Genomic DNA, 71,159 nt, shown 5'->3' with positions numbered 1-71,159 from the left:
TCGATGATCCTTGCGGGTCCCTTCCAGCTCAGGACGTTTTGTGATTCTAAGTGAATTTGTTTGCTGGGGACAGGGGAAGCCCTGAGGGTGCTCAACTCTCAGTTCACCCAGAGCCTCCCAACCAGCCCTAGCCCAGCAGTATGCAATGGGAAGAGGGACCCACGCTTTGAGATTCTCTCAAACCCACTCCCCAGCACTGGAGCTGAACAAAAAGGTCTCCGACAACCAAGCCCAAGCAGGCTCCTACCAGTGGCCGTAGTCCAGGTGCTGCCGGATCAGCGTATGGGGCTGCACTGTCCCGTAAGCGTCCACCTCGGGCATGTTGAGATCATCAATGAAGTACACGAGCTTCTTGGTACCTGGAGGGCCATAATTCCTACCAGCCTTTTTCTCCAGAGGTTTCTCAAGCATACCTGTAGGGAGGCAGAGGTGCAAAGCTCATCTACTGGGAGAGCAACGGCTGCAAAATAAAAATGATTTCTCAGCCCAGCTCAATGCTGTGCTGTGTGTAGCTACAGCGGCCCCTCAAGGAGCTGAGATGTCCCCCAGCTGCAGCTGTATGAGGAGCAGCTGAGGGGCCTGGGGGTTCAGCTGGAGAACAGGAGCTGAGGGGAGACCTTCTGATCTCTGAACTGCCTGAAAGGAGCTTGGAGCCAGGGGGGTCGGGCTCTGCTCCCCAGGAACAAGCGCCAGGAGCAGAGGAAATGGTCTTAAGTTGCACCAGGGGAGGCTGAGGCTGGATCTGGGGAACAATTTCTTCCCCAAAGGGCTGTGGGGCATTGGAACAGGCTGCCCAGGGCAGTGCTGGAGTCACCAGCCCTGGAGGGTTGGACAGACGTGGAGATGAGGTTCTCAGGGACTAGAGTGCTAGAGCTGGGTTATGGTTGGACTCGATGATCCTGAAGGTCTCTTCCAACCAACTGATTCTATGATTCTACAGTGCAGCTGAGAGCCCTGCAGGGACCCTTGGTCAGCACTTTGGTTTGACTTAAATCAGAAAGCTCTCAACTCTTCCTTCCAAACAAAAATACAACAAACTTCGTCTGCTACAAAACATGTCTACCTCAGAGCAAACAAGAGCTTTTCATGCAAGATAAAGCCTTTTGAATCTCTTCTGCATAATTTTTTAAACGAAATCTTGCTTGCAGAGGTGGCTGTGCCAGAGCAGTGAGCATCCCCTGCTGCCTGCCCCGGCGATGCGGCAACTGCAGCGTGGCCAGGGCAGCAGGCACTGGGCGCTGCGATGGAGAAAGGGAGATGGATGCTGTGGGCACAGAAGCCCACGAGCAAAGCTGCTGGTTTTGTGAATATATGCATCTTTTACCCTGTTAGACAAAAATAGGCGATCTCAGGGCCAAATTCCTGGACATCTTCAGAACAACCAACATGACACTTTTATTTAAATGCATCAAATAATCATAAGTTCCCTGATCTTCTCACCAGCGTTACCCAACCCTCCAGATAATGTGACAAGACTTAATTCCAACACGAGCTGTCAAATTACCACCTAGTTTCAAGTAGGGTCACGCACACGCAAAGGAAAGCACGGAGAGAACAGTTTCGCATTTCAAAGCCTTGGAAGACTTTAATTTGTTTTAGCAGAAGGCTGGGGTCATATGTTGCTCTAGCTCATAAAACGTGGGGAATATTTATAATCCTGGGCTGATATTTAATAAAAATCACCCCACGTCGCTGCACATCATGTTCTATAGGTTATTGATTCCTCTGATTGCAGCCCAGGCAACCTTTACTGTCTCAGTAAGTGGAAAAGCAAACGGAAGCAACGCTCCTCTGCCCAGACCCCGGGTGGGTTTTCTGCCCTGTGCTTACTCGAAGAATTTGTTTCATTAGCAGTTTTGGGTTGGCAACAGACCTATAAGGTGCTATAAAGCAGCACACGGTAAGTAGCAATTCTTTGTAATTAGGGAAGACTGGCAAATGTAAACGGGACTGGGAGTTTTTTTAAGCCATTTATTATCACGTGCAAAAGTTGTTAAGGAAGATTTATATTCCGTTGGTTTGTTTCAGATCACAGACCTTTCAAAACGCTGGGTTTTCCTGCTTGGGTGCACTGCAGACAGCTCGCCTTGCTCACCACTCAAAACGCAGCTGATTTCTTGTCACAGACAGCTGCTGCACAAAGGAATGGATTGTGCTACGAAAAATGATGAATCTTTCCTCAGCGGAGCCTCTCTCCCCGTTCAATAAAACCACAATATTTGAAATTTCTGGTAGCAAGTTAAATTAAGTGTTTCAAATAAGCATTTAATTTAAATGTAATTAGTCCCTAATTAACATATAAAATCAGCCCTTTTTGAGGTTAAACAAGTATGCAAGAGATTCATCACACTGAAATGCAATTACTGGGGATCAAGTGACATGTTCGTGGAAGTGGTATTTTAATTCAAAGCCGTATCTCACAATAATAATAAGGGGCGGTGTGTCTGTGTGAGATCCTGACACATACTCAAACCAGCACCTCAAAGAAACAGTCTGGACACCTCGTACCTTCTGGTTGGTGAGCAAGGGAGAGGGAAAAAAAGAACCCAAACAAAAAAACCACAAGATTTATTGCAATTTCTCTGAATGACAGAAGTCAGGGCTACATCTGATGGAGGGGCAGAGGCCCAAGAGGGCACGAAGCAGAGCGAGGCCCAGGGCAAATGCCACAGAATGTGGTATTTAGTCACAATAAACTCCAGAAAATCCCCAAACTGGCCCCAGGTTCAGGCAGAGAGAGTGTTGGGCTCCTTTTAACCCCTGTGCACACGGCGCTTCTGGAAGCCACAGGATGCAGGGATGGGTTGAACAACAACTCTGCTTCCCCTAAGGGCTGCATCTTATACATCTCTGCAGCAACAGGCACCTTGTCTAAGGAACTACTGGAACTCAGGTTAGGATCTTTTTTAAGTAAGAAAAAATCCAAAATTACTTTGTGCCCATGTTTTACAAATTTAAAGATGTGCCTGCTGGGGAAAAGAATAAAGCAGCCAAGTGACAAACTACACAAAAAGGGACAAATTAACTCTAAAAAATGAGCAGCAGGGATCCAGGCCAAGCAGTATAAATCATGCTTCTCAATGCAAATCTCACCACCACATCTTCATCCACACACAAGACAACTTGCTCCTCTGTGCAGGGGAAGAAAATCACTGACTCAGCCCACAGCTCATGACCAGGGACACGGTGCCAGGTCTGCCTGTACAAATAACACCTGCACACACTCGCCCATCCAGCTGGAGACAAACGGCTGCACATTCACAGAATCACAGGATCCCAGGCTGGTTGGGCTGAAGGGACCTCTGCAGATCCCCCAGTCCAAGCCCTGCTCACGCAGGGTCACAGAGCAGATCACACAGGCGGGTCCAGGCGGGTTTCAATGTCTCACAGAAGGAGACTCCACACCCGCTCTGGGCAGCCTGGGCCAGGCTCTGGCACCTCCCAGCAAACAAGTTTCTGCTCATGTTCAGATGGAGCCTCCTGTGTTTCAGTCTGTGCCCGCTGCCCCTCACCCTGGCGTTGGGCACCACTGAACAGACTCTGGTCCATCCTCTGACAGCCACCCTGACATATTGATCCCATTGATCAGATCCCTCTCAGCTTCTCTTCTCCAGCTCAACAGCCCCAGAGCTCTCAGTCTCTCCCCATAAGAAAGAATCTCTAGGTCCCTCAGCATCTTTGTCCCCCACCCAGGCAGCTGGACAGAGAGACAGAGAGACAGACAGCCAGCCAGACAGACAGACAGACAGCCAGCCAGACAGCTCAGCCCATTTAGCAGCTCAAGGGCATTTTGCAGAGACCCCAACACAGGGAAAAAAGCAAAGGGGCACCTGGGAGGGAGGAGGGAGACTGCAGCCATCACACACTAGCAAGACCCAAAACCCTTCAGACCTGCCCCAGAAAGCTGCCGTGACTCCACGACACAGCCCCAGGTGACACAGCGTGGGCTGAGCCTGTGCTGTCACCTCTGCGAGTGGATCAGTCCCACAGGGCAACTTTAAACTCTGACACCTTCCTTAAAACATCTGCAGTGTCGGGAGCCCAGCAGAGCACAGACAGGGGCTGTGATGCTCATGGCCGTGAGCGTGTTCGCCCCAGGGCCACCTGGCCAGGAAAAACCCACATGGTGAAGGTTAAAACCTTGGTCTCACTGGTGCTGGTCCTGTAGAGGGAGTAAAGGGATTTCAGGACACTTGGGTCAGACCAAACTCCATAAAGGAAGTTATTTTGGTTTACAGTGACCCACAGCTGTTGTTCAACTCAAAACAAGCAAGGTTGTTTCATTCCTGATTAATAAATACATGTAGAAAATTATCCTCTCTCTTTAGGTCAACTGAAAGTGAAAATACCATTCCAAAATGAGTCACTTTTCAACAATTCCCTCTTTCTCTTCATCTGTGAAAAGACTACACAGCAGAACTGACCTTATCCTGGTCTCAAACTTCATCTTTCACTGATGTGCCAAAATCCTCATCAAAGATATTCTCATGGGCTTCCCCAGGTCAGAGCCTCCCAGGGTCAGCAGCCGTGTCCCCTGGGGCGGTGGGATGTGGCACCCGCTCCGTGGGAGCACACGGGGCTGCATCAGGATGCGGGGGACAGCCCAGGAACCAGCAGCACCTGCACATCCCCATTAGCACTGTCCTCACTGACAACTGGGATGCAATTCCCATCATTGCACTCTGAGGACAGCTTAGATCCCAGCCAAGCAACCCATTCTATTCAGCACGGGCTTAAATTCAAGCGTATTAAAGACACACCTCAAGTCAAGTACGAGCTGTGTGCTGTAGAGAACAGCAGCAGATTTAAGTGTGTGCTTTGCACAGCCCTGAACCAGAGTCGTGGTGTTCAGAATTCAATCCCTCATGTTGGGAAATGCCATTTTCCATAAAACCAGGAGTCTGCGGACCAGTGAGTTTCACAGTGGGATTTAAGAGTCAGTGGGTGCCAGTGCAGTGCCCACAGTGCACACCCAGCTCCAAACCCCGACGGACACCCCAGGAATTTGGTGACCTGCCAGGCAGAAGTCCCACATCTCAGCCATTGTCTTACCTTGCAGCATGGCAGAGGTGGTGTAGTAGTTAAACGGGACCTTCTTCACCACATAGGCGTCTGTATCCAGTGAGCAGAGCTTGTCCCCCACCAGCACAGACTTCCCCGTGCCGGCGTTGCCCACCAGCATCACGGGGCGCCGGCGCTCCAGGAGCCTGTCCATGAAGCACCGCACACGGACCGTCTCGGTGGTGGGCACCAGGCAAGCCTGAGAGGGGCAAAACGAGCAGGTAAGTGTACCCATCTGTGGCACCACCCCACTGCCATGTTCTGAGGAGACATCAAACTGGGAGAGCCAGGAATGAGTGCGGTGACCTGAGTTTCTAGATGGCGCTAGGAAGGGAACAATACACTGCTACCAACCATTCAAGTCAAACTATCTGTACAGACGAAACAATGACAGCGGGATGCTGAGAGCAACATCTGGATCTCCCCGCAAACACACATTTTGCTAAAATGGTAACAATTTTTACAAGTCATCTGCTCACTGTGGCACCTCTAAAAGGAAAGAAAGGCATAGCTGGCAAACGCAATTCACTACCTGCAGCAACTCTCATTTTTCGTCCAAATCATATAAACAACCCTATTTTCAGCCACGCAGAATGACGAGATGGTGTCTCAGGGACTTTGTCACTACGTTGTCCCACATCCTGCTTCTCTCTGCAGGCCAAACGCACCTCCATCCCGCACCCTGGGCACACCAGCCCTGGCTCATAGGTGTCTCTGAGCCTGCGCCTCATGTACATCACTCAGCTCTGGAAGATGGATGGAGGATGAGTCTTCACAGTCAAAGTACAGTAAAGAAAGATGGGTAATTGAGTTGTACTTCATAAAGAATGTGTCAAGGGTTTTGATTGTGGGGTGACAATACAACCATGGCAGATGTGTTGTTAGCCCCCTCTCCCCCACCTTCAGCCCCTCTCTCTCCCCCATTCCCACTCAGGACAGGTGATTGGGAGGGAAAGAAGGATAGATAGAAGAGAATTGGAAAAATTAAAAATGTTTTACTAATGCTACTAATAAGAATAGAGAAAATAATACAAAATATACAAAACCAATCTTGAAAGCCCCAGCAACTGCAGAGCTGGCACCTGAAGTCCTGGACTGGACTGTGCAGCCAACCGGAGCTGGATTCAGTCTGTCATGAGGCCTCAGTTCGCAGGGACGACCAGCAAGGTCCTCTCCTCATCTCGGCCATAAGCAAAAGGGGCGAGATCCTCGTGATCTCCCACTTTTATATGAAGTATTCACGTGAATGGGATGTTATACTCTGTTTGTCAGTTTCTTGGTCACCTGTTTCTCATTGCCCCTCTCGCGAGATGCGAATCTGTCCTTATCAATAACCTCACATTCCATTGCTATGTTTACCAAAACATGGATCTGGTTCTCCAGGAAAACGCAGCTGATATGAAGGTTTTACCTGACAGGCAAATTCACTAAAAGAGAAACTTGTTTTTAACAAAACCAGGACGGAATGCCATTCTTATTCTGAAGTGCTTGACCTCGAATGAGACTTCAATTGAAATGCCTGCATACAGTCACTAAAATGCATGTGCTCTTCCCAGACAAAACACGTGCAAGGTTCACATACCTGTAAGGGCATTTCTGGATCAAATTCAAACTGAGGAATAAGTTTAGACCAAGGTTCAAACTTCTTCGTTTCTGGATCAATGTAGAAGTCAAAGACTGTGCCCTGAGAGGGAAACTTGATAGTCTTGAATTCTGCCACCCACCACTTGCTGAACTCCACTCTGTAGTCCACAAGCTATAAGACAAAAAGTGGAGAAAATACACTAATCTGGATCAATTAATTAGTAATGGAGAATGTTATCTATCCCAGTCCACCAGAGCGGGATTAGTCCTTAAAATATATTCCACAGCATAAAGTTCTTATCATTTTTCCTGCTATTAAGCCTAATTTTTCATTTTCTTCATTTCTGCTCATCAGTCCTATTTATTCATCTAAATAATTCATCCTCTGCGTTGATCACTCTTGGTATGTCTGAGACTAGATAGATGGATCAATTTGAAAAAGAGAAATACGTGCCTATGACTAAACAGACCACTTGATTGATTCTTGGTGCCTACTTCTTCCAACAGACAAGGACACAACATCCGTCTACATCTGTGCTCATGGTCAGTCACAGCATGCATACCAAAGCCTTTCCTCATCAATCACACCACTCTATTCAGAGTGAGTTGTTGTCTTCTGGCTTCTTTTCAAGCCACAACGTTTCAGACAAGCAGGACTGCAGACACCAGCGCACCAAAGCAGCAGCGAGGGTCTGCCCCTTTGACCCCGCCGTGATTCTGCGCTGCCACATTCCCCTCAAAGCACCCGTTTCCTTGCTTTTCCCCATTGTATCTTTCTACACATGGAGATTTTGGAGCATCTGAATTTTTTCAACTGGGGTGACAGTTTTGCTTTAGATGCTGGGTCAGGACTCACAAAATGTGCTTAGTCCCCTCCTCTGCCCTAGGTCTCCTGTATGACATTGGGCCAGCCATTCTGCCCAAACACCTTCCCATGTGGACAATGGGAACTGGAGAGAGGTGGAGGGGAGGAGGAGAGGAAAATTGCTGTGAGAAAGATGTTTGTGAAATACCGGACGCATCATTTAGCCCGTTTTAACAGCACAGTTTGTTCCTGGGGTGTCTGCGGGTCTCTCCTCCCCATAGCCATACAATGTGGGGTCACCAACACATTGTCCATAGGCTGCTCGGCCTCCATAAGGAAACCTGGGTTTGTTGCTGAACTGAACCAAGTGTCCTCCATAAAGCCTCCTGAGCCACAGTCCCTCAAAAGACCAGTGGATTTGAAAAACACATTAATAGTATCCACGATTTTGCAGACTCATGCTATTCAGAGAGGCAGAATCCCTGTAATTCTCCGTTCTCCTGTTGTTCTAACTCCTCAGCAGCGGCAGCAGAGTCGCCCGCAGTGGAGCGGGACGTGCGTGGCTGCTAAAAGCTTTCCCACAAGGGTGCCCTTACCCCGCACAGCCAGACCGCCTGCAAGCGCGCTGTGCCGCGCTGCCCGCCCTCCCTGACCCCGCGGTTAAATGGAGCCACTCCAGCCCCAGCTCTATTGCCAGAACGGTGCGGAATTCAAACCACTTCCTTAATAAAAACCCCATATGGATTACCGCTAATTTCAGAGCCAGGAAATGGCAAATCTATCATCTGTTTTTATACAGGGGCCCCGCTACCCACCAACAAGCACCGAGTAGTGGGAAGCCTCCCAGACTGTTTCTCCTGACATTTCGGCCGCGAAAGGTCAGCGCGAAGGGCACCTTCGGTGGAAAGCAATAAACAGATTTTATATTGGATCATTTTTCATCAGGCTCCCCATTGCTCGGACTGCTGTATCCTCGCACTCTCAGCTCTGACATTTACAGAGCATCGCGGGCAGTAACGCACAGCCAGGCTCCCGGCGGAGCCTCCCGGAGGGTCGCTGTGCCTGCAGCTGCTCCTGCAGCCCACCCAGAGCCACTACCGCAGGCAGGAGCCCGGCCTGATGCACCCGAGACTGACTGTGCGGCACGGGGAACACAGCGGCCAGCTGCCACAGCACCGCACACCAGCATACTTGCGCTTGTACTGCTGAAGCAAAGACAAGTAGTGCTTCCCAGGCTTTATTGTGGTTTGTTTTGTTTCTTTAAGTCATCCTAGACTGGCAACACTAAGGCTGAGTATTTCCCAGCTGGCACATGGGAAATGGAGGCTCCACAAGGACCAAGGAAGCTGGTCTCGCACAGGTCATTCAATGGTCACAAGGTGTGATGGCACCAAGTGAGCACCCAGCTGAGCTTGAGCTGTGTTGTTCAGCACTTCCTGAAGCATCTGATCCTTGGCATGGAGCAAATCTGAAGAGACCAGCAGACACTCTAGGTCTGGCGTTAAGGTACATGAAAACACACAGAGAGACCCCTGGGAGCACTTGAGCAGCCATCAAGAACGGCAGTGCCTCCACCCGAGCTGGGGAGGGGTGTCTGGTGTTACATTCGTGGAGAGACCTCCCGCATAGTCCAGACAACACAGAGTTTGACACAAGCCCAGCGGAGATCAGACGTGGATCTCCAAGCCCTTGACAGCAGTGCAGTGTGGGCAGACCCAGACATCAGGACTACACACTTTAGATCTGAGGATAAGGCGTCCTCTGACTAGGGGATGCAACCACCCAAGAGTAGGTGTGCCCCTGTGGCCACGAAAGTCAATGGCACCTGGGGTGCGTTAGGAAAAGTATGACCAGCAGGTCAAGGGAGGTTGTTCCTCCGGCTCTGCTCTGCCCTGGTGACAAAACACCGGCTGGTTTGTGTTATGTAGCACGTCTACCTGTGCAGTCAGAAGGCTGAAAGACTGCTCCACTGATACATCCATCTGATAAATCAGTCTTAATTTGATCACATTATGCACATCCACAGGCTTCTATAAGTTAACCTTATGTTTCTCCCCAGTGAAATGCATCTGCATAAGCAAACATCCCTCCACCTTTACCACTGACCCCTCAGCTGTTCTCCGGTGGTGTTACACCCTGGATAACGAGGCCTTTCGTAAAAGGAATTGTTGTGTTTCTAGTTTATTATCACCTATATGAGAGCCCCAGGAAAACAGCATTACTGGCATAGCACTATGTTTCAGAAAGTATGAAGAAATCAAAACAACACAAAACCACACAAACAAACTGTGTGAAAGATGCTGAAGAGGCATCTTCCGTCTTACCTGATCTCGAAACATTGATCCACCAAAGGCCCAGACGGCAGCAAAGACAAAGTAAAGTTCATAAAGCTCCTTGGGACAGTCAGGAGGTGTGTGCTCCTCTGCCAGGAGACATTCAAGGAGGTAGCACAACATCTGAACCATACTCTGTTCAGGAATGGGAATAATCTTCTTAAATCTAAGGGATGGAAATTAGAAAGCAATACGTCCATCACAACCCAGGAAGACTAGAAATGCTCTTTCAGAACACTGGCATTCTGCTTGTCAGCGGTACGTGTCCTATTCCCAGGTACAATAAAGAGAACACCCATTCTCACGCTCAGACCCGCTGGCACCGGCACATATACAAGTAATAACAATAATCAGAAGTTTCAAGCATTTTAAAACTTTGATCTTCTTGAAAGAAGCAGAATGGAAGACTTGCTAAAGGCAATGATTTCCTGCGAGCACGATGAGTTCAAAAGCGGTCAAATAGAGGAGTAATAAAATAAACCCTTTCATCTTGCCATTTTACATTCATTTAAGCTACACTTACAGAATTCCAAACTAATATTGTAGCTGCACTGAAGTCCTCCATAAAGTAATTATAGCTATTTGAAAGGTTGGTTCTACGATTTCTGAATTAAGCAAGCTACCAAAACACTCAGCTCAGGGTTGCCCGCAGCTAATCCCGTGGATTTCACGCTCTGAGACAATGTTCAGCAAACAGAATGGGAAACGTCCGATTGACTTTGCTACCAACAGTCAAAACCAACTTGGTCCCACAGAGAGAAGTTCCCTAGCACAATGTTTAAGTCCTGATTCCAGACCCTTCTGACACATCCCCCTTTTGGCTGACATCTCCCATGCTCACTGATTTTTCTTTTGTTTTTAAAGGAAAGTGCAACTATAGGAAGCAAGTAGAGGATGGGAGATGCTCCCTTAAGTTTTCTGGGACTCTACTTTGGCCAGTCCTCACCACAGTATGAGAAAGAGAATGGTTTCACATGATGATAAGCAAGAACCACATGACTTCCCTGTGGACACTGCTTTAAAGCCAAATCAAGCCAAGAAGCACTAGGACCCTTCCAAATACCCAAGTTCTTAATGAAAAATAACTTGTGGAGTGGGCTCAGGTCTAGCCTGACACATCAGGAGGCTGAAAAGCTTTCTCTTTGGGATCTGCCGGAATTATTTTCCAAGAGATAGAGAGTTGATACAGGAAATACAATAAAAATCAAATCAAAATCAGATGAAAACCAGATCTGACCAACACGATACAGGCAGGAGCGTCACTTTGCCCACCTCGCCCTGCTGGTTCTCTGAGCTTAAGCCAATGATGCTCAGGGCTTCCAGGGGCAAGGAGGATCATGTGCAGCACAACCCAGCGCAGCACAGCTGGGCTGGACAGTGGCAGGTGTCCCCATGCCCTCACCACGGGTGACACAATCACTCATCAGATGGTACCTTGTTCTGAGGGTGTCCAGGCAAATGGGCAGGTACTTATCAAACAAAATGGTCAGGTTGGCTCTTTCGGACTGGATCTCTCGCCTGTCGATCCAGCTGCTCACTGGAAGATTCCAGCCCAGATCCGACGGGTTGATGTACAGGATCCCTTTAGGCCCAGGGTAAGAGAGAACATATAGTAAAGACATAGCAGAAACTGTTCCTTTCTTCCAGCAGAGTTTACCAGGTACTTTCACACAACTAAAACCCTATCAAATATGACGGGACGTCCCATTACCTGCCCCCTTTTCCTGCCCCACTGCAGAGTAGAAACATGAACAGTGAAGAAACTTCACCCTTGAAACCACGGCGCTTTTCATGACCTTGCCCTAAATTCAGAACATTGTCTTGTCTGAGCAGTTTCATTGCTCTGGGCCCCATTTCCCCATGTGTAAAACTAGGGGACACCTCCATTCCCTTCTCCCATACTTCATGCACTTCTTCAGAAGATCAAGAACTCTTTGAGACAGATACTGTCCTTCTCCTCATAAAGTCCATCCAAAGGGCTTTGCACAACAGGAGCACTCAGCAACGCTGAAGCCATGATCACCCACCAACAGTCAGAGTGCTCTGGGTAAATCTCCAGGATGATGACAGCTCCACATGTGCATTTGGGGTCAGGATCCTCAGTCTGTCTGTCAGAAACCTGCCCTGTCCACCCACGGCCGCTGTGATCTCAGGTTGGGTACTTGCAACAGGAGTCAAGTTGGCCAACAGAAGACTGGTTAATGGCACTAGATCCTCCTGGGTTCACGGCAAATCCCAGTGCGGAGCTCAGGCCAGGACTCACCCGCTCGGGACACGGTTGCTGGGGTGGCTGTGCGCAGGTGGCTGATCTCAAACACCAACCGCATCGTTGGGTTCAGAGGGATTCTCTCATTGCTCGCCAGGGTCAGCACCTGCATTGGGCAGACAGACAGACAGAATGACATCTTCCCCAGGAACAGGAATGAAAAGCATTCAGCACTTTGCACTAAAAAGCTTGGTTGCTGCCAGCACAGTTCCTTGAGGGAATGCAGCTGATTTCCAGCAGGTAGTAGAACTGTCTTCCATGACTCAAAGGAACAGCACTCCCTTCGAGCGGCGGAAAAAGGTGGGGAATTATGACCCCACCCTATTTTTGAAGGGCCTGGAGTTACAATCAGGACATCTGTGATTATCCATGAGCCCAGTTCCAGGAAGGGAAATTACAATGAAACCATGATTTGAGCTATTTCCCCTCATGCACCATTTTCTATATGTGATATTGTTTGGTGTATCTGAAGAAACACAACCGCATTATTCTAGGAGGTGTTATTTCAGCATCTGCATTTTTAGGCTGAACCATGCCACGCAGTCAAAGAATATCTCCTTCTTTAACTTATATTCATTACCTTATTATCATCCATCACAGTATTAAGAGACTCAATCCACATTGGATCAATATCTCCATCTAGTACCATCCACTTGGGACCGTCATGCGTGATGTTGGCCAGCTCTCGCATGATTGATGAAAACAGGCCTGGGAGGGTGACAGGAAGATGGTGATGAACACTGAACTTGACACCTGCTCTAACGGTTTTCTCCAGCAACACAGTAAAAATTACTCTAATTAATGCTTTCCTCTCAAACATGCAAAACTCTATGTGCCTATACGTAAATATTACTATATCACAATACGGTTCTAGTTTGCTTTAAAGTGAAAAAAGGGTTATCAGTTATCACTACTGAAAATGATTGCAGACCTACGCACGAGCTTCATTCCCACCGAGAATCATAAGGGATAAGAAAAATGTAGAGTAGCTACTCAAAGGCAAAAGGCGGCATGAGTTATACAATGCAGAGAAAACCACCTGAATATGCCTAGGAAATCCTTATAAATATTTTTTTGTGGCTCAAAGTATATCAGGGCAATCAAGATGCATTAAACGCTGGGTCATGGCTTTAGTGAGACTGAGGGGAGAACAAGCACAGAATGACATTGAATGACAGAACAAAATGTTGGTAAAATCAAGGAGAGAGAGGATACAGAGTCTCAAGGGGAGTAAATAATGAATGTTAAGAAGACCACGAAGGCTGGGAATAGAGCAGCAGCACTGCAGAGCAAATGAAAACTCCACAAAACTATTGCTCTCCTCTACATGTGAAAATGCCTCGGGAGATGCTGGTCTTCATGAAAAAACATCAGGCAAACATTAAAAAAAAGCCTCTCTTCCAGTGAATTGTGACAAGAACTCTTTTTTTTTTTCTTTTTTTCTCCAGGACAAGCTATTTCTTTGTGATCCAGATCAGGAACAGCTGGTGGCACCATCTGACTGAAGACAAAGCTTGTGCTCAGCAAATGCAGAACGGCTCACCTGGAACAGGTGTGTGATCCCGAGACTGGGTCAACAAAAATAACGCTTCAGCGCCTCTGCCTCCAGCCAGTTCCTTACGTGTTGGACACACGCCTTGGGAACCACTCCGGCATTATTAGCATCAGAAACAGTTGCTGTCTCAGGGCATCAGGGCTTCCCTCGGATACACCGCGGCAGCGGGGAGAGGAAAGCGCCTCTGTCCTGACCTTGTGCATCCACAGCACACGGCTCTCTTGGGGTTTAAAAGAAGAGTTTTGTTCTGCAAAGAACACTTTTGGGATTCCCATATGGGACCTTTTACCACCTAACATGTAGGACCTTTTCAACTTCTGATAATGTGACAGGATAAAACTGGGGAGCGGAAAAGCAGGGGCTGATCTGTAAGGGAACAGGTCACCTCTTGCTAGGCTGTGGTGAAGATTGCCTTGCTGGTCTTTGACAACATGAAACAACATTTTCAGGAATGGTTACTGCAGAAAATATCTGCCTTGAAAGCTCAGGGAGGAGTGCCACTATTTCATTTAAACCATCGCAGGCCAGAAACCACTGGACAGTCACCTGTAAAATGTCCCTCCTGCTGTTCGGTGTCACCGCTGCCCTCGATCTGCAGCCACTGCTGCAGCCAGTCTGCACAGTTCAGGCTGTACCCTGCACGTCCCTCTGCCACTTTGATTTAGGCTCCCTAATTACAATTAGAAAGAAATTAACCGGGCATTGGAGCAAAGCAGGGGGTCGGGAAGGGTCCATGGCGGGGCCAGGGGAGGTGGGTGGCAGCTCATCTGCTGCTGTGGATGATTCATGGTAATGTCTTCCCTCACCTCCCCCACACCTCCCCAACCCGCCGCACACGTAAATCGAAGCTGCCTTTATGTATCAGTCACAACCCAACATTTCCACTCCAGATTTTCTGTAATCTTCCAGCAAGTTTGAAATGTTCCTCAGGAGTAAGCAGGATCAACAGCTTGGCAAACGCTGGTGTGCTACAGAGATCGGGCAGCCATACTGAGTGGAAAAACTGACGTTAAGGCTGCTGTGCGTGCTATCAGCAATGAAAACCTGGGGATGGGACATTTTTTGGGGTCCCAGTGCACACCACAGTGCAGGAGGGACATCTCTTCCATCACTGGTCCAGCCAACTCCCAAAAACTGCCTGCCCCACTTAGGAACTGGTAAGTGTTGGTATTAATGGGCATTAAAATTATTCTTAGGGCAATAGGATCAAGTAGGCTTATGCTATATTTCCCATTTGAAGATCAAAGAGCTAAAACATCCTGTGTATCCTTTCAACAACAAACTGTCATGTGGCTGTAGGCAGCAGACAAGCACCTGGGCTCTCAGACCTGCACATGAAGAACCAGTCACCCTGCTGCTGCTCGGGAAATTCATTAAAAATACCCGTCTTTATCTACATATTTCAGACATGAAATGACATTTACCGTCTTTCCATTCTCTTGTTGCTGGGTTAATGATGCCAAAGAGCTCATCATTGGTGACTGCCTTGGGGTTGAGGTCTGTCCAGACAGGACGTCGCTTCATTATCTGGTAAGTCCTGTTCAGGGATCTCATCACCTGAGACTTGCCCGTGCCCGCGTTACCCACCACGAAGACAGAGTGCCGGACCGTCAGCAACTCCTCCAGCTGCACCACCTGAGAAAAACACTCCCAAATTTTAGACAAAGATGCCAAACTGAAGTTCAGGTCTATAAAATAGGTCCCACTGGGCCACCTCTTTAGAAAGACGTGACCCTGAGACACAAGCAGATTTGACAATTGAGTTTGGTCCAGCCACTCTAATCACAATGGGTGAAATCCTCAGCCTGCAGATAAACTTTCAGCGCTGTTTATACTTGACAACCACCACCTGATGAGGCCCTGCTCTCCAGGGGCTACACTTTCATGAGCCTACAAAAGTTGGCCCCTTTGGAAGCCCAGAGACTGATCCAGTGCTGACTTCAGGAGCAGGTGCAGCTGCCTCAGACCCAGCACAGCTGACTGCCCTCCAGCGAGATCTGCCTGCAAGGACAATGCTGTGCAGAGCTCTCTTTGTAGAAGCAAAGCTGTTTGAGAAAACCCAAATGATTTGATGGCGATGTGGGTGTAGCGGAAGATCTCTTGGTCTTACTTTGAGCACAAAGTTGTCCTCAGCCTGCAGCCGGAGGTCCAGCACAGCCTGCCTCACAAACGACTCAAAATTCAGGTCACGCTTCCGAGGCACATCCAGTGCAGGGAATAGATCCCCAATCAGCCCCATAAACACCGGCACATCATCCGTCACAATCTTGGGGATGTTGAAGTCACGAAGAGAGCGCATCAGAACCTGGTCTTCGGGTCGCTCTGGGTCATCTCGCTTGAGGGAGCCAGCAACAACCAGCACTGACTTAATGGCACGCAAGCCCCAGTCGTAGTGATCCTACACCAGAGGGAGAAAAAAAAAGAGGCATGAGTTTATGCTTAGACAGTACCATGTAGGGTGAAGAACCACCATTCCCAAACTGCCAGACTAGTAAGCAATGAAAATACATCTAAATCTGTTATTTGCATTGTGGCCAGAGACCTTCTCCAGCCTGAGTGACCTGGTTTCCATCTCAGTAGGTGAGATTCCCGTCAGGGACAGTATTAAAGAGTCAAATAATTCAGCTGTTCAGACCATCACATGGGCTCACAGTTGGCAGTAAGACAGCAGCAGGATTTGCACTCCAGAGACCAAAGCAATTTGTTTCACCTAAATCATAAAGCACCTATAGCAAGGCCAGCCAGCCCCCTGCATCTGCAGGAGCCACCAAGGTGAAAGGCTTGTGAGTCCATTATGAGGCCCCAAAGACCCAAGTTTCTCCACCCTGCCCATCACAAGATGACAAGCCTGTTTGGTCTCAGAGGAGGTCCAGGAATAAGGGGTCAGTAAAGACATTGCTGAAAAAGTACCACAAAACGGCATGAGAAGAACTCTCAAGCCAACAAACAACTGTTCATATTTCTGTCCTGTTAACACCCTCCAGAGCACAGCTCGACAGCTGACTGCTCTGTGTGGGAGGCCATGGCTTCCACCAGGCCCCTCAAGGCACAGCACCAAGTTTCTGCGACAGAGCATATCCCACCCAGCCTCATGCTGGCACAGCCAAGATCAGGTTTGTATCATCAGGAATCCTGATTCAGGTCTCCTCTGGACCCAGCTTCGATCTACACAAATAATGACAAGGAAAAATCTGATTTGCTTTGCACTGACAGTAACTCTAACAAGACCTGGAACCAGCCTAAGGCTGAACTCAGAGAGGGACACCATAAACCCTTTGCAGGCAGGAGAATCAACAGGAAGAGACTGGAAAGCAAAAGGTCACTGAATACTACCCCAAACATGGTGTCATTTAAACTCACTGAAAGGTCTCCCATTAATGCAGCTGGTCAAATGCTTTTGTCCCTGCAGATGCTCCAGTAAAGCAGTCTGAAAATTTTATTGCTCCGATGATCACCAACCCTCTCCTCCCCCAGCAGCCAGTGCAAATGCAGCCATTAAATAAAAGCTGTGAAACGTTAGCCATGGAGCTGAGCAGCACAGTGCCATGTTTCTGCTGATTTTGGAGATTCATCATACCACTCAGCCACAGAATCAGGCTCACCTGCTTGGACAGGAGCTCTTTGCAGAGTTGGTAGAGAGTAATGAACTTCCTGGCTAACACCCGGGCCTCGATGAATCCCTCAGCCACCAACATAATTTCACAGATCAGCTCAAAGTCTGGCACAACCATCGCACACGGCCTAAAATGACAGGTGAGGAGGCATCGCAGAACAAGTATTTCTTGACTACAGGTCTTACAGGCAGCGCATTTGCAGCTTCATCTTCTAGGCCTTCTTTTATGAGCCAGGTCACCCTCTGCCTTCCCCACGACAAGGGACAGAGCTCCTTTGCCCTGCCTGTGCGTGCCCAGACCCAGGCCTGTTGTGCAAGGCTTAAACTACCTGCGAATGCCCTATGCGAGTGAATTCCCCAAGGACATGAGGTCGAGCCTGGATGTTCCAAAAGACAGTTTCTGCCAGGTCACAAACCCTGACCTGGACTCACCTGAAGAGAGCTTTTAAATTCTCAGGTAGCTCTGTTCGCCCTGCGTAACCAGGGTTCATGGTGATGAAAATGCCTACTGATGGTACTAAGTTGATGTCTTCTCCAAGAAAATTGAAGGATTTCTTCTTCTCCCGTATTGCATCCTGCACGCTCTTCACCTAGAAATCAAGACAGTACTATAGTATCAGCGTTCACTTATGAAAAACACATCAGACAACGGTGCTTCCTTCGTTACTCTTGGCCTCGTGACAAATGGGGCTAATCACTGTTTTATTTTTTACCGGCAGCATAAAGCTTTATACACTGTTTGGAGTACATCAGCATGGCAATATCAATTTCCCATCTCAGTCAAACTCTGGCAAAGCAGAAAAAAGAGCTGAAGAGAGTGGAAAGTCAAAATGCAAAGGAGTTGCAAGACTTCACACCTTTGCTCCATGAGACAATGATGAACGTGGGTCAGGAAGAGCAACTCAGGAGCGGGAAATGTCCCCAGCACTGCCTGCATTCACCTTGGCTTTTGACATCACCTGTGGGACACTGCTCAGCACATCTCACAGCAAAAACACCACCAAAGGCTCCACCATCTCTGAACCAGCCAGCCCAGCAGAGGTCTGATGTGTGAGAGAGACACAGGGCAGTACAGGTATCCACAACACAGCCAACACCCAAACGCACTCCCCAAAGTCTATCACAATATGGGCCCATTATTCCCTTTACCCATCTCACCTCTCCCCACACAGCGTTGCTCTTCAGGACATCCCAAAACCCTCCTGTGCCTGCTCCGTTCCCTGACCAGGCCCAGAGAAGGGGTAGCACCTCCCAATAAGCTTGGCCTCAGCTCAGTTGTAAACTGACCACTTGATATCACTTTTAAAGATTTTGGGACATCAGATGTTTGATTTAAAACCAAAACCAGAAGGCAGAAGCTGTAAAACCTCTCCTAACACCTTCACTCACTAATATTATATTGTTTTTTATATTTGCCTGATTGCAGCTTTGTTCTGCTCATTCCTCTCCTTCCGAAGAGTTCACCTCTCTGCAAACAGCACCTCAGCGAGGGGCAAATCTCTCTCTATTCACCGCTCTAACCTCACTACTGTTTGCCATCTCAAAGTAAAGCAATTAATCGAATTTTTCCCTGTAAGGAACCATATCGACATCAGCTGCATGAGTAAGACAGCCAATTAAACATCGCCATGGTAACACTCCTAACAGCAGCCAGGAGACACCATGATGGAATGACGGCCCTGCCGCTTTCTTCAGCTGCCACGCTCCAGCCAGGAGCGAGGGAACCATGAGCAGTTGAGTCATTCCTGGGCTTCTTTTGTTCAGCTTCCCTTTTTATTTCAAGATCCTCAAAGACTTTTTTTCAATGACAACTTTAAACTAGGACCTGACGGAAGAGAAATTGAGAGGGAATGATACATAAACTCTTGTACCTGCCTGGGGCTTCTCTGGGATGCCACATAAGGTACCAATTATGAGTGAAACAGATGAGAAGAATGAGGAGTTCATGGAGGGGTTAAGAACAATGTCTTTGACCGAAACATTTACAGAAGTGTAGAAACTTCTGAGCTTTATATCTTTCTATAACACTGAGCCCAAAAGGGAGTCCAGGAACAATTCAGCACCTCAATCAGATATTAGGATCCTAAAACACGCACTCAGCTGACAGTTGGATCCTGAAGAACTTGGGCACTTTGGCACCTCAGTTTTCTGCACTGAAGCCCCCCAAGGCTTCCCCTGTATAAAATAATGCCAGGTTTCCTCATGGGCTGGTAAGAGGAGGGGAAGGAGGACGCAAAGTGACAGATTATATATATAAGCACGAGAGCACAGGACTTTCTGGCACGATGGGGAGGCCAGTCTCCCTTCCAGCCCTTCTCCAGGGATGCTGCTGCGCTTCACACGAGACTCACCAACACAATGCACTGAGCAGCTGAACTACAGAGGAGATGAGAAACCATTCGCCAGGGGAAACACCCATGCCCAGCTGGGCACCGCTCCAATAGCTCTGTCCCAGGTTTAATCCCACGGTGTCAGGGTACCCTGGGCAAGCGCGTCAGCAAGGGCCGCAGATCTGCCCCAGATTCCAGCTCCCGAGTGTCACCAGCTGACACCGGCTTTTGGGAGCACCACGGGGCTGCACACATTCCTCCAAGGAATGGTGCCAGTTGGCCAGGAATACCTTCCAAAGCCACTTGGCAGAGCTGTCGTTACAGACACCAGAACTAAATCCACAGCCATATAGTTTTGGAGACAGGTTAAGAAAATTAATCCTGAATGTATTCCCATTTCCTGAGTATGACACACAACCTGTGCCTGACCAGGGGTGATAAGGAACCCCCAGAAGTCCAGCGGATCTGCCCCAAACACCCCTCTTCCCCTCTGTGAAAATTATTCCCTACATTGCAGACTGAGCAGCCGCAAGTCAAGGCAGCTTCTCTGTCTTGAAACGATGTGCTGCAATTATCTCACAGCAGATTAATGACACGAGTGCTTTCCTGAGGAGGAACAGGTACAGAGCCATGGTGCGTAGTGGTCTGGGAAAAGATGCTACAAAGAATTGTCTTGGCACAAATGCTGTAACTGGGGCAAGAAAAGCGACAAATATCTTTGCAGCACGTAACTGCGACATCTTGGCAGTGCTGTGATATTCATGTGATTAATCTTGAGATCTAATCCCACACCTGCCTATACACAGAACTGAAACCGGCAATATGCAATTGCCATTTTTACCCTTGCTCCAAAGACTGCAGAATGGCTCTGCTCTGTGTGTATTTATTTATGAGTGTTTCTCCACTCACCTGTACAGCAACCACAGAAAGGACCTCAACTGAGATCCTGTTAAATTCATCAAAACAGCCCCAGGCTCCCGTCTGGGAAAGGCCTTTGTAAATATTCCCACAAGACTGGAAAAACAGAACAAAAACAAAGATTACAGGAGTGAAATCATAAATGGAATCAACTCCAGCAAAAAATTGATTTTATTTCCCAGCCTGTTTATTTATAGCAATTTACAGTCTATTGTGGGTATTCAGAAAAGTGCATGGAAACAGCAGGCACAACTCAATTATAATATTTATAGCTCTGCGCAGCTTGCCACTTTATCTGCTAATTGCACTTTCTCGATATATCTGTGCACCAGTTTCATTTAAAGGTCACTTGTGCTGAATTACTGATGGTCCCGTTTCCTGGGAGAGCCCATAAGCTAAATGAAATATGATCCGAGGCTACCAAAATCACTGTACCGTGCCAGACTGGCAGAGAGCAAGACTCAGCCTAATGATTCAGTGCTCTGTAGCGGCTGAAGGTTCACTATGTTTTGGGTTTATTCTGGGAGAGGATCCTGAGAAAACCAGGACAGGTCCCTCCCCGTGCCAGGGGCTGCCAGGCCGCGAGCACGCCGAGAAGAAACGACCAGGGTCCAACTATCAGCACAGCCTTGGTCTCAACTGAACAGACCAACATTTTTGAAGAATTACACATGAAATCTAACTCCAGAAAGGAAGGGAAATGCATAATGAGGCAGAGAAGATAGTTCGGGTCTCTGCCTCCTGAAGAACCTTGTGCAAATCTTAGAGAAGGAACGGGAGGAGAAGGAAAAGGCATTCAGCTTAAAGGAGTGTAGCAGGGATTTGGAGAGAGGTGATCACAGAATCCCAGCCTGGTGGGGCTGAAGGGACCTCTGCAGATCCCCCAGTCCAAGCCCTGCTCACGCAGGGTCACAGAGCAGATCACACAGGTGGGTCCAGGCGGGTTTGAATGGCTCAGAGAAGGAGACTCCACACCCGCTCTGGGCAGCCTGGGCCAGGCTCTGGCACCTCCCAGCAAACAAGTTTCTGCTCATGTTCAGATGGAGCCTCCTGTGTTTCAGTCTGTGCCCGTTGTCCCTCACCCTGGCGTTGGGCACCACTGAACAGACTCTGGTCCATCCTCTGACACCCACCCTGAGATATTGATCCCATTGATCAGATCCCTCTCAGCTTCTCTTCTCCAGCTCAACAGCTCCAGCTCTCTCAGTCTCTCCTCACAAGAAAGAAGCTCCAGACCCCTCAGCATCTTTGTAGCCCACTGCTGGACTCTGTGCAGTTATTCCTTCTTAAACTGGGGAGCCCAGAACTGGACACAACTCCAGATGTGGCATCACCAGGGCAGAGCAGAGCGGAAGGAACAACCTCCCTTGACCTGCTGGTCATACCTCTCCTAATGCACCCCAGGTACCATTGGATTACTCTCATCCTTCAGGTTTGCTCGGGCCCTGAGCATCCCCAGCCCCATGTGACCGCACTGCAGCCGAGGTGGGAGCCATACCTTGTAGTCCATCTGCTCGGAGCAGTTAAACACGTACACCATGATGCCCAGGGCTCGCCCCAAATCTTTCGTAGTCTCCGTCTTGCCAGTGCCCGCAGGGCCTGCAGGTGCTCCGCTCATGGTCAGGTGCAGTGACTGGGTCAGGGTGATGTAACATCTTTCACAGTGAATGATGAATGAAAAAAGGAAATATGTCCAATAGGTCAACTGTGGGCTGCAGGGCAATAGCACTAGAGCATTGCACTCAGCAGAGCCTCTCCTCTGAAAAGCTGTACGTGAGCAGGGGTCATGTCTGAGCTGAAAGCCTTCTTGGCATTAATTACCACCTCTGCTCAGCTCTGTTTTCTCCAAGAGATACTCATCTTCCACCAAGGTCTGCCCAAACCTCTTCATGTCCAGCTTGTGTTCTCTCTGGATCCTCATACAACTCATGGATATTGGGCACATCTCAGGCAGTATGAGAAAAGGACAGCTTTTCTGGAAGACCTGTCACTGACAGAAACCTGCTCAGGTGGCCTATGAGTGAACCCAACTCAAAGCTGCAGCAAGTCCCAAAGTTTCTCCATCATGTTGATGATGGACACTGGGGTGGTGTCCACATGTGAGTATCTATACTACCTGTATAAGCCACAGAGGTGTAGTCAATATAGCCAACAAAACCTGATGATACCTGGGGGCTTGACGCAGCTGACTAACACAGGTGACTAGAGCCACCTGAGATGCTCTTGGTTGCTGAAATGTCACATAGGGTGGAGAGATATGACAAGGGGTCCATAGGAGACTTTTACACTTCTGGATTGGCAGCTGGAAGCCAGGTGGGACAACACAGAGTATCTCAAGTAACCCTAGGTGTCCCCACTGAGGCAACCAGGTAGATGTCTGCTTCAAGATGGGATGAAAGCTCTCTAGACTCACCAGCTTTATGGACTGTGGACATCTTGTGCACAGGAAGACACCCACAAGTGTTTTAATGTGTGAGCTGAATCCCACCCAGGGATCTGATGTACAAATTCCCCAGAGGGTACCACCAAAAACCAGATAAGAGTTAGAGCTCGACCACTGGAGTGCTGGGACATGGAGACAGAACAAGAGGGATACAGGTGTCTGAACTAAATCCATCTTTGGTTGGCATCTCTCTCTCTACCTGTGTGGCAAAGCCCAGCTATGACATTGTGTCCCAGGGACTTACCTGTCGGTCAGCGGAGTGATCACAAGCCGAGGGGTATTGCCAAGGTATTCATAGGAGTACAGGAACTGGGCGTCACAGATGTTGGCAAAGCAGTGCTGTTCCTCATCTGACCATCTGTGCCGGAGCTGTGACAGCCAAATGAAGGCCTGGGCATTGTCCACCTGCAACACACCCACAAACACCATCACAGGAAGGCCGGGGATGCCAGACACATGCAGCTCGGGGGCCAAAATAGCGACTGCTATAAAATTTTCATGGGGGATGACTGGTCCTCACTGCAAGGCAGGTGTGGTGAGGAAGGCCGCCTCCTTGCAACGCGGTGAGAAATGTCACCTCCCCATCTCCCATCAGTAAAGGGGAGGAACCAACTTAGTGACCACATTGGTGGGAGAGGAAAAAATTAATGGCCAAGAGAAAGAGCCTTACAAAAAGACTCCTGAATAGATTTAAGAAGCAGCAAGTCATGAAGAAGGTCTCATAACGCAACCAGAGTGAGAGAAGGAGCAGAGGCCATCTAGACAAGGAAGAGGTTGCAGACAGCACCAAGGAAACAGACTGGGGACAGGTGGACAAAGACAGGCATGGCCAGCGCTCTCTGCACAACCAGCAGGCAGGTCCAGATGCATCACTTCACCCCAGGCTGGACCGAGGCACCACTGAGCCCAGCTGAGCCTTGAAGACAGAAACCCTGTGAGCAGCCTGGCTGCCTCTGAGATGACACAGATGAGGGAAGAGCCACAACCCAATACATTCAGGGCATCTTCCCACCCACCTGCAAGGCTAAACACTTGGCATGGTGTCAGGGACAGGGGAGTAGTGTGGGAGAGGTGTTGCAGGAGAAGGGAGTCCCACATAAGTCCCTGTGGCCCCACACCAGACAAAGGACGCTACAAAGAACAAAGCTTGAATGCTTTTTCTTACATGGGAGGAATCTGATGAGACCCAAGTGAGCAGGTTAACCATGAGCAATGTGCCCTGTGGCCAAGAAGGTTGATGGTACCTGGGCTGCGTGAGTAGGAGTGTGGCCAGCAGGTCGAGGGAGGTGAATCCTCCCCCTCTGCTTTGCACTCGTGAGGCCCCATCTGAGTGGTGTGTCCAGTTCTGGGCACCCCAGTTTAAGAAGGACAAGGAATTACTGGGGAGAGCCCAGCGGTGGCTACCAAGATGCTGAGGGGTCTAGAGCATTTTTCTTCTGAGGAAAGGCTGAGAGAGCTGGGGCTGTTGAGCTGGAGAAGAGAAGCTGAGAGGGATCTGATCAATGGGATCAATATCTCAGGGTGGCTGTCAGAGGATGGACCAGACTCTGTTCAGTGGTGCCCAGCACCAGGGTGAGGGGCAACGGGCACAGACTGAAACACAGGAGGCTCCATCTGAACATGAGCAGAAACTTGTTTGCTGGGAGGTGCCAGAGTCTGGCCCAGGCTGCCCAGAACGGGTGTGGAGTCTCCTTCTGTGAGACATTGAAACCCGCCTGGACCCACCTGTGTGATCTGCTCTGTGACCCTGCGTGAGCAGGGGGGTTGGACTGGGGGATCTCCAGAGGTCTCTTCAGCCCTCACCAGTCTGGGATTCTGTGAAATCCTGTACGGCCTCTTTTGCCCTAACACAGAGCTAGCTCACCCTCCATCTTCCAGTTGAGTGTTTCTTCTGCCTTCTTCAGCTTCAAGTTAATATCCCACAGCTGCTCCTGTATGAGAGGGTATTCGACCTCCAGGACTGTCTTCAGGACCTTGCTGTATCTGTTCACCATCAGCTCCAAGTTGGCCGCCAGCTGCCGGTATGACTCCTTGGAGGAATAGATTTCTGCTGCCGTGGGTGGGATGGCTCCCAGCCGGCTGCCAGACAGGTAGCTCAGCTCCCTCAGCACCGACACCAGCTGCAGAAACAAGGCAGAGAGCTGAATGTGAGACAATCCTCCCCATTCACCTGGTAGACACCCTCCCGCCAATTCTGGGGATCTTAGGGGGTTCCTGCTGTTTTATTCACAAAGCAGTACGCTCTGAGAAGGGCCTGGACACCTCCTAGTCCAGACCATCTCCCTCCCATTGATCTTTGCCTCTGATTTGCTTCCCAATCAAAGACATATAGCTCTGTTAACTACCCAGCCAGCAAACCCTGTGCAGCCTCTAAAAGCCATGATGATCTCTGGTCTTCTCAGCTATCCTCATCAATACAGTCTTTCAGCAATACTGTGCCTGCAGGAGGAGGCACAACCAAAAGCATCTTTGAGTTGTGATGGAACGGGATTGAGTGGGTTATTAAACTATAAACCCAAGTAGAAGTGAGTCCCTGCAACAAACGGAGCAGCAAGGTCTTCCAACGCAATATATCACTTCTAAGACAAAAAAAAAAAATCTTTGCTCAGTTTAGTGGCTTGTGAGAGGGAAAATGCTCCTGAAACGGCACATTTTGGCTGGGTGACAGAAATTCAGTATATTGTATGGGCAATGGCAGGGGTGAGGAGTATCTACAATACTAAAGTGACTATGTCCACAATGACAAGAAGAGGAAAGAAAGACGGAGCGCAGAAGGGTGAAGGGAGCAGTTTGAGGAGGTGGATGGAAGAGGATGGGATGGGAGGAAGGGAAAAGCAGGGGATTGAGGGAGCAGGAGGCCAAGTGAGATAGAACCAAACTCCCCTCCCTTTTATGCACTGGAATGTCTGAGACATCCCCACCATGGTGTCAAGGATGTCTTACCCTCTTTCCCTCTCCTCCATGGAAGGTGAGCTCTGGAAGATTCTTTAATGTTGAAGGGTTGCAAATACATCCTCCCTTTAGGCAAAATGAGGTGCTCCTATCTGCTCTGAAGGGCATGAAGGGGCTGCTAAGCAGGCACCTGAGGACATGAGGCAGTCCTCAGTACGGAAAGCTGAGAGCAGCGCAGAAGCACTCAGAGACTGGAGCTGAGAACATGCTCAGCACGTCACAGGCTCCAAACCCTGGCACCAGGGTGAAGGGTGGAAAACATCCCCTGGGGCCATTTGCTTCCCACCTTAGCAAGGAGATTCCAAGGAGCTGGACAAATCCTTTGTCTGAGAGCCAAGCTGGAATGAGCTCTGGAACCTCAACACTTTTCTCTAACAGCAGCAAGTCCCAGGGAAAGGGGGAAGTGTTTGATGTTTTCCCAGGCCCCTGAGATTCAGCACCTCCGCAGCAAATGGCATTTCACATTTGAGAGGCCCCAGCTCTCATCAGGCCCCAGCACCTTTGAATCCACCTCTGCACTCTGCTGGCTTGGACCCTGCCTCTGCTTTGGGCAGGGGGATGGTCAGGCCTCCCTGTGCTGGAGAGGGCAGCCCTAGGGAACAGAGACCTACTGGAAGCCTCCTGCACCACAATTAAGGAAATCCAACAGCCACAACACTGAAGTAACAAAACAAACCTTTCCTGGGATTTTTATACCCTTTCAGGAAGCTCAGATTTCAGGTAAACATAACACGAACCCACGTCTGTAGGATGATGCTCCTACGCTCCCCACACCAGCGTCAAACCAACCTGCTCTGGAGATGTTGACACCAGTTAACATCTGGCTACTCACAGACTTTCTGGCTTTAATTACAATCTGCGCTGCTTAAACTGTAATCCTGATATTTTACCAGGAGACAGAGCCCACAAAGGGGATGGTTAATTCATGTCACCCATAACAGATGCTCCAGGGACCTCAGCAGAACAGATCTAGTAGCGATCCCACCAGACTTGCCATGCACGGTGGGGCACAGCTTGGAGACGTGCCCTCCGGCAGACAGGAAAGCTAGTTCTTACCTGGGGATCAAAATTAACCGTGATCAGTTTGGTTTCTGGATCTCGCCGGATAAGCGGTTGAGTAAGGTTGTACTGTGATTTTCCAGAGACTGTCTGGGACCAGTCTGCATAGAGCTTCTCCTGATACCTGCCGAAAAACAAACAAACCAATTAAAACATCCACCACGTAGCTGCCAAGCCCGCACACCAAGACATAGAACCAAATAAAAGCCAAGTCCACTTCTGAGGGCTGAAGAACATCAAGGAATATTTAAAACCCACCCACACCACCTCCATAAAGATCTTGGCTTCAAAGACAAACACCTGAAAACCAGTGACAGCATCAAGTCAGGAAAACAAAGATCCCCCAAGTACCATTCTTAGCAGAGGATTCAAATTTGGGGACAAACATTCAAAAGCTCAGAGCAATCAGTTCAGTTTTAGCATCAAACATTAAGATATTAAGTGAGGTGCAACGAATCCCACTCCCACTTGTGGAATACACACATTACAGCCACGGTAAGTACACTGTGAATGGGCACAAGTGGATTGAGACTTCTGGTCAGCTCAGGTTTTCTACCACAGCATCTCCTACATCCAAAAGAATCTCGTTCCAACATTTCTGCTGGGCTGCACAGCCCCTGTCCCTCCCATGCAAACTTCTCATTTCAAGATATCACAGAAAGACTGTGGTGTGTAGCAAAGGATTCCTCCTCCTCTCTCCTCACAAAATTCCTTCTGGCTTAGAAAGAGACATTCTCAGGTCCTGGGCTTGCAAATGTGCTGAAAGGTGGTTTAGAGAAGGAGAAGGAAATGGCCTCAAGTTGCACCAGGGGAGGTTCAGACTGGATATTAGGAAACATTTCTTCCCCAAAGGGCTGTCGGGCATTGGAACAGGCTGCGAGGGCAGTGCTGGAGTCATCATCCCTGGAGGGGTGGACAGACGTGGAGACGAGGTTCTCAGGGACACGGGGCAGTGCCAGGGTTGTGTTATGGATGGACATGAGGGTCTCTTCCAACCAAAACAATTCTATGATTCTATAAGGTTTGGCTTTTTTTCATATAGTTACAGTCATGCCTGAGCCACCACTTACCTGTCGAGCAGCTGGATCATTTCTTCATACTTCTCTACCACCCTTCTTCCTTCAGCAGAGTCCAAGCAGCTGGTGGCACAACAGACAAGCTCAGCGTTACATTTAGCCCTGTGAGGCTGCAGTCTCTATTTACCCCTTCCCAAAACCACCCACCACCTTGCAGGCAGAGCCTGGCTGGGGATCTTACATTCCAACCCCACCATATCGCCCAAAACCATTTCACTGCACAAAAGCTCTCCAAGCCCCAGTGCGCCCTTTTGCGGGTGTTTGCATGGCAACTGGCAAATGAGAACCACGTCCTGGGGGAAGAACAAGGGCCCAGAGCTGCTGGGAACACTGGTCTCCGTAACATACTCAATGCTCCGGTGTTTGCACAGAGCAGGGCAACCTCTGCTCACCAGCCACCACTTTCTGAGGTCAAAGAGGCACAGAAAGAAGCAGAGTGTGGCTCCCGGCAGATGAAGCTCTTGGCGGTGCCCAATTCATGCCCCTCAAACCGAAGAGCAAAGGTGTCCCAGAGTGCGGGAGGCAGAGCCCTGGCCACGCTGCCAGGGCTGTACAGCCCAGGGAACAGCAGGCCAGAGGAATTCTTATCATGCTGTCTTTTCCCCACTGTTTCATCTACAATATCCAAGTTTTCCTCAAGATGGTTGTTGATTTTGGAGGACATATTGACAAAACCTGAATTAACTTAACCAAAAGCTGGAAAAAAGGAGCGCCTGAGCAGTCACCGCTGGGCAAGTGCTGAGAAACCTGCTGGAAGTAAACAAGTCCTCTGAGCAAATCCAAGTAAATCCCAGCAAAACCACTTTTGTTTCTCCTTTTTAATCCTTTTTCCCTTTCAACAGCATCATGTCACCACCGTTGCAGAGCATGTTATTAACTACTCTAAACAGAGGACAGAAAATCAGTGTGAAATGCAGATCTGGGTCCTTCATGGTGGACAAAAAATTGCCATTTAGGTTCAAATCAGACATGATAACTTGGGCTCTGTGCTGGGAACAGCCCAAGAGTTTGTTTCATTGCACCAATGCCTTTGCTGCTGCAGAATAACTGTGCACTTAAAGACACTTAATGGCAAGATACAGTGAGAGAAGGTTACAAACATGGTACAGTGACGGTCAAGTTATTTTGGTCAAGTACATTAAAAAAGTGGATCCATTTACACAGAATCCTGACCAGCACACGTGAAGCCATTCCTGTGAGCTACCAGGTGCAGTCCCTGGAACACCCTCAGTTGTCATAAGTCCAACACCGCCTTGCTTACAGAGCTCTTAAATGTTGTCTCATGTGGTGCCAGCTGTGAGTATGAGGCCATGCTTCCCTGACACCATCCGTTATAACAAGCATTTGGGTGATAAATATACCAGCATTGGTTTCTTTCCTTGATCTTGGGAGATGGCTCCTTTGTTTAACGCTGAGAAAGTTTTCTTCTGCCCAACAAAATGCTCGTCTGCTCCCCAACATGCAAACCCAGCTCCATCGACCCATCTCAGCTGAGTCCAGCCCAGCACTTCTCTGCTATTCACAGTTTGGATGATGCCAGAACCAGGACTTGCAGCTGAGGAGGTCCTGGAGAACATGCTGAGTGGGATTGCAGCAGGAAAGGTTCTGATACCTCTTTCAATTGCAACCCGGGAACTATGTCTGAAAGCTGAATAGCCCACTGTGCCTCTTAATCGCTTCAAAACAAATCCAGTTAATGAGTTTCTTAAAAAAAATAATGATCACAAGGAAGCTGAAAAGCACCAGTGCAACCACTTCACACCTCTTTGACTAAGAATTATTTCAGCTATAACCATGGGATAATGTTCACCACAGAAAGAAAATCAGATTGATTACAGAGAAGATAGCAAGGTGGTCATAAAGCAACTTAGCTGGAACAGACACGCACAGATGTGGGATGTGCCTGAAGTGATCAAACGGCACCTGGATTCGCGCTCGCAGCTCCTGCGCCCAGCGCAGCGCTCCAGCCACCGGCGGCATGTTCTTGTGCACAGGGGGGGATCCTGGGGAGGGCACATTGGAACAGCATTTGACTGAACACTGCACTTGTAACCCCAAAGATGCAACAACAGAACCTCATTTGCAGAAAACTGCTCTGATTTCCCAGCTTCCTTCCTTAAATCCAACATCTGCCACACTGATGTAGGTCTGTGACCAAGGCAAGTGCCTCTGGATCTTGAATAAGGAGCTGAGATCGAACGAGAAGCCCAGACTATGTCCAAACCTGAGCTGATGTGAGGTGTCCCTTGCCTGGGACACATTCCCCGCCCCTCACAAACACTGACATAGGGATTTCTGACCAGGAGTTACTTCTGTCCGTCTTATCTAACAGCCACAGAACAATAACCACAAATTCACAGCAAATGATTCTCTCCATGATTCTCTCCAGTCCAGGACTTGTCTCGTTCCAGTATGATCTTTCTGAGGCAAGTAAATAGGTTATTGTTCAAAATGACACACTTGAATCCTCATAATCTGATAGAAATCCACCCATTCCCCCCTGTGCCAACAGTCACGGGGAATAATAAACTTGGAAAAGGCTGATTAGACCCTTGGTTACGAAGTCCCACTCGCATACTTTGCATTTTAAGCATTGTAAGGGAAACAAAATAAATTCATTCTGAGGAGCACATGAGTGGGTTTGCAGGTCCCATGGGGTGTTGGAGGCAGCACACAAATGTGGAGAGAAACCTCCTGTCACAGCCTCGCTGGGAGAAAAGCTCAGCATGTGTCTCCATTCCCAGTCACATATCATGCATACACATTTGAAAAAGGGTATTTTTACTCCTAACCAATTATTTGCTTTAATACTAAGAACAGAGCTTTCCCAGGCATTTCCATTGCCACTAGGAGCTACAGAGGCTGAAAACATCTGCAATTTGTAAAGTTTTGGGTTCCTTAGAAAAATAAATCATTTCCCCCCCAAATTAATCTCAATCAAACTCCCTGTAAAACCCATTTTACTCAGCACGTTCTACCTACCGAGCTTCAGCTCTGCCTGGATGTGCCGGGAGTAGATCAGCCTGGCGTGGTCCAGGGCCCTGCTGAACATGCTGATGAGGACGGAGTATTTGCCAGCAGCATCTGCAGCGACTACCGGTCGCTCCAAAAGGCTCCCGAACATGTCCAGCAGCTGTTGGGGTGAACACGCAGGAAAAGAAGAGGGGAAAAATTTACAACCCCGACTCCTGCAGAGAGATCAGCTGGGACCTTCCTCCCCAGCCCAGAGGCTTCAATACTGTCCGCACCGATGGGCACTTTGGAAAAAGGAAATTTGCTCCCTTTGTTACGGGGCCTCTCAGACTTTCTCTGGGGTTGGACCACATTCCAACTGTTGTTCTTCAAATGCTTCAAGATTTTCTATTTTTTTCAAAAAACTTACAAAGATAAACACTGTCACTTGCTAAAGTCTTTTCTACAAATGCTTATATTGATTTTTTTAAAAAAATACCATTTATTATTTCTGCAAGATAGATTAATTGATAAATAAACCAGCTTTGTTTCTAGAAAACCTGTTTCCAAAACTGAAACAGATCCATGTATTAATAATATTAACAAATTGATACTAACAATATCAATTCTCACCAGGAAATCCTAGAAAAAGCATGATTTCCCCCAACTTGCAGAGAGAGACACAAATATATCTCCTGGCATCCAAAAGCTTTGTGAGGGACCCACCAGCCTGAGCATCCCAAACCAAGAGCAGCCCAAAAGCTACAAGTCCCACTGTCCCACCAGCAAACACCAGCCCCATGTGCCTGTGGCTCCAGCACTGCCTGGTCTCCTCAGCGGGATTCTCACCGAGCCGGGTGCCCTGATTTCCCTTTTAGGGAAGAGCAAGGGAGCGATAAACAAACCTTGAAGGCGTGGTCCAAGTTGGAGGCGTCATCAAAAGCCTGGATGAAAATGGTGCCCAGCCGACGGTCCATGTCTTCTACTTTCTGCTGGAAACCAAAGGCATCCTGCTCAAAGTCCTGCACAAAGGCAAAACACAAGCTGTGAGGCTGCAAGATGGCACTAGGAAGGTACCTGTAACTCCTCGATCCAGAGATGCCCTCTCTTATTCACCGTGAACTAAGCCACGCCTCTGGCCAATCTTCAGCCATCGCAACGTGGCAAAGTCCTCACGAAGCTTGAGAACATTTCTGTGCTGTCCCATGGCTGAGATGTTGGCCCTTTCTCTGGGAGGGACCCTTTGGTCCTGAGGGCTTTCCACAGCCCACATGGCACTATCTTCAGCCTACAGGCAAGATGGACTATTTCCACACCCTCTCCCCCACCACTTGGCCTGAAGACCACACCATCATCCAGAAAACCCACGGATGCACCTGCTGAGTCCCAAATCCAACCTACTTTCAAGTCAAAACAAGCCTGTGGTTCCATGGTGAGCTGGTTGTGAGTGAGGCAGTTTCAAAACACTCGCACAGGTTGCCCAGAGAGGCTGTGGAGTCTCCACACTTGGACATAGGTAATCTTGGAGATATTTCACCTGACCAGTCACAGTCCTGCTCTAGCTGAGCCTGCTTTGAGCAGGGAAGGTGGACTGGGTGATCTCCAGAGGTCCTTTTCAAACTCAACAGTACTGGGTTTCTGTAATTTCCATCATCTTCTTGCACTGCTTTTCTTGCTTCAACTGTAATAAATCCTTTGAACTTCAAGAGTAACATCTATATTTGTTTTCCTACACGTAAAAGAGTCCAAATCAAAGACTGAACTTGACAGTCCGTGACAGTCCTTCTGTTCTAGCTTGGACAAAACCACTAAAAATGAGGTCATGTGTCTCTTTTCCAAAGGACAAAGTGCAAGGAAATAGCTTTTACTATTGCTACTGCTGAGCTCCAGCAGATCCAGATGCCATGTTTTAGCTAAAAAAAACGGCTCCAGCAGTGGCAGAGGGTGCAAAACTAGAGCACTGAAAGAACAAACATGACTCAGAGTCACACAAATGGCCATGGGGTCACCAAACCCAAGCCACCTCCTGCAGAGCCACTGTCACCTCTCCTCTGTGCCTGCCCTGCTGAAGGAGGGGTGCTATGGAGCAAGCAGCTTTCCAGCAAGAAACACTGGGGACGTGCCACCCCCTGCAGAGATGTACTGGGAGCTGCAGGAAGCAAAGCACGAGCCACCCATCCCCACACCAGGCAGGTCCCAGAGGGCTGGGAATATTCCTTTAATTAAAGCACTACTGATAATAAAATAGAGCATCCTTGAATTCTGAGAGCCCCAGATGCCATGTGTTCATCTAGGCAGGAGCGAACACATCCCAGAGATGATCTGAGTTGGCCCTCATCAGGCAAACTACCTTGTTTTTCCAAAACTAAGACAGAGTCTTATATTAATTTTTGCTGCAAAAGATGCTTACTTTTTTACATGTATAGCTGCCTGGACCCTATTTAAATTGACTTTTTTATGAACTGTAACTAGGGCTAATTTTTTGAATAGGGTTCATATTTCAAGCATCCTGAAAAATCATGCTATAGCTTGTTTTTGGGGTAGGTCTTTTTTTTGGGGAAACATGGTAAATACCAAGAGCAGGAAAGCAAAGAGATGTGGGTGTTGGTATAGCTCTTATACCTCAGCAAGCACCATGTACAGCAAAAGCTTGTGCATAACTCATGGAAATCCCAGTTTCCCAGCTGCACTGATCTAAGGTGCTGATCTAGCAAGATATGTTAGATATAGACGTGCAAGAAGTCCCAAATCTCTGCAGGAAAGGCCAGCGGCTCCCTGTTCCCTCCAGTACCAGATCAGATCATAATGAAAGGAGGAAAGAGCTGGGAAGAAGATAGCAGGAAACTGCTGCTTTGGAAACATGCACATGTTCCTGATGTTCCCGCAAACTGGTCCCACCTACCGTGTTGGTCAGGTCAAGACAGTCATAGGTTCGCTCTGAAAACACCTTGTATGCCTCCTGGAATTCCTCATACATGTCCAGGACCTGCTGGCCCAGGGTCTTCCCTTTAATCCCACTGAATTCAATTTTCTCCAGCTTCATCAAGTCCAAGGAAGTTGCCAGGAGATCCTTCAAAGTCAACGGAGGGAGACACAGGTCATGATGTTGACAAAAGAAGATGACAACAGTTGTCACGACAGAGTTGCACTTGCTGAGGGACCTTCCCAAGCACAGCGCTGGTGCTCAGGCTGGGTGGCAGGGATGGGAAGGGGGGAGCCTGATCTGCCTGTCCTGAGCATCAGTGGCTGCTCATAACACGTCCCTGCCCAGTGAGACCTGCTGCAGCCACTAGAAATACCATGACAACTGTAAAATCGCTTTTAAGTGTATTTAAAGGACAGATCCAAAGCAGGATATGAGACTCTTCTATGTCATCCAGCATAGCTAAGAATCCCAATTTTATAGGTATTAACCAAGGACAGATTTCTAATATTTACAGGTACCCAAACTGTCCAAAGCTCCTGCGCAGTCAAACCTCCACGTGTCCAAGTGGGTGCTGCAGCACCTGCCCCGCTGGCCCTCTCTGCTGAGGTGGCACACGGGTCCTTCCCTTCCCTTCCCATCCTCTGCAGCCTGGCAGTGTCACCTCTTGGGAAAATGTCCCGCTCCCCCAGTGGTGGTGGCAGCACTGGGCAGCTCTGCTGCCATCCCACCTCATCTGTCTCCCTAGGTAGGGCCAAGTAAGGGCTGGTTGAACATCCATTGTCTCAGAGGACCAGGAGAAATGTGCACAGGAATGTACTGGTGGCCACTCTCTGCTTGCACTTGTCCTGGGGCCACCCGAGCAGGGCAGCAGGTTTTACCACAGACACGTAATATGAAACAGTGCAACGAACCAAAGGAAAGGGATCCTTCCCTCTTCACGTGCTCATGGGCTACCCATGCACCAGTGTAACTGCAGCTTTTATGAAAATTCGAAAACAAATGCACATATGCATTCATATTCACTTCGACACACCAGCACATCCGCTTGAACAAATACCTAGTAAGGCAAAAAAATAATGTGGAAATACCAGTTGTCCCTTGCTTTGTCTTGCAAGGTTGCTTGAAATGAAGTGATGAGGGGAAATTGAGACGGAGAGAGATGCAGCAGTTTTCCTCATTAACAGGCTGGTGTGCACTATGCTTTTAATTATTGTTTTACAGCTCACTCCGCAGGCTCTCCCTCTGACTCCAGATACTGCAGCTTCTACTGTCCCTGGAGTGTGGGACAGCCACGGAAGGAGGAAACAGACACTGGTCAAAACGCACAGTGCCCCAGCTCAAAACCTCCCCACTGGCTTTTGTCTGCAGCCCATATCCACAGTGTGCCCATGGCATCCATGGAATCCCAGCAGTCAGTGCCCCAGAGCCTTTACAGGGTCCCAGTAAACCTGTCACCAACACTGTCCTCATGATAACCTGCAGTTATTCCTGTGTCTATTTATATTCCTCTCTACACTGACCAGCATAATTTGGTTTATTTCACATCAAACCCTACTGGAAACCATCATTATGAATACTTTTAAAATAGGCACCAGTCATGACAGTTTTCAACATAGTTAATTAAGGAACACATAAAAGTATATGGCACATTTAAAGCAGTAAAACTGCAAACACCAGCAACCTGTACACTGGCCATCCAACCCTACACACTGAGAACGCAGCAACAATCAACAAAGAAATTCATTTGGGATGTGTGTGGAGAGCAGATGAATGTGTGTGGTTAGCCACGTGAGAGATAACAGGTACATGCAAGGTCTGTACAAGAGGTACATACAGTATCTGTATAAGAGGTATATACAGTGTCTGTATAACAGGTACATATGGTGTCTGTATGTCTGTGGTCTCCAGACACAGCCATGTGGTAAGGAGAGCATAGGGAGCTCCCACATTCACACTCAGACCTGCTCTCTGCAGAACATCTCCTGTGGCTCAAGGAGCCCTTGGCCACACTGGGAGCTCAGGGATGACACCCCAATGTCCCTGCCTCAGGTGACAGATCTGGCAAACAGGGACACCCCTGAGCCACAGCACCCCAGTTTGATGGACTATGAGGATGCGAAGGGACAACCTGGTGAGGAACGTGTCCCTGCTCCTCCCCAGGCCCACGTGGCACAGCCAAGGGGATCCTGCCATCTGGCCTCTCCAAGACAGGCAGGACCCAGCTCTAGGGTGTCATAGAATCATAGAACCATTTCAGTTGGAAGAGACCCTTAAGATCATTGAGTCCAACCATAACCTAAATCTGTCTCTGATGGCACCAGGAGACCTGGGAGATTACATTGCTTTATTTACAGCTGTGCAAACCACACCTCCAGTAATCCTCCTTTTCTTGCCCCAACAGGAGCAAGGAGTCCAACGGGACTCCTGAGAGCAAAAAACACACCTATCAACCTGACCAGCTTACATATGCACTGAGCAGGACATAGTAAAACACAGTCTTAGACTCGCTGTAACAGGAGACCTAACAGCAAAAGAGTGGCCCCATTCCCTGGTATCAGGTGAAGCTATAGAAAGGAAAGATGCCAGCAAGTGATCTCCTGGCTACAGAGTTCTCCTGACGGTTTGCAATGTTTTTCAAGACCAGAGTCTCACCTCCACCATCTCCAGTCTCTTCAGGAAGGTGTCCAGCCTCGCAAACACCATCGTGGAGCTGAAGTCCCACTCCCTCACTTCTTGGCCTGGTTCATAATACATGTGCAGTTTTTCCCTTCTCTCCTCAAATGCCTCTTTGAACATGTTCAGGATACCGAGCACCATTCGCACCTTGCCCAGGCTCTCCTCCATGTCCCCTTTCAGAAGGTCTTCTGGAGACAGGTACACCAGAGCCTGGAAGAGCAAAATCACACCTGAGAGGTCACTTCTGCCATCATGGAAAACAAGGACTTCTTGTGTTGAACACATTTGAACCTGTTTATTAAGTTAAATGTTGCCTAAAGAATCACTTTTCCAGGGAAGGACAATAGGAAGAAGGGGAGAGGGGACACAGGGGACTGCAAACACAGGCATCACAGCCACAGACCTGCTCAATGAGAAGGTTGCAGATCTCCTGGAGCAGCACCACTATCCGCACGGGCATGTTGTAGTGCTTGGAGGTGACCCAGATCAAACACACCACGTGGAGCAGGGGGAGCAGGAAAGGCTTCACCTCGCTGAACTCAACCCTCTCTACGTCTTCCAAGCGGCGCTTGAGGGGTGTCAGGTGCAGGTGAACGTCCTGAGCTTCAGTCAAAGCTGTGTTGAGAGACGTGAGAAGCGGTAAGAACCACCCAGCTGCGGTGTGCTGGGTTCCCAGCTAGGTGCTGGCCTCACCACATGGAAAAGTGCCTGGGAAAAGAAACTGTCCTGACAAGCACTGAGCACCCTCCGCCACCTGTGTGCTGCAGGTCACTCACTCGTGAACATCACTCACCTGCGGCAGTAACCAGAACAGAAATAAGCTGATGTGATGGCAGGGGACAGGGAGCTGGGACAGGGCTTCGTGGAGAGCCTGAGTCCACAACTGCTAAAAAGTCACACGGAATTTGCCCAACAGCACCAAAAATACAGTGCTGCCATGGCTGTGAGCCATGGCCTTGCTGTACAGCACGACAGGCTGTACAGCCTTGGCCTGAGCCCTTTTTAGCTCAGTTTTGGCTCAAGCAACTCCTTGTCCAGTGGGCAGATGACGACGGCCCCACTAGTCCTGACTGTAATAGAAAACCTGTCAACAGTAAAGCAACTGATGTCTGACTCGTCGAAAGCTTTAGCTTAGCTCTGTACAGCTGTGTGGTTTTACCCTGAAGAATTACCCCAGAGCGCAAGCATTAATAAAACCAGATCGTTGTGCAATTAAACCTGTGGACCAACAAGAAGTGACAGAAGTGCTTGAATGCATGCAAAAATAACCCCTAAGGCCCAAGACCAAGGAAGAAGAGACTCCCACTATCAGCATCACCCTCCCAGCAAATCCACCAACAGCAGCCTCACCAGTACAATGCCAGGGAAAGGGGCAGAGACTTAAAAGCAGGTGCACACAAATCTGAACTGCGCTGTAATGGAAATTAACAATTATAGTCCAAATTATCCAATTAGGGTTAGTATCGCTGTAGCCGGATTAAAACCAAATATTTGTTGTATTTTGATTAAACCCTTAAAGTATTAATTAGTTTAACAATGAACCCTTGGCTCCTTATATAAGGGGTGTTTCTCCAGCCCATTTAAACTGCACAATGCAGAGTGTGACACAGATCCTTAAGAGATTCAATGTTTGCACGTGAAGTGGTGAAGAACAGTGTTTTCTGCCAGCACGTGCACAGCTAACACAGTCTAGATGGTTTCATTGTGCCAGAGAGCAGCTGGGTTGGACATGGATGTCCAGCTGTGTTGGTCTGCAGGGACAGACCAGCAGGACTACACTGTTTTTCACTACAGACAGGGATTTGCAATATTTCCTTGGGCTGCGCTCAACTCCCCTAAGCAAAGCAAAGCAAGGAAATTCGGGCTGCAGTGGCCAAAGCCTGAGAAGCAGCGCTCTAACAAAGCAGTCTTAGGTACAAGATCTGTCCTCTTAGTCTGAACTCCCATTCCTGCATAATAACACCAGAGGAGCTGGTGGAAGTTGAGGTGAGTCCTGTTAGAGTAATGCAAACACTTTATTACAGCAGAATAAATTCCCAAACCCATTCACCCTGAACTTTGGCAAGAGTCTGGCTCAACAGACCAGCGATGGAGCTTGTCCCAGCCTGGAAACAAAAGCCTAGACTCAAGCACAAGCAGCCCAGTCTCAATTCACAAACTAGAAAGATTTGGCTTGAAATCAGTCACACCAGGCCATGAAGAAAGGCCAGAAGCCAGCACTGTGGTAAAGTTGCCCCAGCATCTCACCTGCCTCAACATCCATTAGCATGGTTTTGAAGGCTGGGATGTAGCTGCTCTCAACTCTCTCCAGCAGCTCCATCATGTTCCTGACCTTCCTCGTTGTCAGCTGGTTGTAAATGCATTCCAGGTCATCACACCTACAGCAACCGAGACACAGAATCACAGAATCAGTTGGTTGGAAGAGACCCTCAAGATCATCGAGTCCAACCATAACCTAACCCCTGGCACTGCCCCGTGTCCCTGAGAATGTCATCTCTGTGACTGTTCAACCCCTCCAGGAATGGTGACTCCACCACTGCCCTGGGCAGCCTGTTCCAATGCTTCACAACCCCTTCTGGGAAGAAATGTTTCCTAATATCCAACCTCAGCCTCCCCTGGCGCAACTTGAGGCCGTTTCCTCTCATCCTGGCGCTTGTTCCTGGGGAGCAGAGCTCGACCCCCCCTGGCTCCAAGCTCCTTTCAGGCAGTGCAGAGATCAGAAGGTCTCCCCTCAGCTCCTGTTCTCCAGCTGAACCCCCCAGGTCCCTCAGCCACTCCCATCACACTTGTGCTCCAGCCCCTCACCAGCTCTATTCCCTTCTCTCAACTCACTCCACTACCTCAAGGTCTTTCTTGGCCTGAGGGGCCCAAAACTGATTTGAGGTTTGGCTTCCCCAGCGCTGAGTACAGTGGGACAGTCATTGCCCTGGGCCTGCTGGCCACACTGTTCTTGATGCACACCAGGATGCTGGTGGCCATGTTACCCACCTACACTGGGCCATCAGCTGTCCCCCAACATCATCTGTTTCCCCTGGGCCTGATTCAGGGCTTCCTCCAGCTACACATGGACTGTGGAAATGGGAGAAAGCTGCATGAGGCACAGACAAACCCTACAGGACAGAAAGTGCTGAGTTCAGCATGACAGCAGCTCTGCTACTGACAGAACATCGCTGAAAAAAACATCGTGTTTCTGCAGGCATTAGCAACAGCTCTCCAGCCAGCAGGGCTTTGCCCCGAGTCAGCCTGAACCAGTACAGCACAAAGGTTTTCAAAGGGCAGGAGGAAATACCACTCCCAGGCTCCTGAGCATCTAAAGCCCCTCTGGCCCTGACAGATGAACAGCAGCCAGCTGAGATGCACCATTTCCAGACAGCCCCCAGCAGGTGTCCATCAGCAATTACTCCTGTGGATGGCTCCTAGTGAACAGTGACGAAAGAGTGCCCAGAGCGGGTGTGGAGTCTCCTTCTCTGAGACATTCGAACCCGCGTGGACCCACCTGTGTGATCTGCTCTGTGACCCTGCGTGAGCAGGGCTTGGACTGGGGGATCTGCAGAGGTCCCTTCAGCCCAACCAGCCTGGGATCCTGTAAAGGGCATTTCTGAAAAAAGTCCCTTGAGGTGTAGCCCCTGTGGTGGGGCTAAGTTAAAACACAGCCAGCTGCCCAGTGACCTCCCAGGCACTTTGCAGATCATGATGATTTTCTGTGCGGGAGCAATTTTCCTTAGTTGAAGCCTACATGAACCTCAAGTGGCCTGTTCTTCTCAACTCATGGAATTAGCAGCTCCACCACCAGCACTCTCCCTCTACACAAAACCAGCACCACAGGGCACCGTGCACTGGCCAGGCTGCTCTGGGTACCTGTTCTTCCAGAACTCCAGCTCCACCTTCGGGTTCGGATTGCTGCCTTGCAGGAGAGGCTCTGAAGACTCTTTCTTCAGTGCCTCCTGGATCTGGTGGCTCCAGTCTATGATGGCCGACTCCATGGCATACACCAGAGATTTATCTATCCGTTCCATGCTGTAGTAAACAGAGTACGTGATTAACTTTGTTGATGTGCATTGCTCAGTTGGATCTACTTCCAATGGCCGTGTGGGCAGCTGGATTTTACAGGGTTTCACATTTCAAAACCACAAAACAATCAAACCCCATAAGATTTTGTCACTGGTTTAATATAGGAATTACACTCTGGAGAAAATGGCTGAATGTCTGCAGCAGTGTGGGCAACAACACTGTTCATAAAGTGAATGGTGGAAATGAAGAGCCAGTCGCCACCTCTCTGCACAGCCAGTCATTGTCACATCAGATCCATTCAGGTTCAGGATCTGACCTGGAGACTCACACATCCAGCAAGATTCTCTCTCCCCATACCATTCTCCCTCAAAATATTCTACATCCCTGCAGTCATTAACTCACTTAATTCAGCAAGAAACACCACCAAGTGGGCTGGGAAGCTGAGGACAGGTCACCCCACTGCCTTGGAAGCAGTAACTTCTCACAAAATCCCACCCGCACCACGTCCTGTCTGAGGAGTGATTCATTCCACTGCACCCACACATCTCCTGGGGTTCCACAGGGGCACGCACGCAGCCCAGACACGATGACAACTTGATGTACAAACGCATCTGCTTCTCTGGACCTTCCAGAACCTGTTATTTTGGGGTGGTACTCACGATTTCTCATTTTCCAGATCAATGTCCTCAATTCCCTCTGAGCCAGCTGGGAGAGGCAGCAAGGTCTTGCCGTCTACTTGGCCAACAACTGTGAAAATGGTACTTTTGAGGTTGTGGACATGACGCACGATGTCTTGTGACACCACTTGTGGCCAGCCCTGATGGTTCTTCTTGTTCGTTAGGATGGGCACGATCACCTACAGCGGGAGTCACGGAAGACCAATGGAGAAAAAAGTGCAGCAGGAGACGGACAGGCCACCAGGCTCTGAGGTCTGTGCTTGGCCAAGCCTGGAGACCCATATTCATTGCTGTCTCAAGCAGTTCCCATGTGAAATAGAGGCAGCTGATGATGAATGGGCATCTCTACAGGCCCACTTTATACAGCAGAACACCCTTTTCCCCAAATCCAAGCAGCCAAGGAGGGTGGAAGCCAGTAGGCAAAGTGAGCAGCCCCATCCCCAGGCTCTCCCAGCCTTTCAAGCCCGCAACTGGAGATGGCCCCATGGGCTGCTGTCCCTTGCCCTCACAACTGTCCCCGGTGCTTGGTCCCCATGTCCCTGCCCATGGGCACAGCCGTCAGGCTGCCCTTTGAGCCTGCCAGGGCTGGGCTGAGCTCAGTGTGCTGCAAGGGAAGGTCTGCTGGTACCCCCTGGGATACACTGGTGGTGAGGGTCCCCCAGGTCCCAGCTGCAGCCCACCAAACAGGAGCTTTGCCTTTATCAGCACTTTTACTGACCCGGCAGCATGGGGTTGTGGGGCTGGTCGGGGTTTGCCCAGATTTGAGCTGCTTTTGGCTTGTTTGAGCTGTGACAGCAACACCGTGTCTGTCACCTATCCTGGCTGGCTCTGCACTGGGACCAGCCTGTGGCAACAGCCTAACAAAGCCAGGTTGTCCCTAGTGACAAACAACAGCCCTTTGTGTTACTGGACTCAGGGTGGGGGTAGGGGAGGGGGGGGAGGTGACTAAAGGCATAAAAATAGCTGCAAATGGACATAAAATTGAAACGGAATAAAGCAGCTCAGCACCTCCATGGTGCTGTCCCAGGATGCTGAAGACTCTTTGGAACTGTGGCTGGCTCTGTAGACCCGAAGAAGACCCGACCAGCCACCTTCGTGCCCAGGGAGCCGTGGGAAGGGGGAGCACAACCCCAGGGAACACACGGGCAGGTGCTGACGAGTTCACCTTCAGCAGTTTTAGCTGCATTATTAGCAAGATGTGTCTCTATTACTTAAAGCATGTGGACTGCTAATGCCAGTGATGTTGTAACCAGGCAAATGATAGCCGTTCATTTTCTTTCTGACTGTTAAAATGATAACTGGACTCAGGATGAAGCCCCAGCCCACAGAGCAGGTGTGTTCCCTTCGGCACCGCAGGAGTGAAGCAACAAGTGGACAAGGTCACCAGCTGTGACCCCTCACTGAATAAAGACAAAGTGTGGGCAGAGGAACACACGACCCCAACCCCAGGAAATTCAAGACCTTTTTCACCTTCACGCAGACCCACCCCATCTGCCTGACCCAGCACCACCGCTGCTTTTGCCTTCAAGTGAAGCTTGAGAGGAAAATAGGATGAAAACCAGGCACAATCTGCTCCCTGCAGAAATACTGCATGTCTGCACAGGGGAGAGCAAAGCCTGCAAACACGCAGCTGGGACGCACAATCCCGGCTCCCAAAGGCATTCAGAAAACAGGATTTAACAGGATCTGCCAAAGTGTTCCTACCCCACCATCTACCCATAGCAGACGGTGCTTGCAATGCTATTGGCCAGCCGTGATGCAAAACCACTGTTTGTGCAGACTTCGCAAGACCACGGGGCTCATCAAAACAAAAGCTCCCCGTATAAATAATGTGTTTTCTCACAAAACCAGGATAACCAGTCTGGCAGCCTGCTCTTGGGAATCCAATCTATCAGTCACCATCTTAATATACCAAACATCATGATCAGAGCTTCTCAAATCCAGCAGCTCCTCTGCTTTCCCATTACAGCCTCATTCCTGAGACTTCTCCAGGTGAGGAGCCATCAGGAATAAACCGAAACAACATTGTCTAGTTCAGGCTAATAACACAGCAAAGCAAAAGCACTCGAACCTCTTGACGATCTCTTTAAGAAAACATCAGCCCACCTGAGATAACCCGACACTGAGCTACAGGAGGCTCCTGAACATCACAAAACACTTTTTCACTATGAGAGTAATCGAGCACTGGCCCAGGTTGCTCAAAGAGGTTGTGAAGTCTCCATCCTTAGAGATAATGAAGAGCTACCTGGACATGGCCCTGGGCAACTGGCTCTGGATGGCCCTGCTTGAGCAGGGGTTTGGAGTAGGTGACCTGCAGATGTCCCCTCCAGCACCTGTGGGTACATCAGTCCCACAAGGACCCCACTGATAGACAGAGCTGATGTGGATCAGCATTCAGGTGGTTTATATGAGTTCTAAAGCCGTCCATGGTACTGCAAAGGGCAGAGTTAAGGGTACAAGTGCATCAGCAGAGAAGGGAGGGAGGCCAAGGAGCCTGTCTGTAGGAGGGGACACCTTCCCCGCTGCCATGTGCGAGGGGCACCCGGTACTCATGGGTGCCAGGGCTCCCTCTGCACCTCCGGGGCTGCCCAGGCCTCACAGGATCCCAGCCTGGTTAGGTTGAAGGGATCTCTGCAGATCCCCCAGTCCAAGCCCTGCTCACGCAGGGTCACAGAGCAGATCACACAGGTGGGTCCAGGCGGGTTTCAATGTCTCAGAGAAGGAGACTCCACACCCGCCCTGGGCAGCCTGGGCCAGGCTCTGCCATCTCCCAGCAAACAAATTTCTCCTCATGTTGAGCCTGCCCCCGTGGCCCCTCATCCTCACCTCCTCCACGAGGGCGGCAAAGTGCCGCAGGGCATCGGCGGGCAGGTCCCCGCAGAGCAGCTCCCCGGGGCCGGCGCCGGGGGCCCGCAGGAAGAACAGCCCCTTGCGGCGGGCGGCGGGGGGCGGCGGGGGCGGCCCCAGCTCCAGCTCCCCGGCCGGGCCCCGCCAGAGCAGCAGCGCCGGCCCCGCCGGCCCCGCCAGGAAGCTCCGCAGCAGCGGCCCCGCCGCCTCCCCGCCTGCCCAGCGCTCCCAGCGCTCCGCCGGCACCCCCAGCCCCCGCGCCGCGCACCGGCACAGCCGCTCGGCGCCGGGCACCGGCTCCACCGCCTGCTCCATCCGGCCGGCACCGGCGGGTGTTTGCGGGGAAGAGCCGCGTTGCCCGGGGGAAGGGACACTGCGAGGAGCCGGGGGCGGGCCGGGGCGGGACCCAGCTCGCCTGGGAGACGCAGCTGCCCCGGGCAACCACGGCTATCAACACAAGCTGGGGATGGAGGGCCTGAGAGCAGCCCTGCGAAGGACTTGGGGGTGCTGGGGGATGCTCCCTCTGGGGGGGGTCTGGATACCACTGGATCCACCTGGGCACCCCCAAAGTGGCTTTTTAGCACTTATTTTTCTCCTGAAAAAGCAAACACAGTGGGGCTTTCTCCCACCTGGTTTGGCCTTTAGGAAGGGAAGAGCAGAAGAAGGGGCCTTGGGGACTAGAACCACTACGCAAACATTTGATTAGGGAGACAGGAGCTAGAGATTTGTCTGTCACTGTGGAAGAGGTGACAGCGGTGTGATCTTTGCCTCCAGACTAATCCCAAAAATATGCCCAAGCTAGAAATGGGTCAAATGGGGAAAGGGAATGGGCCTGGACCACAATGGCAAACTGATTGTTCAGAACTCCCAGGAAAAGGGGGGTACCGATATTTGTTGGTATTAACTGATGTTTTTTCAGGTTGGCCAGAAGCGTTCCCTACCAGGACAGCAAAAGCTTAGGAGGTGACTACAACACTGATACACAAAATAATACCAAGGCTTGGAGGCCCAGCTGTTAGATCCTCTGATTGAGGGCCACATTTTACTGACGAGTATGTGAAGTCTTTTGCAGAAAACTTTGAAACCATAATAGGAAGGTCCATTTCAAGACCCCCTGACTGCTACCAATATCGGAGAACAGAATGCCTGGATTCGCCATTCTAGAGTGAAGAAAGCCTGCGAAACACCACGGAGGGTAACCCGGGCGCAACCTGGAAAACTCTGTTTTTCACAGTCACCTTTTGGTCCTTCTGGGGGACCAGCCTGGGTGGTGCTTCCCGCATTGGGAAGAAGAAACCCAAAAGAACAAACAAGTAGAATTTCTGGTAGATATGGGGGCAACACTAATGAAAACCTGGACAGAAGAAACTCCAACCCCATGATGGGAGGGGCCTTTTTCTTGTTTTGTTAACTACAGAACCAGCCGCTGCCCCCACCCTGAAGCACACAGGCTGTTGTCCCACACTGCCAGCACCACCCCCCTTCTTTTAGCAGGATCATTTTATCTGAGCATGGCAGTGGCCCTAAAGGCACTTGCTTTGATAGAGCTGTCCAATAAGGTGTTGAACAAGTCCTCGCAGACACGCAATGATGTAGCATGCTATAGAAATCAGTGCTTCTGTTACTTCGATTAAAGAAGTAATTTCTCTCAATATTCCAAACCAAGATTCTAACAATCCCGTGAGTGGACTATCTACACCTGAATTCTCAGCCAATTCTTCTGCTGAAGCTGTGGTTAGACATATATCACCTTTTTCTGCCAACATCGTATCGGGGACCATGTTATTTTCCCATGCCATTCTACTAGTAGCATCTAATTGCTTGGTGATTCATTTAACTGCTTGTCTAGTATAACTTATAAATAAATGTTATTTATCCCGTCTACATTCTTGTTTGTAGTTACCTACCAAAACAAAAAGGACTCAGAACCCGCAGCTAACTTGACTTCTTGCTTTGTGTTCCTTGGGGACTCCTCTGGGGACCCCAATCTAATTGAAATAAACCCTGTCATCAGAGGAAAGCCCTCAACTCCTTTTTCTGTTGCCCTGATGGATCACAGGGTTCAAATGCCAGGGTAAAAGGAATTTCCAATTGTACGACGTCACAGGTACCTTCCCAGTGGGGGATAAAATGGAATGAAGTGTCATCTTCCCACAGTACCACCAAAGATCCACTCAAGAAGCATTTGAGGACATATGAGGACCAACTTCCCGTGTCTCTGCACACCTACTCATGTTCCTAGGAACTTGGTATCATTCCTGCCGCGTCGTGAGAGACAGGCAGTATGATTTTCAATTATTCCTGAAAATGCCAGGGGAATTTTGATATTTTTCCCTGCAAAGCTGGAAACAGTAGGGAGAGAGTATGACACGACTTATTTCTCCATGCCGTAGAGTCTTGGCATAAGGCTAAGATGCACTCCATCCCCTGTCAATCTTCGCTCCACCCCAGAGGGAAGGGTACCACTTGGGCCACAGGCCTTCCTGCCGCACAGGCATAGCAATTGCTCGTTCAGGCTTTGCACCATATATTTGATCCATTCTACCCAGGCATTTGTACCTCCATATATTTTGAACCTTCCCAGGGCATCTTTTCTACTAATGTCTATTTGTGATCCATAAACCCCACTTACTGAATCATCTGCTCTCTGCCTTGCAATTAGCAAAGGGTTGCACTGCAGAGACTCACACCCTGGGAGAGACTGTCCTGTAGATAGGGTCATTTTTCTTTTCAACTCTATAACCGTTCATTGCTCACTGTCCATCCCCTAAACTCTGTGCTCCAAATAACACTGTACCAGGAGGGGCAATGAGAGCACAGGCGGCGGCCTTCCCCGGCCCCAACCACCGCCTGCCCGCCCCAGTCCGCCGCAGCGAGCCCGGCCGCCCATCCCCGCCCAGAGTTCCTCCCCACCCCCCGCCCGGCCTTTCGCCAGCGAGTTCGCCTCCCCCCCGGGAAGCCGGGGCGTCCCTGCCGGCTCCGTGCCCGGGGTGGACGGGGGTGGACAGCGGGGGGGGGTGGACGGAGGGCGGGGGGGGGGGCACGCGGGCGTCCCGCGGTTTCTCAGCCCCGCTGTCGGAGGCCTAACCCCCTCACCTGCCCGTGCTGCCGCCTCCCGCGCTTCTTCCTCGGTGGCTCGCTCGCTCGGTCCCTCGGCCCGCTGCCCGCCCCGGCCGCGGGCTGAAGAAGAAACCGACCCCGCCAGCGGCTTTGCCTCCCCCCGGGGAGGCATAGAGACACCGCGTCCCCGTCCCCGTCTCCCCGTCCCGGCCCGCCTGCCTCCCTGCCTACCCGCGCGCGGGGTTCCTCGGCCGATCGGCAAGACGCTCCCGCGCTGGCCTCCCCGCGACCGCCCGCCCGACGGGCTTGACTCCGAGCGACTGACCGTTGGGCACCTGGCGGGGGGCAGGGGGCCGGTTGCCGGGCGGCGGGGAGAGCGCGCATGCGCGGCGCGCGCAGTTGCCGACCCCCTCCGGCCCTTCCCGCGGCTGGGCCGGAGGGGGCGGGGGGCAAGGCGAGGGCGGGAGAGACCGCGCTTTGGGGTGCGGGCGGGGGGGGGTGTTTGTGCTCGCCGTGCAGTCTGAGCCGGAACACGAAGTGAAATTATACGGCGGCGGCGGCGGCGGCAGGTGCGGGTGGGGGGCACGACGACACCACCACGACCCCGCCGCCCCTGCCGAAATAAACCCCCACCAAAAAAAAAAAAAAACACCGCCACGAAACCCGCATCCCCACGCCACGCGCGAGCCCCGAAACTCCAGACACGGACTCGCCGAGCGTGTGCACGGATCGCGAGGGTCGAAAAGCTCGACTCGTAGAGTCGCGTACACTGTCCCGCAGCCACCCGCGAGAGGCTCGCTCGGTCGCGTCCAGATCCTGTCCCTGCGTAGGACCAACCGCCCCGCCGTTCCGGTTCAGTCCTTGCCTGCCGGTCCCACTTACTTAGACTAAGCCTAAAATGCAAAGATCTCTCCATAAGGATGGGTTTTATACTCTACTTCCACAATCTGCTGGCAGTACAAAAGAATAAGCGGCAGATCTCCTTAGGCTGAGTCACGGTGCTTTGCTCCTAAGACCATGCATACCATGGGAATATTTCAGCTGCATGTCCCACCCCAACCCCAGAGAGCAAGAGCTCCAGGAACAGGTGGAGAAACAGGGAAGAACACTGCAGTGCTTCTGAGAAATAAAGCAAGGACAGAAAGGCAGACGGGCATGCTGTGGAACCTTCTCCTTACCCGGCTGTGCTGCTGCCACTCACTTAATGACACTGTAGAGCAAGTACTTTTAGCACCTCTTTTGTGTACCACGTTCCAGGAACCCTTCCCCTGGAGATCCAGCTGCTGAGGTGGAGACTCAGGACCTGGACCCCATGGCTTCGGGGCAGAGGCTCTGCTGGGGAGGAGAGGAGACCAGGGGTTGCACTGGGAAATGTGTCTGCACTGCAGGGGATGTGAGAGAGGTTCCGAAATCCCATCCCCAGCATTTCTGGTAGCAGTTAACTCCTCCTGCCCATGTCTATGTGGCCTGTAGTTGTGTCTCTGTCCCTGGGTCTGCTCCCTGTCCGTGTCACAGACCCCGTCCCACCCGCTGTGTGCTCAGCTCTGCCCTGCTCACACCTCCTGGCACTGCCCAGGGGCAGCTCTGTGTGTGCAGGGGCTCAGGAGCAGCTCAGACAAGTCCTAACGAGAACTGGGGTCTCAGTGTCTTCTCCAAAGAGAGAAATAAATCCTCATCTCCCACTGCACACCCAGACAACCAAGAGTGGAAAACTGAAAGCACAGACTCCTTCCCTTGCAGCTGTTCCTGTCTTGATGTCGTTGTTCAGAAGGACCCTCTGCCATGTCTGTGGGGTTGATCAGGAGCTCTGAGCAGCCCTGACCCACACAGCACCCTCCAACCCCACAAGCTCCCTGCCTGCCCTGCCGGGGGTCGCTCCTTCCACCCACAGCTGCTGCCATGGGATCTCCCGGGCAGGCTGAGCGCTGACCCTGGCAGGCGGCAGAGTCCCTGCCCTGGCACAGCCCTGGGGTGCAGGGACCCTGCTCTGCAGGACAGCCCTGGGCACCCCTGGGTGCTCACCCGGTTTCACAGCTGTTCAACACTGCCTGACAAGATCCCCCACCTTACAGATCCCACCAGCTGTGCCTGTGCCAGTTTTAGGAGATGCCTCCAGGAGCTACAGCTGCATTGCCCTGCACCCAGAGACTTACCATGGCAAGGGCTGCAAAGGTTTCTCCTCCAGTGAGCTCTCAGTCATCCTCCCAATCCTGACCACCTTTAATCTCTCTCTGCCTTGCTCGTCTCCCTGAGATCCCCAGGCAGAGCCCTCAGCCCTGCTGCGTGTGCAGAGGAGCTGCTCCTGGGCAGAGCTGTCTCTCTGCAGCGCTGCCGCTTGCCAGGAGCTCCCTGTGTCCCAGGAGCCCAGCCCAGCTCAGCAGCACAGGAGCAGCCCAAGGCGCTTTAATGACCCCTCTGGTGGCTTTGGTGCTGAGTCCATGAACATCAGACCTTGAGGGGAAGAAGAAGAAACTTCTCAAGAAATCAAAGTCAGATTCAAACTCCATAGTTTCTGGTATTGTTAATGGGTCTCACTGAGGGACACTACTGAGCAACGGTCTCCAGGATCTGGTTAGAGTAGAAAACCGGAGGCAGTGATGACAGTTCAGGAAAAGCAAAGTAAAGGTCTCTCTGATGCTGAGTAAACCTGGATGTGTTTCATTAACCAAAGGGCCAAGCCCTGACCCCCAGCCCTGGGAAGGCAGATCCTGTCCCTCCCACGTTGCTCAGGGCCCTTCCTGGACAGTGTGATGTGGGGCTGTGCAAGGCCAAGGGCAGGACTATGGTCCCACACCTCCCAGGCTCCTGGCTGGGGACAAGGAGGGCATGAGGCCCCTGTGCTGGAAGGACAAGGTGTCTCCTCACAGGCATCAGAGGTGCAGACAGCAGCCATAGCCAAGGGGAGAAGGAGCTCATGTCTGGTGGGGCTTTCGGCCTTTACATCCCTTGCTCATCTCCACCACAGCCTGTCCTGTGCTGTGGCATCCCCTGCACCTCTTTCCCTGCAGGCTGCAGACATCCCCCCTGCTGCCCCACCTTGCTCTTGTCTGAGCATCTTCCTCCCTTTGCTGAGATCTCTCCATCCTCCCCAGCTGTTCCTTGGAGCACAAAGCCTTGGGCTGATGCAGACTCCCTCTGCTGACCTGCTCTACCACAGCACTGCCCTTCCAGTCACATTCCTTTCTGCTCATGTCCAGCCTGGACCTCCCCAGCTGCACTTTGGGCCATTATTTCTTTCTCATGCTCTTTCCCGCTATGAAGAAAACCTCCAATATCTATGAAACCACCCTTCAAGCACTCTCAGGCTACTCCTGCACTGCTGCAGCCTCCCCAGCGCTGCTGGGCCAAAGCAGCCCAGGTCCCTCAGCATCCCACACCATGTGCACAAGGTCCTGAACCTGCCTTGGCAGAGCCCTGCACTCTCCAGTTTCTCCCTGCTTCTCCAAACTGGGAAGCCGCACACTGGCACACCCCCGTGTGTGTGGGGTCACACCAGTGCTGAACCGAATGGGATGAGAACTCCAGGTGTCTGGGTCCCCACGCTCCTCCTCATGCAGCCCCGTGTGCAGCTGCCTTGTTCATGGAGAGCGTGCACCACGGGCTGGTGTGGGGACCTTGGAGTGCCCAGGCCCTTCTCCTCAGGGTCACTGCTCAGCGTGTCAGGTCCTGCTCTGTCCTGGTGCAGGACGTTGTTTTCCTGCCCTGATAAAAAAATGGACACTTCATCTTGTGAAACTTCAGATCTTTCCGATGATCGAACCCCAAATTTTCTCAAGGTCTGGCCTCTCCCTTGTGTGCTCGTGCCACAGCCCCTCCACTTGTTAGCAGGGTAGAGAGCGCTCACCTTGGGAGGCCCTCCTGCCACAAAATATAAGGGGCCCCAACCTCCAGGTCTCTCAGAGCTTTCTGAGAGGTGACCCCAAAAGTTTTTCCAGGTCTGGACTCTCCCTTGAATGAAGCTCCATTTGATCAGCTGTTAATGTTTGCAAGTGGCTGGCTTATCCTGATTACAATGTACCTCCCAAGATAACAGCATGAGGTGTTAGGGGACAGTATAAACACCATCTCCTGGAGAAACTGTGGGGTCTTGGAGGTCTGGTACTCATAATGCCAGTGGTCTGGAGTTTCTCAAGTTTCCCTTTGTGTGGGAGAGCAGTAGGGCTGCATGGAGCTCTGCCTGGGGACAGACAATATCAGCTTAAGGTTGAGTGAGCATGAGAGGGCAGAACAACATGGGCAATGTTGTGAGTGGACACCACTGGCTCACTGATGAGGAAGAGGAATTAGATGAGGCCTCCTTCAGACAAATGAAATAAGTGTCATGTTTGCATGCCATACCATTCAGGCAGATGTAAGGTATCCCAATATCTGCCAGGTACCAGCCATCCAGGAGGGGTTGGAGCTCATTGACAACATCTTCCTGACACAGGTGACTGAGGAGTCAGTGGGATGAGGTGCCCTGTGGGACTTCACACTTACAAACCAGAAAGAGTTGGTCAGGATGGAACAGCCAGGGATGGGACAGTGGAGCTGAGGCTCCTGGGAGATGATCACAAGGCCAAGAGCAGGATTTCAGGAGAGCAAGCTCTGGCCTGCTGAGGGCCCTGCTTGGGTCCTATGGGACATGACCTTGGTGTCTGCAGTGCTTTTCTCTCACATTTCCTCCCTCCTCTCTCCCACCTGCTGTTGTGCAGCGTTTTTCACCCTTTCTCAAATACAATATCCCAGAGGTGCTGCCGGCATCACTGAGTGGGTCAGATTTGGAAGGAGTGGGTCCATCTTGGAGCAGCTGAAATTGTCTCTGTCTGACGTTGGTCAGACTCCTGTTGTCTTCTCAGAGAGGTGACAACTGTAGCACACTCACACTCATCCCCAGTTCCAGGACTTTGCCATGTAAACCCAGTACAGGGTGATAACATGTTGGGTGTTACAAACAACTTGTTCATGGAGAAGAAATGGAAAAGATCTGCTGTCAGTAACCTGAGGAAGTCACCAGGCAACGACCAGGTTCCTATGGGGAACTGTAATTGCCCTGACATTTGCTGGCCATGCAAAGCTGCAGGTGCCAACAGCCCAGAGGATGTTGAGCCAACTTATTAACATGCCTGCCTGTTGGGGCAAGAACAGTGATGCTCACCTGGATTGGGAACTGGGAAACAAGGAAGAACTGGTGAGGGATGTGAACGTCAGTGTCCACCTTGGCTGTTGTGACCAGGAAACAGTGGGGTCCCAGGCAGCAGAGGGGAGGGAGGGAGGCCAGCAGCGGAGCACAGCCTGGTGGGCTCCAGAGGAGAAGACTTTGACGTACTGGGGGCTGGTGGGCGACGTGGTGACATGGAAGTCGGTCTGAAGGGTGAAGGAGCTCAGGAAATGTGAGAAGCCTTACAGGACAGGCTGCTCCAAGCACAGGAATGATCTCTCCAAGTACCCATGAAAAGAAGCATTTATCTCATGAGGCTGCTTGTCTGAACTGATGGAGCTTCAGGGCAAAAAGGCAGCACACAGGAGGTGGAAGCAGGGGAAGCTGCAAAGGAGGAATTTAGAAACATTTTCCATGGATGTGGGGATGATGACAAAGCTGCCTCGGACTTGATCCCAGAAGGGGAGGCTGAGGGCAGCAAGATGAGCTGACACTGCTTCATTTCCAGTAAAAGAACAGACAGGGTGAATGTGGAACTGCCGCTGAACTTCCTAAGAGTAGAATCAAATAGGACTGAGGTTCTTCATGGCTTCTTTGCCTCCATCTTCACCACCAAGGTCTCTTGGGACTTTGTACCTGAAGGCAGGAGTCTGGAGAACACCCAGCAGTGCATGGGGCTCAAGTCAGGGGTGACCTGAGCAAACTCAGACACCGTTACAGAACAGGAGATGGGTCACTTGACCAGCTCCCTGAACACAAGTGTCACTGTGCTGTGGCACCTGAGATTCCCAAGAACTTCCACGTATTGGTCCAGAGTTGTGTGATTCCTCTTGAGGTGTCCTGGCCTATCTCCTCACTCACATGGTGATTTAGGCACCCACGTTTCCAATACATTCAGTCTTATCCTGAGACGCTCCACATCAATATGAACAGGAGGCTGTCGATGCCACCTGTTCTGGAAAGGGAGGGAAGGGAGAGCAGGGAAGGAAACAGAAGAAATTTGGCTTTATTGCTGTTTCTTGTGGAAATGCTCTCTGCTTGGCTGTTCCTGAAATCCCCCTAATCATCCACACCAGACTTGAAGCCTTTAGGAAAATGATGCACAAAGCCTTGCCTTGTAAGAGTATTTTCAATGTTAATGAGCCCTCTGCTGCCATGATCCTGAACTGCAGCTACTGAAACAACGAACAAACCTCTCATGAAGTGAAAGGCAGAAGCAAACCCCAAGTTTCTGAGGGTGTGTGGGACCCCACGAAGGGCCATCAGTGACACAGCTGTGAAGGAAACAACCAGTGCAGGTCCCTGTCCGTGAGGGCCGGTGAAGGAAAGACTTGGAGACACTGGTTAAAGGCGGTGAGGGCCATGTGGAGGTGGCTCTGATGCCATGTCAGCCCTTGATGCTTGTTCATCTCCAGAATGGCTGAGCCCTGACCCCTGGGACCTGGTAGATTTTTCTCCAATGTTTTTCAAGGCTTTTCCTGTGGTCACTGTGAGTGTTTTGTGTTTTGGGGTGGGTTTTCTGTGCTGTTGTTTTAACTGCAAGGCTCTGGTTTTCTGTGGAGCTGCAAATGCCTGTGAGTTCTTCACAACTCACCCAGCTTCTTTCATACACCTGGCAATGGTCACCAATCACCTCAATGTCCCAGTCCCACACTTGCTTGAATCCTCTATTTGGATCCATACCCATCACTCCAGGAGGTTCATGGATCCACCAGGCTCATGGATGATTCCTGAGGCCCATCCAAGTGTGGGCAGTGTAAGAGAGGAGCAGAGCAGGGTCAGCTCATGGGCCATGGCTGAGCACAAACACCCCAGCAGCAGCCATTCCCCATCTCCCAGGCACAGCCATGCCCACAGCATGCAAATGGCACTGCCATACATGATCAGCCCAAGAGAGGCCTTTCTTCCTTCCACATTCCCAGGAAAATCTTCCTCCTGTTCCTCCTCCACCTGCAGACATCAACTGCTTTCCATTTCTGGGCTCAGACATGGCTGGAAGGGTTCACTGAAGCCATCGGCCATCTCACTGCTTCTCCCTGACAGGCCCTGACCCTCTCCCACACCCACACATGGACAATCACAGCTGCTCAGGCCTCCCGCTCTTCAGAAGAGGCCTTGAGCTTCTTGGTTCTTCCTGGTGCTTGTTATAAACTTCCTCGCTCTCTCCAGAGTTCATGGTGAGCTTTCTTGTCCATAACAGCCCCTTTATGGCCATGTCTTACTAAATGGTTGTCTTTGTATGATCATTTGTGCAGAAAGGGCAGTCACAGGACAGCACCCAATGTGTCAAAACTGATGCCGAGTGAAATGCCGTAAAGCCCTGATGAGTTCCCCCTGTGTCTGTGTCTCTCCTGGAAGGAGTCTGTCCCGAGAAGGGGACCCAGCTCCTGCCACTCTCTGCAGAGGCACATGAGCAGTGTCCGTGCACCTGGGGACACAAAGGTGACGTTTGCCAGACCACCCTTCGTCTGAACCCCTTAGATGTGTGCTTGTGGATGAGGTACGAAGCCTTATAGTCCAAATACCTATTTAGGTATCATTGCCAGAGGGACTACCACTGATGCAGAGTGCTATTTTACAGATATTTAAATATTAGCCTGGTAAACTTTCATTTTTCTTTAAAAACTGACATTCCTAGACGTATTACACAAACACTTGAAGGATGCCTTTTAACATGATTGTCCACAGAAGGCCCACCAGCTGTGCATCTCAGGAACTGGGATGCCAGAGTTCAAGGGCAGGATGGTTTGGGCTCTGTGCTGGGATCTGGAAACTGAAACGCGCTCCCATCTCCCACCCCCTGCCCTCCTCAGTGGGGGCTGTGAGACATTCTGCCAGCAGGAAACACAGGTCAGCCAGGAGTGGTGGTGGAGCTGCTCTCTATGTGAGAGAGCAACTGCAATGTAGTAAATTCTGCCCAGGAGCGGATGAGGAACGAGTCGAGAGTGTATGGGTCAGGATCAAGGGACAGGCTGGCAGGGGTGATATTGTAGGTGTCTATTACAGGCCACCAGATCAGGCTGAGGAGGTTGATGAGGCCTTCTCTGCGCAGCTGAGAGTGGCCTCGCAGTCACAGGCCCTGGTTGTTGTGGGTGATTTTAACTTCCCTGATGTTTGCTGGAAGGACCATTCAGCCAGCCAGCCACAGTCCAGGAGGTTCCTCCAGCGCCTTGATGATAACTTCCTCATGCAGATGGTGGAGGAGCCCACCAGGAGAGGTGCCCTGCTGGATCTCATCCTCACTAACAAAGAGGGTCTGGTCGAAGCAGTAAAGGTCGAGGGCTGCCTGGGGTGCAGTGACCACGAGATGGTGGAGTTCAGCATCTCGTGTGGCAGGAACAGAATAGCAAGTAGAATTGCAACCCTGGACTTTGGCAGGGCTAATTTCGGCCTTTCCAAGCAATTGCTGGGGGAAATCCCATGGGCAAGACTGCTTGAAGGAAAAGGGGCCCAAGAGAGCTGGATTGCATTCAGAGATTGCTTCTTCCATGCTCAGGATCAGAGCATCCCCACACGTAGGAAGTCGAGGAAGGGAGCCAGGAGGCCTGCGTGGTTGAATAGGGGTCTGTTGGGTATGCTCAAGCAGAAGAGGCGAGTTTACAGGTCATGGAAGCAGGGACTGGCCACTTGGGAGGAATATAAGGCTGCTGTTAGAGGATGCAGGAGGGCAGCCAGGATAGCCAAGGCCTCCTTAGAATTACAGCTGGCGAGAGGGGTCAAGGACAGCAAGAAGAACTTTTTCAAATACACAGCAGATAAAACTAATACCAGAGGCAATGTAGGCCCACTGATGAATGAGGTGGGTGCCCTGGTGGCAGAAGACACAGAGAAGGCAGAATTGCTGAATGCTGCCTTTGTCTCTGTCTACTCTGCTGGAGGCTGTCCTGGGGAACCCTGTACCCCTGAGACCCCGGATGAAGCCAGGTCAATGGAGGAGTTTGCTTTAGTCGATGAGGACTGGGTTAGGGAACAATTAAGTAGTCTGGACGTCCATAAATCCATGGGTCCAGATGGGATGCATCCGCGGGTGCTGAGGGAGCTGGCTGAAGTCATTGCTGGACCGCTCTCCATCATTTTTGCCAAGTCTTGGGAAATGGGAGAGGTGCCCGAGGATTGGAGGAAAGCAAATGTCACTGCAGGCTTCAAAAAGGGCAAGAAGGAGGACCCGGGTAATTATAGACCGGTCAGCCTCACCTCTGTCCCTGGGAAAGTAATGGAACAGCTTATCCTTGGTGCCATCTCAAGGCACATCAGGGATAAGAGGGTCATTGGGGGCAGTCAGCACGGCTTTACCAAGGGTAAGTCATGCTTGACCAACCTCATAGCTTTTTATGAGAATGTACCAAGGTGGATGGATGATGGCAGAGCGGTGGATGTGGTCTACCTTGACTTCAGTAAAGCCTTTGACACAGTCCCTCACAGCATCCTCACAGCTAAATTGAGGAGGTGTGGTCTGGACAATAGAGTAGTGAGGTGGGTTGCAAACTGGCTTAAAGAGAGAAGCCAGAGAGTGGTGGTCAATGGTGCGGAGTCCAGTTGGAGGCCAGTATCTAGTGGAGTGCCTCAGGGGTCAGTACTGGGGCCAATATTATTCAATATATTCATTAACGATTTAGACGAGGGAATTGAGTGTACGATCAGCAAGTTTGCTGATGACACTAAGCTGGGAGGAGTGGCTGACACTGGAAGCTGTGCTGCCATCCAGCGGGACCTGGACAGGCTGGAGAGTTGGGCGGGGGATAACCTGATGGAATTTAACAAGGGAAAGTGTAGAGTCCTGCATCTGGGCAGGAACAACCCCAAGTTCCAGTATAGGTTGGGGAATGGACCTATTAGAGAGCAGTGTAGGGGAAAGGGACCTGGGGGTCCTGGTGGACAACAGGATGCCCATGAGCCAGCACTGTGCCCTTGTGGCCAGGAAGGCCAATGGCATCCTTGGGTGTATTACAAGGGGGGTGGTCAGTAGATCGAGAGAGGTCCTCCTTCCCCTCTACTCCACCCTGGTGAGACCCCATCTGGAATATTGTGTCCAGTTCTGGGCCCCTCAGTTCCAGAAGGACAGGGAACTGCTGGAGAGGGTCCAGCGTAGGGCAACAAAGATGATTAAGGGAGTGGAGCACCTCCCTTATGAAGAAAGGCTGAGGGAGCTGGGGCTCTTTAGTTTGGAGAAGAGGAGACTGAGGGGTGACCTTATTAATGTTTATAAATATATAAAGGGTGAGTGGCACGAGGATGGAGCCGGGCTCTTCTCGGTGGCAAACAATGATAGGACAAGGGGCAATGGGATCAAGCTGGAACACAAGAGGTTCCACTTAAATTTGAGAAAGAACTTCTTCTCAGTGAGGGTAACAGAGCACTGGAACAGGCTGCCCAGGGAGGTTGTGGAGTCTCCTTCCCTGGAGACATTCAAAGCCCGCCTGGACACCTTCCTGTGCGACCTCACCTAGGCGTTCCTGCTCCATGGGGGGATTGGACTGGATGATCTTTCGAGGTCCCTTCCAATCCCAAACATACTGTGATACTGTGATACTGTGACCACAGCCCCCACGCTCGCCCCATGATGCTGCTGCTGCCAAGACACAGCACAGCACGTCACCGTGGGGCTCTGACCTCACAGTCACATTGGAATCACCACATCTGCACACTGCTGCATGGCCTTGTGCTACACCAGCATGGAAGGAACCGAGGTGGAGAAGGGGGCACCTATTTTGGGAGGCAGCTCTGCCTGTGGGAGTGCACAGGCTCTCACTTCTTGCTTCCCAGAAATCAATCAATCAATCAATCAATCAATACCAAAAGCTACATATTAATAGTAAATTTAAAAAAAAAAAAAAAAGCCAACTTCAAGGGTCTTTACTTGTAGCTGTTTTTGTCAGGCAGCTCTCTGGGAAGAAACCAGCTTTTCCTGCTAGTTTGACCACAGCTTCAATGCCTTTAAAGCCACCACTTCTGAGCTCTGCTGCTCCAACACAGCCTCACAGCCCAGCAAAATCATAGTGCAGGCAGAAAGCTTCACCATACAGAGATGGAGACAGTCAGGAATACGTTCCTCTCAAAAGCAGACACTGTAAACCACGAGAAACCCTGCACAGAGTTGGAGAAGGGTGGAGGAAACGGTGAGGAAGAAGCAGAGAGGGGCAGAGACAGAAGAGATGAAGAGGAAGAAGGACAGAGTAGGAAAGAGGAGGGAGCAGGGAGGGACTGGAGCACAAAACAGGATGAAATGACCCCAAGGGCCCAGCACTCACCACAGTTCCTGCTCTCTGCACTGCCAGGCAAGCTGTGCAGTTCAGGCCCTTCTGTCTGCCTGCCTTTCCCTCCCCCTGTAGCTCCAGTCGTTTGTCCATCCTGCACCTAAGAGAACACATGGGTGTCTGACAGCTCTCACAGCACGAGGCTCCCCAGACGCACCCCACACACACACACACTATACGGCCGGACAGTGATTTTCCCCACTTACACAGACCCTGCGGTGCACGTTTGTGATCTGCTCTGCTGAGGCTGCTCACAGGGACTCTTCCTCACCCAGAGGGGCAGCTGTCTCTGGTGCAGCTGCAGCAGCAGCTGTGGGGATCCCCTGCACTTCACCCTCCAGCTGCTTCCCCTTCTCCTGCTCTCTCCAGCTCCAGCCCCAGCAGCTCCTCTCCAGCAAGTGCCCCCTGCCCCCTCCCCCGCCCAGGAGAACAAGGCCAGAGCAGCCCACACACACCTGGGCCAGAGGCAGCAAGACATCTCCAGGGCCCCAGAGGGAGGAAAAAGGGCCCCAGGGCTGGGCCGGGCGCTGCTCGGCCTCGGGCAGCTCCACGGGCGCCATGGCAAAGCTCACGCTGGCCGCCTGCAGAGCAACCGCCTGCTCAGCCTGGGCTGCGCCACCATTGGTCGGGAGGGCTGTCAGTCTCCTCCCCTGAGCTGATCCTGCAGCTCATTGGCTGCCTGGGCAGTGATTCTGTCCTGCTTTGGGGCTCGCCCTGCCCTGAGGTGATACTCTCTCTGATTGGCTGCCTGAGGGGTTACTCCCCCCACAGTGTCCGCCTTCCCTGAGCTGCTGTTTCCTCTGATTGGCTGTCTGGGATTTCCCCACTGGCTCCCCCCACCAAATGATTGGTCAGACTATTTGTCAATCATCCCTGTGCTGCACTCCCACCAGGTGTGATTGGTGCAGCCAGCACAGCCCGCCCCTGAGGGCTGCCCAGTTTGTTCAACTGTCGCCAACTGTCATGCAGGTCTCAAATCTCGATTGGCTGCTTACGTTTCAATCACATGACTTACCCCGCCTCCTCAAATGTGATTGGCTGCATTTCATCCCCTGGCTGTCCACAGACTTCCGGGCAGTTGTTGCCAGGCAGCGAGCTCCACCTGAAAATGAAGCTGCGGGCCCTGACCAAAGGCCGTGGGTGATGAAAGACGTGTTGGGACCCTAAACATGAGGATTTGGCCCCAAGAGGGAGGCTCTGGGCACTCAGAAGGACGGGCAGATGCTACAGATGGCGCTTTGGGCCCTGCACACGAGGGCACCCTCTTGGCTCCACCCGAGCTGGGTTTGGTGCCCGTGACCCCACGTTCCAGCTCTGCTGTGCTTTCTGACCTCATGGGCCCTCTTGTCCTGCCCAACTTCTGCTGCCAAACCCTGCTGTGGGAAACAATCCCCTTGCCAAGAGAACAGCCCCGGGCAGGATCTCTCAGCAAAGCGTATTTTATAAACGATTTGGCAAGACCAGGTGTTCTACCCAAAGACAGCACAGGGAATGGGACAAAAAGCCCCCGCTTACACATCCACCAACCCCAGCTGCACATTCCCTGCCCTGCTCCCCAGCGCTTGGCACTGCAGGGGTTACAGACTCCCCAGGGCTGGCCTCAGTTTACCTGTCTCATTCATCTAATTAACAACCCTCTCACCTTATTGATTTATTTGAAATATGGATTCCTGGCTCTTTGGTTGCCCTTCCCCCTCGATTATCTTTTTAAACACAGTGATCAGTTTGGACTGTGAGCACCTCGGTGCCACCCTTGCCACCCTTGGCCACCGCCACCGCCACCCCAGTGACCCCCACGGCTCCACCAACGAACTGGAATGATGGCACGGGGCGTGCGTGTGTCTCTGGGGTCCCTGTGGCCAGCTGTGTGTCCCACGGGTGTGTGTCTGTGCTGGGGCACGTATCCCATGGCTGGCATGGCCAGGACAAGCACGTCTGCAGGATGGAGCTGCCCCAGCCTCCCTGCTCCTGTGCTGGCTCTGACTCGTGCCCATGACCCAGCCCGTCTGCACATCCCAGCAGTCTCTGTGACCCAGGCCATCCATGTCCCAGCCTATCTCTATGTCCCAGCCCACCCCCGTGTCCCAGTCCATCTCCATGTCTCAGCAGCCTCTGCGCCCCACCTGTCCTGGTTTTGTTAAAAACAAGTTTCTCTTTTAGTGAATTTTGCCTGTCAGCCAAAGCCTTCATGTCAGCTGCATTTTCCTGGAGAACCAGACACATGTTTTGGCAAACCCAGCAATGGAATGGAAACTTATTGACAAGCACAGATGGACATCTCGCGAGAGGGGCAACGAGAAACCGGTGAGCAACTGTGTATAACATTCCATTCACGTGAATACTTCATATAAAAGTGGGAGATCACGAGGATCTCGTCCCTTTTTCCCTTCCCTTTTGCCTTTTTCCTTCCCTTCTGCTCATGGCCGACATCAGGAGAGGACCTTGCTGGTCGTCCCTGCGAACGGAGGCCAGTGAGAGACTGAATCCAGCTCCGGTTGGCTGCAGAGTCTGATCCAGGACTTTGGGTGCTGGCTCTGCAGTTGCTCAGACTTACAAGATGGGTTTTGTATATTTGTATTATTTTCTCTGTTCTTATCAGTAGCATCAGTAAAACATCTTTAACTTTTCCAGCTCTCTCCCCTCTGTGCTTCTTCCCCTCCCGATCGCCTGTGCTGAGTGGGAAGGGGGGAGAGGGAGGGGCAGAAGGGGGAAGTGGGGGGCAGAGGAGGTTGACAACACATCTGCCAGGGTTTGATTGTCACCCCGCAATCTTAACCCTCGACAGGGACAAAGGGGGACCCAGGATGTCACAATGGGCCCTGGGGACACCGGGGGTCCTGGGATGTCACAATGGCCCCTGGGGACAACGGGGGGTCCTGGGATGTCACAATGAGCCCCAGTGACAAAGGGGTTCACCATGGTGCCACAATGGGCCCTGGGGACAAAGGGGGTCCCCATGGTACAACAATGGGCCCTGGGGACAAACGAGGTCCCAGGGATGTCACAATCGGCCCTGGAGACAAAGAGAGGGTCCCCTGAATGTCACAATGGGCTCTGGGGACAAGGGGGGTCCCCAGGATGTCACAATGGCCCCTGGGGACAAAGGGGGTCCCCAGGATGTAACAATGGGCCCTGGGGACAAACGGGATCCCCAGGATGTCACAATGGGCCCTGGGGACAAAGGGGGGTCCCCATGATGTCACAATGGGCCTTGGAGACAAGGGGTGTCCCACCCTGTCACAATGGTCCCTGGGGACAAAGGGGTCCCCAGGATGTCACAATGGGCCCTGGGGACAAGGGGGGGTCATGAGATGTCACAATGGGTCCTGGGGACAAAGGGGTCCCCACGGTGTCACAATGGGCCCTGGGGACAAAGTGGAGTCCTGGTATGCCACAATGGGCCCCAGTGACAAAGGGGGTCCCCACGGTGTCACAATGGGCCCTTGTGACAACAGGGTCCCCAGGATGTCACAATGGGGTCTGGAGACAAGGGGGGTCCTGGGATGTCACAATGGGCCCTGGGGACAAAGGGGGCTGCCCAGGATGTCACAATGGACTCTGAGGACAAGAGGGGTCCCAAGGATGTCACAATTGGCACTGGAGAAAAAGGGGAGGGTCCCCACGGTGCCACGACGGGCCCTGGGGACAAGGGGGTTCCCAGGATGTCACAATGGGCCCTGGGGACAAAGGGGGTCCTGGGATGTCACAATGGGCCCTGGGGACAAAGGGAGTCCCCAGGATGTCACAATGGGCCCTGGGGACAAAGGGGGTTCCCCACGGTGTCACAATGAGCCCTGGGGACAATGGGGGATTCTGGGATGTCACAATAGGCCCTGGGGACAAAGGGGGTCCCCAGGATGTCACAATGGGTCCTGGGGACAACGGGGGTCCCCACAGTGTCAGAATGGGGCCGGGGGATAAAGGGGGACCGCAGGATGTGCATAATGGGGCCTGGGGACAATGGGGGGTCGTGGGATGTCACAATGGGCCCTGGAGAAAAGGGGGGTCCCCAGGATGTCACAATAGGCCCTGGGGACAAAGAGGAGTCCCCTGAATGTCATAATGGGCCCTGAGGACAAGGAGGGTCTCCACGGTGTCACAATGGGCCCTGGGGACAAAGGGAGTCCCCAGGATATCACAATGGGCCCTGGGGACAAAGAGGGTCCCCATGGTGTCAGAATGGGCCCTGGGGACAATAGGGGGTCCTGGGATGTCACAATGGGCCCTGGGGACAATGGGGGGTCCTGGGATGTCACAACAGGCCCTGGGGATAAAGGGGGTCCCCATGATTTGACAATGGGCCCAGGGGACAATGGGGCATCCTGGGACGTCACAATGGGCCCTGGGGACAAAGGGGGTCCCCATGGTGTCACAATGGCCCTGGGGATAAAGGGGGACCCCAGGATGTGTATAATGGGGCCTGGGGACAATGGGGGGTCCTGGGATGTCACAATGGGCTCTGGGGACAATAGGGGGTCCTGGGACATCACAATGGGCCCTGGAGAAAAGGGGGGGTCCTGGGATGTCACAATAGGCCCTGGGGACAAAGGGGATCTTCAGGATGTCACAATGAGCCCGGGGGACAAAGGCGGTCCCCAGGATGTCACAATAGGCCCTGGGGAAAAAGAGGGGTCCACAGGATGTGCACAATGGGCCCTGGGGACAAAGGGGGCTCCCCAGGATATCACAATGGGCTCTGGTGACATAGGGGTCCCCAAGATGTCACAACGGGTCCTGGGGACAAGGGGGTCCCCAGGATGTAACAATGTGCCCTTGGGACAATGGGGGCTCCTGCGATGTCACAATGGGCCCTGGGGACAAAGGGAGGCCCCAGGAAGTCACAATGGACCCTGGGGACAAAAGGGGTCCCCAGGATGTCACAATGGGCCCAGGGGACAACGAAGCATCCTGGGACGCCACAATGGGCCCGGGGAAAAAGGGGGGTCCCCAGGTTGTTCACAATGGGCCCTGGGGACAATGGGGGTCCTGGGATGTCACAATGAACCCTAGGGACAAAGGGGGTCCCCAGGATGTCACAATGGGCCCTGGGGATAAAGGGTACTCCCCAGGATGTCACAATAGGCCCTGGGGACAAAGGGGGTCCCCAGGATGTCACAACGGGCCCTGGGTACAAGGGGGGTCCCACCCTGTCACAATGAGCACTGGGGACAAAGGGGGTCCCCAGGATGTCACAATGGGCACTGGAGACAAAGGGGGGGTCTCCAAGGTGCCACAATGGGCCCTGGGGACAAGAGGGTCCCCACGGTTTCACAATGGGCCCTGGGGACAAGGGGGATCCCCGCCCTGTCACAATGGGCCCTGGGGCCAAAAGGATCCCCAGGATGTCACAATGGGCCCTGGGGACTGCGGGGGGTACTAGGATGTCACAATGGGTCTTGGGGACAAAGGGGGTACCCAGGATGTCACAATGGGCCCTGGGGACAATGGGGGGTCCCTTGAAGGTCACAATGGGCCCATGGGACAAAGAGGGTGCCCACGGTGTCACAGTGGGCCCTGGCGACAAAGGGGGATCCCCAGGATGTCACAATGGGCCCCGGGGACAAAGTAAAATCCTGGAATGTCACAATGGTCCCCAGTGACAAAGGCGCTCCCCATGGTGCCACAATGGGCCCTGGGGACAAAGTGGGTCCCCAGGATTTCACAATGAGCACTGGGGACAAAGGGGGGTCCCAGGATGTCACAATGGGCCCTGGGGACAATGGGGGGTCCCTTGAAAGTCACAATGGGCCCATGGGACAAAGAGGGTGCCCACGGTGACACAGTGGGCCCTGGCGACAAAGGGGGATCCCCAGGATGTCACAATGGGCCCCGGGGACAAAGTCAAATCCTGGAATGTCACAATGGTCCCCAGTGACAAAGGCGCTCCCCATGGTGCCACAATGGGCCCTAGAGACAAGGGGAGATCCCCAGGATGACACAATAGGCCCTGGGGACAAAGAGGAGTCCCCCTGAATGTCACAATGGGCCCTGGGGACAAGGGGGGTCCCCATGGTATCACAATAAGCCCTGGGGACAAAGTGGGGTCCTGGGATGTCACAACTGGCCCCAGTGACAAAGGGTGTCCCCATGGTGCCACAATGGGCCCTGGGGACAAAGAGGGTCCCCAGGATGTCACAATGGGCTTTGGGGACAAGGCGGGGTCCCCAAGATTTCACAATGGGGTCTTGGGACAAAGGGGGTCCCCAGGATGTCACAATGGTCCCTGGGGACAATGGGGGGTCCTGGGACATCACAATGGGCCCTGGGGACAAAGGCGGTCCCAGGGTGTCACAATAAGCCATGGGGACAAGGGGGGTCCCCAGGATGTCACAATGGGCACTGGGGACAAAGGGGGGTCCCCACGGTGCCATGATGGGCCCTGGCGACAAGGGGGTCCCCAGGATGTCACAATGGGCCCATGGGACAAAGGGGGTACCCATGGTGTCACAATGGGCCCTGGGGACAACTTGGGGTCCTGGGATGTCACAATGGGCCCCGGTGACAAACGGGGTCCCCGTGGTGCCACAATGTGCCCCTGGGACAAAGGGGGTCCCCAGAATGTCATAATGGGCACTGGGGACAAGGGGGGTCCCCAGGATGTCACAAGTGGCCCTGGGGATAAAGGGGGTCCCCATGGTGCCACAATGTGCCCCTGGGACAAAGGGGTCCCCAGGATGTCACAATAAGCCCTGGGGACAAGGGGGGTCCCCAGGATGTCAGAATGGGCCCTGGGGACAACACGGGGTCCTGGGATGTCACAATGGGCCACGGGGACAAAGGCGATCCCCATGGTGTCACAATGGGCCCTGGGGACAAGGGGGTCCCCAGGATGTCACAATGGGCTCATGGGATAAAGGGGGTACCCACGGTGTCACTATAGGCCCTGGGGACAACGGGGGGTCCCCACGGTGCCACGATGGGTCGTGTGGACAAGGGGGTCCCCAGGATGTTCACAACGGGCCCTGAGGACAAAGGGGGTCCCCACGGTGTCACAATGGTCCCTGGGGACATCTTGGGGTCCTGGGATGTCACAATGGGCCCTGGGGACAAAGGCGGTCCCCAGGATGTCACAATAAGCCCTGGGGACAAGGGGGGTCCCCAGGATGTCACAATGGGCACTGGGGACAAAGGGGGTACCCACGGTGTCACTATAGGCCCTGGGGACAACGGGGGGTCCCCACGGTGCCACGATGGGCCCTGGGGACAAGGGGGTCCCCAGGATGTTCACAATGGGCCCTGGAGACAATGGGGTGTCCCCAGGATGTCACAATGGGCCCTGGGGACAAAGAGGGTCCCCAGGATGTCACAATCGGCCCTGGGCACAAAGGGGGGTGCACATGGTGTCAAAATGGGCCCTGAGGACAAAGGGGGGTCCCCAGGATGTCGCAATGGGCCTTGGGGACAATGGGGGGTCCTAGGATGTCACAATGGGCCCGAGTGACAAATGGGGTCTCCATGGTGTCACAATGGGCCCTGAAGACAAAGGGGGTCCCCTGAATGTCACAATGGGCCCTGAGGACAATGGGGGTTCCTGGAACGTCACAATGGGCCCTGGGGAGAAAGGGAGGTCCCCAGGATGTCACAATGGGCCCTGGAGACAATTGGGGGTTTTGGGATGTCACGATGGGCTCTGACGACAAGGGGAGGTGCCCATGGTGTCACAATGGGTCCTCAGTGACAAGGGGGGTCCCTATAGTGTCACAATGGGCTCTGCAGACAATGGGGGGTCCTGGGATGTCACAATGGGCACCAGTGACAAAGGGGGTCCTCATGGTGCCACAATGGGCCCTGGGGAGTAAGTGGGGTCCTGGGATGTCACAATGGGCCCTGGGGACAAAGGGGGTGTCCATGGTGCCACAATGGGCCCTGGGGACTAGGGGGGGGGGGGGGTCCCCTCGGTGCCACGATGGGCCCTGGGGACAAGGGGGTCCCCAGGATGTCACAATGGGCCCTGAGGACAAATTGGGGTTCTGGGATGTCACAATGGGCCCTGGGGACAAAGGGGGTCCCCATGGTGCCACAATGGGCCCTGGGGACAAAGAGGGGTCCCCAGAATGTCACAATGGGCCCTGAGGACATTTGGGGTCCCCAGAATGTCACAATGGGCCCTGGGAACAATAGGGGGTCCTGGGACGTCACAATGGGCCCTGGAGTAAAGGGGGGTCCCCAGGATGTCACAATAGGCCCTGGGGACAAAGAGGAGTCCCCTGAATGTCATAATGGGCCCTGAGGACAAGGAGGGTCTCCACGGTGTCACAATGGGCCCTGGGGACAATGGGGGGTCCTGGGATGTCACAATAGGCCCTGGGGACAAAGGGGGTCCCCATGATTTCACAATGGGCCCAGGGGACAATGGGGCATCCTGGGACGTCACAATGGGCCCTGGGGACAAGGGGGTCCCCAGGATGTAACAATGTGCCCTTGGGACAATGGGGGCTCCTGCGATGTCACAATGGGCCCTGGGGACAAAGGGAGGCCCCAGGATGTCACAATGGACCCTGGGGACAAAAGGGGTCCCCGGGATGTCACAATGGGCCCAGGGGACAACGAAGCATCCTGGGACGCCACAATGGGCTCGGGGAAAAAGGGGGGTCCCCAAGTTGTTCACAATGGGCCCTGGGGACAATGGGGGTCCTGGGATGTCACAATGAACCCTAGGGACAAAGGGGGTCCCCAGGATGTCACAATGGGCCCTGGGGATAAAGGGTACTCCACAGGATGTCACAATAGGCCCTGGGGACAAAGGGGGTCCCCAGGATGTCACAACGGGCCCTGGGTACAAGGGGGGTCCCACCCTGTCACAATGGGCCCTGGGGACAATGGGGGGTCCTGGGATGTCACAATAGGCCCTGGGGACAAAGGGGGTCCCCATGATTTCACAATGGGCCCAGGGGACAATGGGGCATCCTGGGACGTCACAATGGGCCCTGGGGACAAAGGGGGTCCCCAAGGTGTCACAATGGCCCTGGGGATAAAGGGGGACCCCAGGATGTGTATAATGGGGCCTGGGGACAATGGGGGGTCCTGGGATGTCACAATGGGCTCTGGGGACAATAGGGGGTCCTGGGACATCACAATGGGCCCTGGAGAAAAGGGGGGGTCCTGGCATGTCACAATAGGCCCTGGGGACAAAGGGGGTCTTCAGGATGTCACAATGGGCCCGGGGGACAAAGGGGGTCCCCAGGATGTCACAATAGGCCCTGGGGAAAAAGAGGGCTCCCCAGGATATCACAATGGGCCCTGGGGACAAAGAGGGGTCCACAGGATGTGCACAATGGGCCCTGGGGACAAAGGGGGCTCCCCAGGATATCACAATGGGCTCTGGTGACATAGGGGTCCCCAAGATGTCACAACGGGTCCTGGGGACAAGGCGGGTCCCAAGGATGTCACAATGGGCACTGGAGACAAAGGGGGGGTCCCCACGGTGCCACGATGGGCCCTGGGGACAAGGGGGTCCCCAGGATGTAACAATGTGCCCTTGGGACAATGGGGGCTCCTGCGATGTCACAATGGGCCCTGGGGACAAAGGGAGGCCCCAGGATGTCACAATGGACCCTGGGGACAAAAGGGGTCCCCGGGATGTCACAATGGGCCCAGGGGACAACGAAGCATCCTGGGACGCCACAATGGGCTCGGGGAAAAAGGGGGGTCCCCAAGTTGTTCACAATGGGCCCTGGGGACAATGGGGGTCCTGGGATGTCACAATGAACCCTAGGGACAAAGGGGGTCCCCAGGATGTCACAATGGGCCCTGGGGATAAAGGGTACTCCCCAGGATGTCACAATAGGCCCTGGGGACAAAGGGGGTCCCCAGGATGTCACAACGGGCCCTGGGTACAAGGGGGGTCCCACCCTGTCACAATGAGCACTGGGGACAAAGGGGGTCCCCAGGATGTCACAATGGGCACTGGAGACAAAGGGGGGGTCTCCACGGTGCCACGATGGGCCCTGGGGACAAGAGGGTCCCCACGGTTTCACAATGGGCCCTGGGGACAAGGGGGATCCCCGCCCTGTCACAATGGGCCCTGGGGCCAAAGGGATCCCCAGGATGTCACAATGGGCCCTGGGGACTGCGGGGGGTACTAGGATGGCACAATGGGTCTTGGGGACAAAGGGGGTACCCAGGATGTCACAATGGGCCCTGGGGACAATGGGGGGTCCCTTGAAGGTCACAATGGGCCCATGGGATAAAGAGGGTGCCCACGGTGTCACAGTGGGCCCTGGCGACAAAGGGGGATCCCCAGGATGTCACAATGGGCCCCGGGGACAAAGTCAAATCCTGGAATGTCACAATGGTCCCCAGTGACAAAGGCGCTCCCCATGGTGCCACAATGGGCCCTAGAGACAAGGGGAGATCCCCAGGATGACACAATAGGCCCTGGGGACAAAGAGGAGTCCCCCTGAATGTCACAATGGGCCCTGGGGACAAGGGGGGTCCCCATGGTATCACAATAAGCCCTGGGGACAAAGTGGGGTCCTGGGATGTCACAACTGGCCCCAGTGACAAAGGGGCTCTTCCACAGTCTCACAATGGGCCCTAGAGACAAGGGGAGATCCCCAGGATGACACAATAGGCCCTGGGGACAAAGAGGAGTCCCCCTGAATGTCACAATGGGCCCTGGGTACAAGGGGGGTCCCCATGGTATCACAATAAGCCCTGGGGACAAAGTGGGGTCCTGGGATGTCACAACTGGCCCCAGTGACAAAGGGTGTCCCCATGGTGCCACAATGGGCCTTGGGGACAAAGAGGGTCCCCAGGATGTCACAATGGGCTTTGGGGACAAGGCGGGGTCCCCAGGATGTCACAATGGGGTCTTGGGAAAAGGGGGGTCCCCAGGATAACACAATGGGCACTGGGGACAAAGGGGGGTCCCCACGGTGCCATGATGGGCCCTGACGACAAGGGGGTCCCCAGGATGTCACAATGGGCCCATGGGACAAAGGGGGTACCCATGGTGTCACAATGGGCCCTGGGGACAACTTGGGGTCCTGGGATGTCACAATGGGCCCTGGGGACAAAGGCGGTCCCCAGGATGTCACAATAAGCCCTGGGGACAAGGGGGGTCCCCAGGATGTCACAATGGGCACTGGGGACAAAGGGGGTACCCACGGTGTCACTATAGGCCCTGGGGACAACGGGGGGTCCCCACGGTGCCACGATGGGCCCTGGGGACAAGGGGGTCCCCAGGATGTTCACAATGGGCCCTGGAGACAATGGGGTGTCCCCAGGATGTCACAATGGGCCCTGGGGACAAAGAGGGTCCCCAGGATGTCACAATCGGCCCTGGGCACAAAGGGAGGTGCTCATGGTGTCAAAATGGGCCCTGGGGACAAAGGGCGTCCCCAGGATGTCACAGTGGGCCCTGGGGACAAAGTGGTCCCCATGGTATCAGAATGGGCCCTGGGGACAAAGAGGGGTGCCCTGAATGTCACAATGGGCCCTGAGGACAAAGGGGGGTCCCCAGGATGTCGCAATGGGCCTTGGGGACAATGGGGGGTCCTAGGATGTCACAATGGGCCCGAGTGACAAATGGGGTCTCCATGGTGTCACAATGGGCCCTGAAGACAAAGGGGGTCCCCTGAATGTCACAATGGGCCCTGAGGACAATGGGGGTTCCTGGAACGTCACAATGGGCCCTGGGGAGAAAGGGAGGTCCCGAGGATGTCACAATGGGCCCTGGAGACAATTGGGGGTTTTGGGATGTCACGATGGGCTCTGACGACAAGGGGAGGTGCCCATGGTGTCACAATGGGTCCTCAGTGACAAGGGGGGTCCCTATAGTGTCACAATGGGCTCTGCAGACAATGGGGGGTCCTGGGATGTCACAATGGGCACCAGTGACAAAGGGGGTCCTCATGGTGCCACAATGGGCCCTGGGGACAAGGGGGTCCCCAGGATGTTCACAATGGGCCCTGGAGACAATGGGGTGTCCCCAGGATGTCACAATGGGCCCTGGGGACAAAGAGGGTCCCCAGGATGTCACAATCGGCCCTGGGCACAAAGGGGGGTGCTCATGGTGTCAAAATGGGCCCTGGGGACAAAGGGCATCCCCAGGATGTCACAGTGGGCCCTGGGGACAAAGTGGTCCCCATGGTATCAGAATGGGCCCTGGGGACAAAGAGGGGTGCCCTGAATGTCACAATGGGCCCTGAGGACAAAGGGGGGTCCCCAGGATGTCGCAATGGGCCTTGGGGACAATGGGGGGTCCTAGGATGTCACAATGGGCCCGAGTGACAAATGGGGTCTCCATGGTGTCACAATGGGCCCTGAAGACAAAGGGGGTCCCCTGAATGTCACAATGGGCCCTGAGGACAATGGGGGTTCCTGGAACGTCACAATGGGCCCTGGGGAGAAAGGGAGGTCCCCAGGATGTCACAATGGGCCCTGGAGACAATTGGGGGTTTTGGGATGTCACGATGGGCTCTGACGACAAGGGGAGGTGCCCATGGTGTCACAATGGGTCCTCAGTGACAAGGGGGGTCCCTATAGTGTCACAATGGGCTCTGCAGACAATGGGGGGTCCTGGGATGTCACAATGGGCACCAGTGACAAAGGGGGTCCTCATGGTGCCACAATGGGCCCTGGGGAGTAAGTGGGGTCCTGGGATGTCACAATGGGTCC

General features: G+C 52.3%; 2 protein-coding genes across 4 annotated transcripts in view; both read right to left on the bottom strand.

The window, feature by feature from the left end:
- Positions 1–12,757, bottom strand: part of LOC136113866 (dynein axonemal heavy chain 9-like) — a 17,091-nt gene extending 4,334 nt beyond the window's left edge. For all 3 annotated transcript variants that reach the window (XR_011736015.1, XM_071800194.1, XM_071800195.1), the window contains exons 1-7: positions 12,630–12,757; positions 12,047–12,155; positions 11,218–11,365; positions 9,775–9,949; positions 6,644–6,817; positions 5,053–5,260; positions 248–413 (exon numbers count right to left, since the gene is read on the bottom strand). Coding sequence is in view for 2 of the 3 variants with exons in the window: in XM_071800194.1 (XP_071656295.1) it covers positions 248–413; positions 5,053–5,260; positions 6,644–6,817; positions 9,775–9,949; positions 11,218–11,365; positions 12,047–12,155; positions 12,630–12,740 (1,091 nt within the window). In the remaining variant the exon portion in view is untranslated. The remainder of the gene's footprint in view (positions 1–247; positions 414–5,052; positions 5,261–6,643; positions 6,818–9,774; positions 9,950–11,217; positions 11,366–12,046; positions 12,156–12,629) is intronic.
- Positions 12,758–26,916: 14,159 nt separating this feature from the next.
- On the bottom strand, positions 26,917–51,250 carry LOC139825809 (dynein axonemal heavy chain 9-like). Its single transcript, XM_071800108.1, has 12 exons — positions 51,247–51,250; positions 47,181–47,371; positions 41,220–41,416; positions 40,408–40,566; positions 38,797–38,927; positions 36,953–37,164; positions 36,526–36,759; positions 33,850–34,017; positions 31,853–31,969; positions 30,978–31,128; positions 27,990–28,058; positions 26,917–27,043 (listed from the first exon to the last, which is right to left on the bottom strand). The coding sequence occupies exons 1-11, from the start codon at positions 51,248–51,250 to the stop codon at positions 28,024–28,026; spliced, it is 1,599 nt and encodes a 532-aa protein (XP_071656209.1). The 3' UTR covers positions 26,917–27,043; positions 27,990–28,023.
- Between the last annotated feature and the right edge of the window lie 19,909 nt (positions 51,251–71,159).

The sequence above is a fragment of the Patagioenas fasciata genome, chromosome 29 (assembly GCF_037038585.1).
Source record: "Patagioenas fasciata isolate bPatFas1 chromosome 29, bPatFas1.hap1, whole genome shotgun sequence".
Lineage (NCBI taxonomy): Eukaryota > Metazoa > Chordata > Aves > Columbiformes > Columbidae > Patagioenas > Patagioenas fasciata.
The sequence above is the reverse complement of the archived record's forward strand: the minus strand, read 5'-3'. Positions and strand labels throughout refer to the sequence as shown.

What these genes read in the sequence shown, in the direction of transcription:
- LOC139825809 (XM_071800108.1), bottom strand. An exon ending in GATCTGGAAAATGAGAAATC is followed by an intron (nt 40,567 to 41,219) that starts GTGAGTACCACC and finishes TGTTTACTACAG; the next exon opens with CATGGAACGGATAGATAAAT. An exon ending in CCAGGCAGAGCTGAAGCTCG is followed by an intron (nt 28,059 to 30,977) that starts GTAGGTAGAACG and finishes TTGTGCCACCAG; the next exon opens with CTGCTTGGACTCTGCTGAAG.